At 55.1% G+C, this 64,044-nt stretch overlaps 3 protein-coding genes and 1 pseudogene across 6 annotated transcripts; 2 read left to right on the top strand and 2 right to left on the bottom strand.

Moving 5' to 3' along the window:
* Nucleotides 1–16,417: 16,417 nt before the first annotated feature.
* UQCR10 (ubiquinol-cytochrome c reductase, complex III subunit X) lies at nt 16,418–18,467 on the bottom strand. Of its 2 annotated transcripts, none has more exons than XR_012914277.1 (2): nt 18,074–18,467; nt 16,418–16,691 (listed from the first exon to the last, which is right to left on the bottom strand). XR_012914277.1 is itself a non-coding variant. In XM_012763873.2 (2 exons), the coding sequence occupies exons 1-2, from the start codon at nt 18,420–18,422 to the stop codon at nt 16,647–16,649; spliced, it is 195 nt and encodes a 64-aa protein (XP_012619327.1). In that variant the 5' UTR covers nt 18,423–18,467; the 3' UTR covers nt 16,418–16,646. The 2 variants fall into 2 exon arrangements, 1 of the variants encoding a protein (XP_012619327.1); XM_012763873.2 differs by having other exon boundaries at nt 18,273–18,467.
* A 308-nt stretch (nt 18,468–18,775) lies between these two features.
* On the top strand, nt 18,776–45,419 carry ZMAT5 (zinc finger matrin-type 5). Of its 3 annotated transcripts, none has more exons than XM_012763869.2 (6): nt 18,776–18,875; nt 31,412–31,566; nt 37,438–37,500; nt 38,774–38,854; nt 40,541–40,652; nt 45,095–45,419. In XM_012763869.2, exons 2-6 carry the CDS (start codon nt 31,440–31,442, stop codon nt 45,222–45,224), a joined length of 513 nt encoding a protein of 170 aa, XP_012619323.2. In that variant the 5' UTR covers nt 18,776–18,875; nt 31,412–31,439; the 3' UTR covers nt 45,225–45,419. The 3 variants fall into 3 exon arrangements, with proteins under 3 accessions (XP_012619323.2, XP_012619324.2, XP_075852810.1); XM_012763870.2 differs by having other exon boundaries at nt 18,814–18,900; XM_075996695.1 differs by lacking the exon at nt 18,776–18,875 and adding an exon at nt 25,075–25,096.
* On the top strand, nt 36,558–36,676 carry LOC142863765 (uncharacterized; annotated as a pseudogene).
* A 136-nt stretch (nt 45,420–45,555) lies between the features above and the next one.
* CABP7 (calcium binding protein 7) lies at nt 45,556–49,874 on the bottom strand. Its single transcript, XM_075996818.1, has 6 exons — nt 49,851–49,874; nt 48,869–48,968; nt 48,346–48,489; nt 47,519–47,631; nt 47,065–47,218; nt 45,556–46,858 (listed from the first exon to the last, which is right to left on the bottom strand). The coding sequence occupies exons 1-6, from the start codon at nt 49,872–49,874 to the stop codon at nt 46,731–46,733; spliced, it is 663 nt and encodes a 220-aa protein (XP_075852933.1). The 3' UTR covers nt 45,556–46,730.
* Nucleotides 49,875–64,044: the final 14,170 nt, after the last annotated feature.

Below are 64,044 nucleotides of genomic sequence, written 5' to 3'. Positions count from 1 at the left end.
CCACATGGGAAACTAAGTATTCAAGAATATTTTTTTTCAAAGAGAATACATTTGGTCAGGCGCGGGTGGCTCACGCCTGTAATCCTAGCACTCTGGGAGGCCGAGGCAGGCAGATTGTTCGAGGTCAGGAGTTCGAAACCAGCCTGAGCAAGAGTGAGACCCCCGTCTCTACTATAAATAGAAAGAAATTAATTGGCCAACTAATATATATAGAAAAAATTAGCCAGGCATGGTGGCACATGCCTGTAGTCGGGAGGCTGAGGCAAGAGGATTGCTTGAGACCAGGAGTTTGAGGTTGCTGTGAGCTAGGCTGACACCTTGGCACTCACTCTAGCCTGGGCAACAAAGCGAGACTCTGTCTCAAAAAAAAACAAAGAGAATACATTTAAAAGCAAGAATACGTGATGGTGTAGTGCACCATGATTGTGAAATGTTTAAAATTTTTTTTTGCACACAGACCAGGGTTGGAAGGGAACGTGCATAAATGAAAATGCTGGAGTGTGGGTGATCATGCTCAGGAGACCATGATGGTTTGTAATGAGAATAAAAGCACTTACTGAACATTTACCATGGCCAGAGTTTGTGCTCGGCTCTTTCTTTGCATTCCCTTGTTTAATCCTCACAAGGTAGGTACAGATGAATAAACCACTGTACAGGAAGGTTAGGCGACTTGCCTAAGATTGCACAGTTAGCAAGTGACAGGGGTTGGAGGGTGGCAAGATTCAGTCCTGGGACTGTCTCCTAACGCCCAGCTCTTAACCCGTAAGCCCACTACCTGCCATTCCTTTCTCTCCCCCACCCCCACATCCTTGTCTCTGTTCTTACAACGAAAGAAGAAAATATAAGTGAAATAGTTGCAGTGCAAGAGGATGGGAAACGCCATTTTGTCGTGCCAGGCCAATGAGCCCCCAGTGACATGTGTATGGACAGGTATTGGACCATTTGATATTGTCCCACAGATCTCAGATGATGCTCTGTTCCATTTTTTCCACTTTTTTCTGTTTTCCTATTTCTCCTTCTCTCTATGTGTCCAGTCTGCTTCCCCATTGCACACTTCACTTTTGTGTTCAGCCCCTCTCTCGGGGAAAGGGGAGAAAACTAGGGCATTCTCAGCTCAGATGGTGACCGCAGACCTGAGGAGTGCTACAAAGGCCTGGGAGGGGACAAAGAGGGCAGAAGAGGAGTGAGCCCCAAAGTTAGGGCCACAGGGCAGACCAGGCCGTGACCCAGTCATTGGCCCAGAGCAGCTGCCGTCAGTGTTTGCTGCCTGTTCTCGGGGCTCAAGGCGTGGGCGGTCAGCCCGGCTGGGAGGGCCCAAGAAGGGGAGGACAAGTGCATCTATTCAGCACATAGTGGCCAAAGACCTGCTGGGTGCCAGGCGTGTGTGATAAAGGCCTGGCTTTGCCCTCCTGGAGGGACAGTGCAAGGACCATATGGATATTAAATAAGACATTCTGGGAAGATGATGAATAATAGTTGTGCTACATCCTAATAAATAAGTGAAGAAATGAATAGGAAGGAAAATAGGCAATCAACAGGAAGGGGCCCAGAGCAAAGAGACTTTCCCGAAGCAGAGGGTGGTGGCAGCGTCGGGCAGCAGCCGAGAGAGAGGTCAGGCAGGCCAGGCAATGGGCTCCTTGGGCTGCACCAGGAAGCAGGTGGCAGCCGGCAGGGGAGAAGGCAGGACAGTGGGTCCCTCTTGGAAGGAAATTGGCATTGAAGGAGAGGAAGACGGGGCTCAGAGGTGAGAAGGGTGTTTATGGGATGCCTAGAAGGAGCCCAAGAGGTGCCAGGGTCCCCAGTGGAGGAAGGGAGGGCCACATGGAGGCCCCCAGGTCAGCCTGGCATCTGCTTTTATCTCAATCTCTGGGCAGTGAGGCCAAAAGGCAGGGAGGAGCCTTGCCTGTGGCCCGAGGCTGCTGTTGCAATTCTGTAGTCTTTACCAAGGTAAAAAAAAATTGGTTGTGTCTAAAGGTTACCATCCCTAGCCCTGTGTGTGTATGGGATGGGGGCGGGGCATCCTTACAACGCGCATGAAATTCCCACTTCACATCATACTGGAAATTCTCTTCCAGCGATCAATAATCAACAAGAGAATTTTACACAGGCTGGCAGGATTCAGAGAACCTTAAAGGGCATTTAGTACAGATTTTTCAACTACTCCCAAGCAGCCCCAGTCTTAGGCTTTGGAATTTCAGATGCCCCGTCCTCCCCTGGGGGTGGGGAGCTTCGTCCTGCTTAAGAATTCACTGGGCTTCTGTGGGTCCCTCCCAGCCAGAGAGGTTTCCTCCGGCTTTGCTCACTGTGGTCTAAATGACAAAAATGATGGGTACTTAATTCTAGTTTTCCAAATATGAAATTATGACACTGACTCTGCTTTTCCTAGCTGTAGGGGCGCACCCTCAGCACTCCGGCATATCCCTGAAGTGCTCTGCCATCCCAAGGAGGTAATTATGGTTTTCTCCTCTTTAAAGTGGTTTTTCCTGAAGAGCCAGGCAGAAAAGGGGGCCCCAGGGGGACAGGCACTAATTATTCCTGTAAATTTAGGAATTTTCTTTGCAGATTTCACGCAGCTCCTCCCTCATCTCCCATCTCGTATTCTGATCTGCTTACTTAGTGTTTGGTCACACACAGACTCCAGGCCTCAACATGCCCAGCCTTTCTGTGGTTAATTTGTTGACAAAGGTGGCCTGGGGTAGTAAAAAGAGCACTGGATTAAAAGTCAGGAGGCCTTAGATTTCAACAAGCTGTGTGACCCTGGGCCAGTCACTTGATCTCTCTGGGCCTCAGTTCTTTCTTTTGAGAAATAGGGATGATCATTGTCCCCTGCCCTCTTGCCTCATGGGCGTGGGTAATTGTGAGGGTCACACAAGATCACAGCTGGGGTGGGGTGCGCTCTGAAAGCAGTGAGCCCCGCTCAGATGGGACAGATGGAGACTCCTGTGGTTGGCAGCTCTGCCTCCTCTGCATTTGGGGCAGTTTCCATGTCTTCCCTCTTTAACCACCCTGCCAGAAACCGCTTAGCACCAGTCACCTGCCATTTCCATGGGGAATTCTGGGGTCCCAGGGACAGGAACAGTTTTAGAACTGCCTCCATCGGGTTTTGGCTGGCAGTTCTCATGGACAGGACAGAATCAGGGGATGGCTTGAACTCAGGTTTTTGCCCCCATGGGCAAGTTCTGTCATGAAGCAGCCTCTACCCAGGCCCCTGCCTCTAGGGAAGCCTGGGACTATCTAGCTGAGACCCCTTTGGATAGGAGTTTGTTGAGAAGACAGTGGGGCTGCCCCAACCTTGTGACAGGCTCCCCAGATGCCACATGACACAGCCAATGGGCAGAGCCCACCCTGCAGGGCCAGACAGCCTCCATCACAGGAAAACAGCGTCAGATGAGAACCAACTTGATGACCTGTCAAAGGAGGGGTGGCCTGTCATCCCTGGAAAATCACACTCCCCTGCTCAGGAGGGGCCTGCACAGAAAGGTGTGGATTTGCAGCCCTCGGGCAGGAGGTGGCCCTCTCTCCTCCACAGGGTATTAACTCAGAGTAAGAAGTGGTAGCTGGGCCTTTTCCTTGGGGGACCTGAGTTTTCTGAATTGCTGGTGGCCTGTTTTTCTTTTCGCCATTCAGAGCAAGGGCTAGGCTCTGGTGTCAGAACTGAGCTGGGCTCAGCCACTCCTGAGTGACTTTGAGCAAGGTGGCCTCATCTCTCTGAGCTGCAGTCGTCTTATCTGTGAACTGGAGGTGTTGGCAGGGTGGCTGGGACAAGTGCGTACAGCTCCGGCCTGCCGTGGGACAGGCTAGTGGATTTGCAAGGCCTTGCTCACAGGGACCCGGCTGGAAGAGGGATGGCAGGTGCCTCCTGCCAAAGCTCCAGCTGGCCTTGCATGCCTCCTGCCTCTCGCTCTCTTGGCATAGCTGCCTGGACGCCTCCAGGGCCGCCCTCCCAGAAGCCTTCAGGCTCTAGATGTCCTGGAGCACAGGAGCTGGACAGAGAAGATGACAGGCACGGCCTAGCCTGGTAAGTGTGTAGTGAGTGCCCTGGGAGCCCAGAGGCTGTGTCCCGCCCAGTTTTGTGGGACTGCAAATGTGCACTGAATCCTTAAAGCAAAGCCAAGTGGTAGGTGTGGTTATAAGCCTCATCTAGAAGTTCAGGCACTTGCTCATGGCTGCAAAGTGGCAGAATTCACACTCAGGTCTGCCAGCCTCCCAAGTTGGTACAGTCAGCCTCTGGCTGTCCTTCCCTATGGCGTTGGCACTTGAACCGGGTGCCACAATACTCCACATGTAGTTAGCTCAGCATGGAAAAGAGGGCCTGTCGCCTCCTTTGTTTTCAATACCATACTTGTGCTGATACAACTTATAATTTAAGTCATTGCATTGACAGAGGGGCAGGGGAAAGAGAAGAGAGTAGGAAGCAGGGAGGACATAGTTCCCCAATCTGCTCTGCTGTCGCCTCTCCTGCCTGGAGGGGGGGGTGCGCCTCGGAGGGCCCAGTTGGAAGGGTGGGTGGCATTAGGAAGCCATCACGGGGCACTGCAGCCCCAGGGCAGGAGGTGGCCCTCGCTGCTGGAGGCCTGTACGGGAGGGAGACGGGTCTGCTCAGACATCAGGGACAGAGGGAAGCTGAGCAGGAGGACTCCGCTCTTGGCGAAAGGTGTGCGGAAGAGATAAGGGCTGCAGGAGGGAGACACAGGGTGGCTGGGGTTTAAAATAGTGTTAGAGGGATGGAAAAACAAGATTGCCAAGGGACACAAAGGAGAACACGAGAAAGTGATCAGGCCTCAGAGGAGCGATGTCGGGAACACGGTCTTACAGCCGCTGGGACAGCGAGGGGGAGGCACTTGGCTGGTTCGGCTGCACACTCAGCACCAAAGCTCTCAGCCTGCATTTTGTGGATCAAATATGCTAATTAGACCCTGGTCCCTGAAGACTGTACAGGGAGCCCCATTAATGTACCCGCTGTAACAACATAACAAAATCACCCCTAATAGACTTGTAATAAGCACAACACAAGGGCTCTCTCATGTATCTTCCCAACCACCCTGTGAGGTATTATTATCATTATTCCGTTTTTCATTTGAGGAAACTGAGGTTCAGAGAGGGTAAGCAACCTGCTCAAGGTTCTCCAGCCAGAGAGTAACAGAGCTAGGACTGAAGCTCAGGCTTGCACTGTTTCCGTAATCCATGCCTACACGCAAGATGACCCAGGGCCGGGCGCGGTGGCTCACGCCTGTAATCCTAGCTCTCTGGGAGGCCGAGGCGGGCGGATTGCTCGAGGTCAGGAGTTCGAAACCAGCCTGAGCAAGAGCGAGACCCCGTCTCTACTATAAAATAGAAAGAAATTAATTGGCCAACTAATATATATACAAAAAATTAGCCGGGCATGGTGGCGAATGCCTGTAGTCCCAGCTACTCGGGAGGCTGAGGCAGGAGGATTGCTTGAGCCCAGGAGTTTGAGGTTGCTGTGAGCTAGGCTGATGCCATGGCACTCACTCTAGCCTGGGCAACAAAGTGAGACTCTGTCTCAAAAAAAATAAAAATAATAAAAAAAAAGATGACCCAGCAAAGGAAAGCACGGCAAGGACCCTATTTGGTAGGCTTGCAGAGTAAGGCTTGAAGTAGCCCCGGTCTTACATGTCAGGCTAAGGAATTTGAACTTGATCTTGTAGGCAGTGGGGAGCCATTGAAGGTGTTGGAGCAGGGTAGTTAGTCTGGCAGCCTTACAAGGGTTCAATGGAAAAGAAGGGTCCAGAACAGTTGGGACAGGTTCTGTGCAGGAGTTTCAAGGGGTGGGGATGGGCCAGGCAGGAGCAGCAGGAAGGCGGTCAGCACCTCTGCACACACAGACTGTAGACCGTGTAGCTCCCAGCCGACACTTTCTCTATATTCCATCATTGCCTTGTCCTTGGTGCCAGCTGGAGTCTGCCCTTACCATTTTACTTATATATAAACCTGAGTGTATCCAGGCAAGGCCCCACAGAAAAAAATGATTTTTACATAGTGTGGAGCAATAGACATGATCACAGCCAACTGTCTTGCCTTTGGACCTCTGCTCCACTCTCACTAGCTGTGTTACCCTGGGCAAGACACTCAACATCTCTGAGCCTCATTTTCCACCTGTAAAAAGAAGTGGAGAGCAGTGCCCACCTCCGAATGAGGATCTAGTGACACAGAGGACATTTGCGCACCGGGCCCAGTCTGGGCCCTGGGTGGATGCCCGGAGAAGGCAGCTATTTCTGAGTGTGTGATCTGCGTGTGCCGGTCGCCTGCCCCAGTACACAGTGTTTGTCTTTCGCTATCAGTCAAGCAGCTGCCACAGCCTCCATCTTGCCCAAGAAATTTGTATTCCCTCCAACTTTGCACGTTGCTCAGACATTTTAAATTCATTGATTTCTGTCCTTTCCTCAGAAGACTTCAAACTCATTTATAGGACAGTCCTTGTTCCTTGTTTTTTCGAAGCGCTGACTGAGTTACCAGGATGGAATCTATTTCTTTTTAATAACTTACAAAAGCAGTGACATGCTCTGTATGGTTCACACAAATAAGCAAAGGAAAACCAGCGATAATCCCACTGTGCAGAAATAATCACTGTTAGGATTTCAGTTCTTATCCTTCCAGAATTTTTACTTAGAAAAAGGAATATACACAGTGATTTTATACAAAAAAAAAAAAAAATGGGCTCACACCACACATGCTATTATAACTGTTTATTCAGTTAATAAGACATTGTGAACAATTTTCCATTTCTCATCTACAGCATGGTTAATGGCTTACTTGTATTCTATTGTACCAGGCTTTCGTCAGACAATTCCCTGTTGTTGTACATTTAGGTTGTTTCTAATTATTTGCTATTAAATCACAATGAAGAGCCTCCTGGCTAAATATTAGTCCATATCCACGATTATTTTCTCAGGATAAAATTGTAGAAATAGGATTGCTAGGTTAAATTTTTTCACTGACATTGTTGAATGAGTCTTCCTGCCAGCAGGGTTTCCCATACCTTGCTTGCACTAGGTATTATGATAATAATAATGAAAACTTTGGGAGTTTAAGAAGTAAAAGCATATCTGGGTTATTTTTCTTTTGCAAATCTGTTCTTTTTTTTTTTTTTTTTTTTTTTGAGACAGAGTCTCTCTTTGTTGCCCAGGCTACAGTGAGTTCTGTGGCATCAGCCTAGCTCACAGCAACCTCAAACTCCTGGGCTCAAGCAATCCTGCTGCCTCAGCCTCCCGAGTAGCTGGGACTATAGGCATGTGCCACTGTGGCTGGCTAATTTTTTCTATATATATTAGTTGGCCAATTAATTTCTTTCTATTTATAGTAGAGAGAGGGTCTTGCTCTTGCTCAGGTTGGTTTCGAACTCCTGACCTCGAGCAATCCGCCTGCCTTGGCCTCCCAGAGTGCTAGGATTACAGGCTTGAGCCACCACGCCCAGCCTGCAATCTGTTCTTGCAAAGCCTTGAGCAGCGAATGCAGGTAGAAAATGAATGAGCCTGAGAAAGATATAGAGGTGGTGAGGGGGTGCGGTGGGTGCCCCGATTCCCTTCAGGGTGCTGGAGGGGCTGGTGGCAGATCAGCCACAGTTGTCAGTCCTGTAAGGGATTGGCCCCTCCCCATCTGCCCCTTCCCCACCTTCCTAGGCCTCCAGCCTCCAGTGAGTGATCCACAGGGGATGTAGGCCGGGCGCAGTGGCTCACGCCTGTAATCCTAGCACTCTGGGAAGCCAAGGTGGGCGGATTGCTCGAGGTCAGGAGTTCAAAACCAGCCTGAGCAAGAGTGAGACCCCTGTCTCTACTATAAATGGAAAGAAATTAATTGGCCAACTAAAATTATATACAAAAAATTAGCTGGGCATGGTGGCGCATGCCTGTAGTCCCAGCTACTCGGGAGGCTGAGGCAGGAGGATCGCTTGAGCCCAGGAGTTTGAGGTTGCTGTGAGCTAGGCTGATGCCACGGCACTCTAGCCTGGGCAACAAAGCGAGACTCTGTCTCAAAAAAAAAAAAAAAAGAAAAAAAACAGGGGATGTAAAGGACTGACGGCTCCCCCAGCTCCAAGATGGCTCTGAAAGCATCCAATTTTCAGAACTCCCCAGGGTCAGCAGAGGTCTTTGTTGAGATTGCATATGCATTTAGCCTGACTTCTTCTGCCAATCCTGTCTGGTCCAGTTTCCTTACTTGCTTGGGTTTCAGGTATTCTCCCCAAGGGCATTCCCTCTTTTTTTTTCTTTTAGAGCTAGGGTCTCACCCTGCCCAGGCTGAAGTGCAGTGATGTGATCATAGCTCACTGTAGCCTCAAACTCCTGGGTTCAAGTGATCTTCCTGCTTAGCCTCCTGAGTAGCTGGGACTATAGGCACACGCCACCATGCTTGGCTAATTTTTCTATTTTTTAGTAGAGTCAGGGTCTACCTCTTACTCAGGCTGGTCTTGAACTCCTGACCTCAAGGGGTCCTCTTGCCTTGGCCTCCCAAAGTGCTGGGATTACAGGCATGAACTACCTCACCCAGCCAAGGGCACCCTTGAATAAACCTGCACACTAACCCCCAGCTCAGAGTCCACTTCCTGGGAAACCTGGCCTGTGACTAGGGAGCATCCTGTGTGCTGGCTGTACACGCCTGGAATGTTCTGACAGCTGGGCCTGCCTTCTTTCTTTGTGCTGCCAGGAAAACCGAGAGCTGCAATGGTTTGAGCCTTGGCAGGCAGCCTTGGAGTGCCAGAAGCTTCCAGGGTAGCCTCTGGCTGGGTTATTTAAGCGGTCAGCTGGGTAGAGATTTACCAAAGGGAGTTTGCTTACTCCCCTTGACACCCTTCCCAGATGACAACATCCCCAGAACTAACAAGAATCATAGCTGCCATTGTGCAATATCACAAGGGTTATTTTACAGATAAGGAAACTGGCTCAGAAAGAGTAAATAACCTGCCTGAGTTTACACAGCCAATGAGTGGTGGGGCTTGAAGTCTAATGCTGTTTACACTTCACTAGAGCTATTCAATGGGACTAATAATATGACCTCATGAATTATTGTTCAAGTTAAATGACCCATAAAGTGCAAAGCGCTTAGTACAATGCCTGGTTCATGGTAAGCGGAAATCCAAACTCTTTTAATGTGGTCTATAAGACACACTGTGTCCCATCTTCTCTGACACTCTCTCATTTCCTTTAGTTCTTACCTCCAGGGCCTTTGCACATGCTTTTCTCTTTGCTCAGAACGCTCTCACTTTACCTGGCTGAGATTTCCATTCAGATCTCAGCTCAAACATCATTTCCATGGAGTTGTTAACTAAAAAAAAAAAAAAAAATTAATGAGGTTTCTACTTTGGAAAAAGTAATGCAACCTGTCATGGCTGGGAACTCAGTTTTAAGGTGTTTCTGGGGTCCTCTTGGCCAAGAGGGGTCCATTCAGTTAGCAGAGGGCTTAGGATTTTATTTTTAGTTCACAAAGTCTTTTCTGACTGCCTGCTTGAGCATCTGACATTGCTCTTCAAACAGTCACTCCCTGTAAATTACCTCATTTTATTTTCTTCATAGCCCCTAGCATAAGCTGAAATTCTTATTTATTTTCCTGTTTACTGTCTGTGTCCCCCAGTAGAATGTAAGCTCCAAAAAGGCAGGGATCTTTCCTGCTCGCCACTTTGTGCCCAGGGTCTACTATAGTGCCGGGCAGAGTAGGGACTCCACAAAGATGTATTGGTTTAATGAATGGATGGATGAATAGTTTATACAAATTTTGAGAGGTATTTTTGAACACAAGAGAGAAGCTAGAGGAATAAGACATTAGCTCAAATAATTTTAGCCAAGAGAGTGATCCTGCTTGCTCGGGCTTATACCAGATGCCAGTTTCTCAGGAGAGGATTGCAGAGACCTTCTGGAACTCACTTTATGAGGTGCTCAAGAATTTAGCTTTCCCTGACACCTGTGCTGAGAGAGCAGGTGGAGAGTCTTTAGGGGCTCTCAACTCCAGGAAATGCCTCAGGCTAAGCTTGGGAGGGAGGAGAACTTTTTTCTAGTAATAAACAGCTTCTTGGTGCCAGTCTGAGGAGGGTGCTAATCATCACTCTTCCCACCTGCATGGCAGACCCAGTGCTCATTTGGCAGTGCCACCCAAGGACAAGTCCTTGGGATCTCAGGAAGAGCCCTGGGCCACCAGCTTCTAAGCAGCAGCCAGCTTCCAGGCCTGGAGGCTCTTTGTGTTCACTCTCTCCTTGGGCAGCCCTATTTTTATTCATTCATTCATTCATTCATTTATGAGACTGAGTCTCACTAAGTTGCCCAGATTGGTCTTGAACTCCCAGCCTCAAGCAATCCTCCCACCTCATCCTCCCGAGTGGCTGGGACTATAGGCACACACCACCATGCCAAGCTCCCCATTTTAATTTATTTATTACCCCACCTTATAAAAATAATACATTCTTGGTGCAGAAAACAAAGAAATCAGAGACAAATACAATGGAAAAAAATGAGGGGACCAATGTTAACAATCTGGTGTGAGCATTTCTAATTTTTTTCTCTTATCCATGTTTACCAAAAAAAGTATTATACTATATATGATTTTGTGACCAGCTTTTTTTACTTAGCTTTATATTTTCACTGTGTTCTTCTGTGAGCATTTGCCTTAACCAATTTTTACTTAATTGCTTTTTCTTTATAAAATGTTTTTGGATTAGAAGATCAATATCTGCTCGTTGTAAGAAAAAAAGTAGATCTGCCTACCTTTCAGAAATAACTGCTGTGAACAGTTTAGTGCACATCCCATGGGATTTTGTGTGTGCACATATCAAAGTGTATGTGTTTACATAAATGGGATCGAACTAAACAACTAAACATACTATTTTGTAACTTGATTTTTTTTCTATTTTATCTTTCTTTAGTATTACATACTGAATCACCTTCAGTTTTTTAAAGTCTACATAGATTTCTATGGTATGAATCTACTCTTTTAATTAGCTACTTCCTTATGGAAGGACTTTTTCTCTTCTTTTAATTCCAAACAATGCTCCAATGACTCTGTGTGTGTGTGTGTGTGTGTGTGTGTGTGTGTGTGTGCATGTGATTCTGGGGATAATTTTCTAAAAGTAAAATTTCAGAGACAAAAGAAATGAACATTTAAAGTAGATATTATTTTTTTTTTTTTTTATTTTTTTTTTTTTTTTGGGTAGGTTAGGCTGCAGTAATAAAGTAGATATTAGCCTGAGCAAGAGTGAGACCCTGTCTCTAACCAAAATAGAAAAAATTAGCCAGTTGTGGTCCCAGCTACTCGGGAGGCTGGGGCAGGAGGATCGCTTAAGCCTAGGAGATTGAAGTTGCTGTGAGCTACAGTGATGCCACTGCACTCCCCTTAGGGTGACAGAGTGAGACACTGTCTCAGAAAAAAACAACAAAAAAAGAGATGTTGCCAAAGTGTCAAGTGTCCTCCAAAACTATTGTTCTAACGCCCATGGGCAGTATCTGCTCTATCACACATACAAAACTGCTGTTGCTAATATTTTTCACCTTTGTGGCTCTAATGGGCAAAAAATGGTATTTCATTTTATGTTTCTTTATTAGTGAAACTGGGCATCTTTTCATCGTTTGTTGCGATTTGTGTTTCTTTTTTTTTTTTTTTTTTTTTTATTTTTTTTATTTTTTTTTTTATTTTATTTTTTTTTTTTTGAAAGGTCTGGGCGTTGATTTTTTTTTTTTTTTTTTTTTTGAGACAGTGTCTCACTTTGTTGCCCAGGCTAGAGTGAGTGCCATGGCGTCAGCCTAGCTCACAGCAACCTCAATCTCCTGGGCTTAAGTGATCCTCCTGCCTCAGCCTCCCGAATAGCTAGGACTACAGGCATCAGCCACCATGCCTGGCTAATTTTTTGTATATATATATTTTTAGTTGACCAATTAATTTCTTTCTATTTATAGTAGAGACGGGGGTCTCGCTTTTGCTCAGGCTGGTTTCGAACTCCTGGCCTAGAGCAATCAGCCCACCTCGGCCTCCCAGAGTGCTAGGATTACAGGCATGAGCCACCACGCCCGCCCATTTGTGTTTCTTAAATGCCTATTTGTCATTTACCTTAGCTTCTGCTGAGTTATTCATCTTTTTCTTACTGATTTGGAAGACTGCTTCATGTTAATAAGGTTGGTGCTATGGTCTGAATGTTTGTGTCTCCCCAAAATTCATATGTTGAAACCTAACCTTCAAGGTGGGGCCTTTGAGAGGTGATTAGGTCAGGAAGGCAGAGCCCTCGTGAAGGGGAGCAGGGCCTTTGTAACAGGCCGAAGGGAGCTCGTTCCCCTTCTTCTACCATGTGGGGACATAGCAAGAAGGCGCCATCTATGAACCAGGTAATGAGTCCTCAACAGACACTGAATCTGCTAGTGCCTTGATCTTGGACTTCCCAGCCTCCAAAACTGTCAGCAATAAATTTCTGTTGTTTATAAACCACCCAGTTTATGGTATTTTGTTATAGCAACCCAAAGAGTTGGTACTTTGCTATATTTGTTGGATATTTTCTTCTACTTAAAACATGGTTTAAATGACTGCATATTTGGGATAACGGCATATGTTCTATTTCCCTTCAACATTGTGCAGAACATCTCTTGTGGATATGTACTTTTTTTCTTTTAAGGAAAATTTGCCAGAAGTGGGATTGTTTGGGTTAAACGTATACATACGCATTAAGGTTCTTAATGCGTCTGTACAAAATATCCTCTAAGAAGATGGTACCACCTCGCACACTCCTGCCAGCAGTACATAAATGCCATTTGTTCATGTTGTCAACAAGGTTAGATAATATTTTTTAGCTTGGCAACTTGATAGATGTATTAGTTTCCTAGGGCTACCATAATGGATTACCGCAAACTGGGTAGCTGAAAACAACAGAAATTTATTCTCTCGTGGTTCTGGAGGCTAGATGTCCAAAATCAAGGTTTCAGCAAGACCTCTGAAGTCTCCAGGGAAGAATCCTTCCTTGTCTCTTTCCTTGCTTTTGGTGGTTGCTGACAATCTTTCGTATTTGTTGGCCGGTGACAGCATAACTCCAATCTCTGTCTCTATCTTTACAAGGTCTTCATCCTTGCTGTCCTTACATGGCCTTCTGATTTATTTTTTTTTAGAGACAGGGCCTTGCTCTGTCGCCCACATTGGAGTACAGTGGCATGATCATAGCTCACTGCAACCTCCAACTTCTGGGCTCGAGGGATCCTTCCATCTCAGCCTTCTAAGTAGCTGGGACTACAGGTGTGCACCACCATGCCTAGCTAATTTTTTTATTTTTTGTAAAGACAAGGTCTTCCTATGTTGCCCAAGGCTGCATGGGCGCCCCTTTTTTTTTTTTTTTTTTTTTTTGAGACAGAGTCTCACTTTGTTGCCCACGCTAGAGTGAGTGCCGTGGCATCAGCCTAGCTCACAGCAACCTCAAACTCCTGGGCTCGAGCAATCCTGCTGCCTCAGCCTCCCAAGTAGCTGGGACTATAGGCATGCGCCACCATGCCCAGCTCATTTTTTCTATATGTATTAGTTGGCCAATTAATTTCTTTCTATTTATAGTAGAGACAGGGTCTTGCTCTTGCTCAGGCTGGTTTCAAACTCCTGACCTTGAGCAATCCGCCCGCCTCGGCCTCCCAGAGTACTAGGATTACAGAGTGCTAGGATTACAAGCGTGAGCCACCGCGCCCAGCCTGCATGGCCTTCTTATATGGGCACTAGTCATTGGATTTGGGGCCTACCCCAATAGTATGACCTCATAACTAATTACATCTGCAAAGACCCTATTTCCAAATAAGGTCACATTTTGAGGTTCCAGGTGGACATGAATTTTGGAGGGACACCATTCAATTCAGTACAATAGGTAAAACTAGGTTTAGTATTTTTTTTTTTTTTTTTTTTTGAGACAGAGTCTCACTTTGTTGCCCAGGCTAGAGTGAGTGCCGTGGCGTCAGCCTAGCTCACAGCAACCTCAAACTCCTGGGCTCGAGTGATCCTTCTGCCTCAGCCTCCCGAGTAGCTGGGACTACAGGCATGCGCCACTATGCCCGGCTAATTTTTTTTATATATATATCAGTTGGCCAATTAATTTCTTTCTGTTTATAGTAGAGACAGGGTCTCGCTCTTACTCAGGCTGGTTTTGAACTCCTGACCTTGAGCAATCCGCCCGCCTCGGCCTCCCAAGAGCTAGGATTACAGGCGTGAGCCACAGCGCCCGGCCTAGGTTTAGTATTATTTTAATATTCAGCTCTTATTGAATCACACACACCACACAACTACAACAGCCCGGAAATGCTGATAAACAACGGGGCATCTTTGCCGCAGACTAGCTTATGGATACGCTTGCTGGTTGGGCTGAGTCTGGGAATGTGCCCCACCTGAGGCAGGTGATCAAATGAGCACGTTCTGCCCCTGTGCCCTGAGCTTGTCATCACACACTGTAGAATTACTCTGTGAGAATGTTCTCTGCTTTATTACCAGCACACTGCTCTCAAATAGTTGGGGAAAATGTCATGTAAGTGGCCACCTTCAATCCCCAGAGTCATCCTTTACATGATGCTGAAATCATTAAGAGTCTTAGAATAGCCTCTATTTGGGTTCAGGTCTTGATTTGACCCCCAGGCCTTTACCACCTTTGGCAGGTCATAATTTTTCTAGGCCTCGACTTCATCTTCATGAAGATATGCCTCAGGTAGATCAAATGGGACAATTCCTAGGGTCTCTCCTATCTTTGAATGGGTTTCCTGACCTGAATATTCCCCCATCAGAGAAGATTCTGGATGATCCAGGTCTGGTTAAATTATATCAGGCTACAGGCAAAAGATGGCAGGTAGGTGAGTCACTTACCTACCCAGGCCAAGAAGCTCCCCAAACACAAAACAGGACTGCTCTATGCCTGCTCAGCACTTCCTAGCTCTTCTCTCCTGTTCCTAGCCAGGCTGCAGTTTCCGAGGTTTCTTACAGCCATGAGCACTAATCAAGAGCCTGGCATCAGCATCCTATTCTGCTGTCACTCCCTCCCGCTTTCCAATCTAATTGCCCCACAGCCCACTGGAGTGAGATTTTTATAACAAAAGACAGAGCTTGTTGCTCCCTTGCTAAAGAAATTTTCAGTATCTACTCACTATAATTTTGGTGAAATCTCGATTATTCACTGTGCCTCACTAGGTCCTGAATAATCCGGTCCTCTCTATCACCTTCAGGTCTCAGCTCCTGTGTGGCTTGCCTCCACCACTCCTGGCTATTCCCTTTCCTTGCACTATTCCTGAGTCCCTGGCCCAGCCCCTAATCGCACAGAATGGCACTTATAGTATCTCCCCCGCAGTAGTTCAAGCCCCACGTGCTATTTTACCAGCAAGTGCCCTGTTAGCACAATGCCTCAACCACAGTGGCCACCCAAATGTTTGTTGAATGAATGACCAGACTACATTCCTCAAACTCCTCTTTTTTCACATTCCTATTGCGCCAGCCTTCCGGCAGAATCATCTGGTTTTCTGGGTCCTTAGCATCCATGTCTCTCTGCCAGCACTTTTTTCCACGTGCCAGAATCTGTGACTCTGCTAACTGCATTACGACCCCTTTAATACTCACAAAAACCCCATGCAGTAGGGATACTTCTATTGTCCCCATTTTACAGATAAGCAAACTGAAGTTCTGCAAGGTCAAGTGCCTTGCCCTTGGTCCACATAGCTAGAACTGTAGAGTCAGGATCCAAACCCACCGAGTAAGCACCTTATAAACCAAACTCATCAGAGTGAAACTCTGGCAGGAGATGGCAGCTTACCAAAAAACACTAAGGCAGAATGGAGACTAGACCCTGAGGTGGCCAGTGGCTTAAGACGCCTAAGCCAGGGTTTTTCCCCCAGCTGCTTCCCCATGGCCAAGTCAGTTAGCTCTCCTCTGTGTGATTTAAAAATGGAATTGTTGGCTGGGTGTGGTGGCTCATGCCTGTAATCCTAGCACTCTGGGAGGCAGAGGCAGGAGGATCGCTTGAGGTCAGGAGTTCGAGACTAGACTGAGCAAGAGCGAGACCCCTGTCTCTACTAAAAATAGAAATTAGCTGGACAACTAAAAATATATAGAAACAAAGTTAGCCGGGCACGGTGGTGCATGCCTGTAATCCCAGCTACTCGGGAGGCTGAGGCAGGAGGATTGCTTGAGCCCAGGAGTTTGAGGTTGCTGTGAGCTAGGCTGACACCTCGGCACTCTAGCCCGGGTAACAGTGTGAGACTGTCTCAAAAAAAAAAAAAAAAAAGAATGGAATTGTTGGCTTAGAAGCCAAAGTTGAAGGGAACATCTCCAACTCTGGCTCAAATTTTGAAAACCAGAATTCTTTGGAAGTTAATGGAAAACTCAAAATAGCACAGTCTGCCCTTCAGGTGTTTGCAGAGGGCTTTGAAGTGGTCTCAAATAACTGACAGTGAAGATCAGGTAGTTAACAAAGCATGCAATGCAGAAGCAGGTCTCAAGGACAATTTACATTTATTTGCTGATGATTCTGAATAAACATACTTCAAACAGCAGAAGTTAAAGAGTCTGTTTGTTATGTGAAGCCACTTCTTGCCAACAGCTAAAGGTGGTCTGTGTGAAGTAACTTGAACATCATCTTCAAGCTGAGGCCCCTGCCCTGGGCAAACAGCTGGTGGGTCCTTCTGGTCCTTCTGGCCTGGATGGGGGCCTCCGAGGAACTACTCCTTGTTTTCATACTTGTGCTTGATGTGTTTCCACAGCTTCTGCATTTTAAAGACAAGAACCACAAACGTTGACCTTTGCCTCTCACATTTTACAATGACTCCCAGTGCCCTGGTCTCTGAAATTTAGCGTGAGAGAACACGTGCCAAGTCCTGATTAAAAACATACAGTTGTGGTTGGCAAGCTGGAAGCAATTGCTAGGCTAGACACACAACTCTTTTTTTTTTTTAATTCTAAATTTTATTTTTATTTATTTATTTTTTTCTGCCAAAGGTTAATCTGCTTCACCGGGATAGACACACAACTCTTAACATTTATAAAATACTTTGATACTCTCAATCACTGTGTGAAGTAAGTGGGAAGGGATGATGGTTAATTTTACAGGAAATTGAGGAAACTGCCCCAAAGCACATAATTATTAAGGACCAGAGCCTGGAAGATAGATGTCTCAGTTCTTCAACTCCCAGGTTATTCAAGAGGTACTAAGTGCACAGGCCCCAAATATTTCACATTGAGGCTTTTTTTTTTTTAATTTCCTGGGACCTAAATTGGTTTGGAATTCTCATTCCTAAGAGCACAGGCAAATGAGTGAGTCATGACAACACACTAAGATGCCTTTCCAGGTCATTGGGAATGGCCAGTGGAGATGGGGCAGTGACACCATTTTCATATGGGCAGGAAGTTTCCCTGGCCACAGGCAGTACATAATCAGCAGAGAGAGCCTTCCTTGGGTGTAGAGTCAGACAGCCTCAAGTTAAAAACTCAAGGGAGTGGTGGAACAGGGCTGTCTGTATAAGGCATTTCCCAGTATGGCCACAATTTGATGATATAAAGCATAAATAGAACCTAGCACAGTGCCTGAGACACAGTAAGTGTAAAATCTGTTGCTATTCCTTACCTTAGGCTTCCACTTTCTCCTGAGGAAAGTAACAAATGTTATTTTTCAGTAGTACCACTTACCAGGCACACAGGCACCTTGCATGTATCTCATAATCCTAACAATTACTCCCTCAGGTAACTCCTGTTATCTCCATTTCACAGAACAAACTGAAGCTCAGAAGTTAAGAAACTTGCCCAATTTAATGCCAGTTATTAACTGACAAGGTCCAGTATTCCCAACCAAGGCTCCCTGATTTCACGGTACCCACCCGTAACCATCAATACCTAGCTGCTAGCCTGGGAAGCCCTGGGAACCGGAAGCGCCGTCTGAAAAGGTCAGCTAGGTGCCTAAGGTCTTTTTCAGGTCCGTTGCCTGCTCACATCTGACCCTGAAACCCTCAGACAGGCGTCCGGGTTCCCCCCCTGATTTACCACTGACTTCCTGGAGGTGTGACCCTAGTAAGTCCTTTGCTCTCGTTAGGCTTTAGTTTTCGCTTCGAAAATGGACAAGTGGGTATGTCGGGTGGGACACATCAATACTTACAACCCCGCTAAGTGGGACCTATTGACCCGTTAACGTTTTAGGAGTCACACCGGGCCGAGAGGACAGACAGCAGTCTGGAGACAAAAGACGCCCACGGTTTACCCGCTTCCTGGTAAAGGTAGACTGAGTCCCGTCCCACCTCCACTCCCACTGTCACCCCTCAGGCGGGCCCAAGGTCAGGGGTTGCCCAGGCCCTCACCCCCTCGTTGATGTGCTCGTAGATCGCATCCGCCCCTTGATCGAAGGCACGCTCGAAGAACAGGGCGCCTACGGCGATGGTGAGGGCGAAGGTGGACGTCCTGCGGAACAGCAGGGAGTACAACTTTGCAGTAAACGTCGGGCCTGCCATGTTTCCTCACTGCCGAACCCGCACCACTGCGCCTGCGCCGAAGCCAACCGCGCTCTCCACAGGCCCCCACCGGGCAACGCTTTATGGGATTTGTAGTTCCTCTGAATCTCAGCCCTCATCGTTTTGAAAGGCGGAGGTAACTTCTGGCTTGTGCAGGAGAAAAAAAACTCATAAGATTCATATCAGGACATATAGATAATTTTATAAGTTTTATTACTTAATTTTTCTTCTCAATCTTTTAGGGATGTTCGACTATTGCAAACTACAACTCCCAGAAGCCCTCGCGCCCCTCCACCTCTTCCCGCCCTATCTCGGCTTGGATTCCTAAAGCTTTCTGGGAAGGGGGAGGGGACTGACACCCAAAGAAGAACTACGAATCCCAGCAAGCAGTGCGCGACACGGGGCGGTGGTGGCGGAGGAGGAGCCCGGAGCGACCCAACCTCGCGGAGCCAGGTATCTTCTTTGGCCGGACCTCCAGGTCGAGTGTAGTTTCTTTCTCCCCTACAAGAAGACTTGGGCTCTTCCTTCTAAGTCCATGCGCCCGTGGCGGGACGCACTTTTTCTTGGGGTAGGGATTAGATAGAGGGGATCTGGGCTCCCCGACCCTGGCTGGTCTCTCCGCCTTGTCTCGTCTGCCAGCCTCAGGTCCAGGCCAAGAATTTGGAGCCTGTGGCAAAAGGTGGCCTCAGAGGAAGGGACGGTTCTGCCTGTGCTTCCTGTTGTTCCTTTCACCTTTGGGCTTCGCAGCCGAGAACCCTGGCCTGGAAGGCGGGACACCTATACTACTCATTCCTTTTTAGGAATAGAAATAGCAAGGGCTGTGGAGTACCAAGGGCATTCAACAAATGTTTTCTGAGCGCCTCTCTGGGCACTGCGATGGGAGTCCAGCGGTGAACAAGTCCCTGCTCTCATGGAGCGCTCAGTCTACTGCGGTGCGCTGTGGGGAGGTGCAGTACAACAAGCAGTGCTTTGAAAAACCGAAGACAGGTTAATTGGGGAGGCAGAGAGTGGTGCTATTGTAGCCTGGGTGGCTGCTCTGAGGCTGACTACTAGAGACCAGAATGAACAGTAGCGGATCAAACTGGACAACATTGGTGCAAAGGCCTTGAGGTGGCTGCAGTCCTGGGATATTTGAGGGAAAGAAGTAGAGTGGATTATGAATGGTTGACTCTGCGTCAGCTCAGGTCTGGCCTCGAGACCTATAGCAAAGAATCTTATTTTTTCTAACTGCACTAGGAAGCCACTTAAGAGTTTTAAGCAGAGATGTGGCAAGATCTAATTTACATTTTAATGTCATCGTTCTGGCTGCTCTCTGGATAATGGACTGAAAAGGGGAAGTGACTATGGTGGATCAGTTGAGGGTGGATGGGAATTTAGATTAGGGTGTGGATTAGTGATCAGATCTGAGATGTATTTTGGGAGACAGGGCAGACAGAACCAGCTTGGCAGATGCAGGTAGGGCGTGCGAGAAAGGAATGAAGGACATCTAAATTTTGACTACAACAACTGAAAATCAACAGGAATGATCCTAAATTGTTATTATTATTTTAGTAGAGATGGGTGTCTCACTGTTCCTCAGGCTGGTCTCAATCTCCTGAGCTCAATCGATCCTCCTGCCTCAGCCTCCCAAATTGCTAGGATTACAGGCGTGAGCCACGACCACTGAGCCCTAAATTCTGTTTTGGCCGCGTTCAGTTTGAGCTGCCCCTTAGACATCAAGTGGAGATGCTATCCCAAGGCAAATGAGGATGTGGGTCTGAGATAAGAGTGAACAGGATAGGGGTGGCATTTGAACCCAGGGACTGGATTCCAGGCCTGGCTCTGCCTCTGATGCTATGTGACCTTGATCAGGCTCCCACTCTCTGGGCCATATTAAAATAGTCATCTGTAAAGAGTAACAGTAATGTCTGATTAGGGGACTAGAAGGAAAAATGTGAAATGCTGTATGTCCATTATGAGTTATGCCTTACTGTGGTCATTTACTATTGCAAAGCATCCTTGGTAGCCCCTTAGGGCAGGAAGTTGTGAGGCTTCAGGAAAATACTGCTTAGGTTTTGCTAATTGTCCCCAACAAGTCTGGCTGATGAGAAGTTCAAGCTGAGGGAATCATTTTAGGTGGATGAGTGGGGAAGACCACAGGTGTGGCTTGTTTTATTTTTTTTATTTATTTTTTATCTTTTAATTCTCACTTTGGGCTTGGCAAGGTGGCTCATGCCTGTAATCCTAGCATTGCGGGAGGCCGAGGCTGAAGGATCACTTGAGGCAAGGAGTTTGGAGATCAGCCTGAGCACAAGCGAGAACTGTCTCTACAAAAAAAAATAGAAAAATTAGCCGGGCATGGTGGCATAAGCCAGTAGTCCCAGCTACTCGGGAGGCTGAGGCAGGAGAGTCGCTTGAGCCCAGGAGTTTGAGGTTGCAGTGAGCTGTGATGACGCCATTGCACTCTAGCCCAGGCAACATAGTGAAACCGTATCTCAAAAAAAAAAGTCTCACTTTGGAGTAATAATTTTAAAAACCTAATTTTCTTTAAACCATTGATTTCAACATAGGAATTGCTATTCTATACATAAACCTAGGAAAATAAGAAAAATGACCTTAACTTTTTTTTCCTTGATTAATGTTTGAACTCAAGTTGAACAGACTAAATTCCTTTAAACACTCACCCCTATGTACAGTTTAATTACGTTCTCTTACATATTTTAACTCTATTTATAAATTTAATATATTTGATTTTCTTTTTAAGTACTTCAGATGCGTAACCTAACAAGCATAATTTCCCCAGAATACCTAAACAGTTACTAGAAAATCAATTAAATTTATAAACATAATTTCAAGTTTTTATAAACAATTGCTTTTACAGACTTAGTCAAATTCTCTTATGTCAGTGGCTCTCAGTCTGGGGACCTGAAAACAACAAAACAAAACAGGCTCCATCTCTGACATGAAATCAGAATATGAGGGGCACCTCATAACTTTCACAGCACCACCATACCCAGTTAATTTTTTAATTTTTTTGTAGAAACATAGTCTCACTGTGTTGCCCAGGCTGGTCTTGAACTAGCCTCAAACGATCCTCCCACATAAGCCTCCCAAAGGGCTGGGATTACAGGTGAGCTACTGTGCCTGGCCTAACTATATATTTTAACTTTTATATTTTAAATTGGAATCACAATGCTTATCTGTCAGATACTCGTCGTATCAAATTCTTTGAATGTTACAGATGCTTTTAAATATAATGCCAAGTGTACACCGATTATGACTAAACTTAGGACAGGAGCATTAATACAGTGAGTTTGATGTACTCTTCTACCTCTGTTTTCAATTCTAAACTTTCCTGGAGTGCGGCAGGACACTTATCCAGTAAGAAACAGTTTTGTCTACTCTAATAAATTGCGCTTTGCATCAAGTTGGGGTTCCCATTTCAGCGAGCTGAGGTTATTCATAATTGGACTGATTTAGACTGAAACATTAATCCAGGGAGCTGTGTCTACTTGGAATGACTGTCCCCAGCGGAGGCTGCCCTTGGGATTCAGGGGGAAGTTCATTTCTTCCAGGTTTTTGTTTCTTAGGGCAGCGGTCCCCAACCTTTTTAGTACCAGGGATGGGTTTCATGGAAGGCAGTTTTTCCATGGGTGAGGGGGTGGGGGGAGATGGGGGAGGGGGAGGCGGAGCTCCAGCAATGTTCAGGCAATGGAGAGGGGCTGTAAATACAGATGAAGCTTCCACTCTTGGTCTCACTCACCTCCTGCTGTATGGCCTGCTTCCTAACAGGCCATCTGGGCTTTGGGGACTGTAATCTTAGGGGGTACTTACTGGGGAATGCTAGAATTGCTGGTTAAAATGCAGATTTCTGAGTCCCCCTCCAGATCTGCTAAGTCAGGATTTCTGGGGACCTGACTCAGGAAACTTCACTTTTTTTTTTGAGACGGAGTCTCACTTTGTTGCCCAGGCTAGAGTGAGTGCCGTGGCGTCAGCCTAGCTCACAGCAACCTCAGTCTCCTGGGCTTAAGCGATCCTACTGCCTCAGCCTCCCCAGTAGCTGGGACTACAGGCATGCGCCACCATGCCCAGCTAATTTTTTTTTCTATATATATTAGTTGGCCAATTAATTTCTTTCTATTTATAGTAGAGACGGGGTCTTGCTCTTGCTCAGTCTGGTTTTGAACTCCTGACCTTGAGCAATCTGCCCGCCTCAGCCTCCCAGAATGCTAGGATTACCGGTGTGAGCCACCGCGCCCGGCCTGAAACTTCACTTTTAATAAGGTTCCCACTTGGGAGCCGTGGAAAATTTTGAGCAGGGGTGTCTTAAGAGGGTTAATCCTGATGCTGCCCAGGATGTGGTGAACTGAGGAGGCCATGTCCAGATGTGAGGAGTTGAGATCTGGCTTGGGCAGCAGGGATGGTAGAGAGAGGGTCAGATGGCATTTGGAGTCCACACTGGGGACAGAAGGAAGGGGAAGGCAGAGGCAGTTCTGAGTCTAAGTATCTGGTTCAGGAAACTCATTCAGACTATTTTTACCTTTCTTATTTGGAAACTATGGCCTCCTGGGACCTGTAACTATCTGATGAGAACTGTGTCTCCAGCCTGCAGTCCTCGGAGCCCAGATTTGGGCTCAGCCGACCTCCACTGGGCCTTGAGCTGTGCCTAGCCAGGTCTGATTGGAATCAGGGTTTGCCTCATCAGTCTCAGTCAGGGGCCGAGGGAAATGTCAGCTCTGTCCCTTTGAGCCACCACCTCGAGCTGGTTCATCCGGTGAACCAGGTCCCTGCAACCCTGCATGGCAGCCTGCTGAGGGAAAAGAAATAGAATTCATCCAAATTTCCCACTTTTTTGAAGGGAATTTTTTGGGGGAAATTTTAAAAATAATACACGATAAATGTAGAGACTTACAAAAACAGAAAAACGTAAAATGAAATCTGCGTAGTCCTATTATCCAGACGTGACTATAGTAAATATCCTATGTCTGCTCTGGTTGTTTTTGTGTGTGTGTGTGTGTGTGTGTGTGTGTGTGTTGTGTGTGTGTGTGTGTGTGTAGAGGGGAAAACTCCTTCGCCTTAAAAAAGTGGTATCAGGCCGGGCGTAGTGGCTCACGCCTGTAATTCTAGCACTCTGGGAGGCCAAGGTGGGAGGATTGCTTGAGCTCAGGAGTTCGAGACCAGCCAGAGCAAAAGCAAGACACCGTCTCTACTATAAATAGAAAGAAATTAGCCAAACAACTACAAAAAAAAATAGAAAAAAAATTAGCCGGGCATGGTGGCACATGCCTGTAGTCCCAGCTACTTGGGAGGCTGAGGCAGGAGGATTGCTTGAGCCCAGGAGTTTGAGGTTGCTGTGAGCTAGGCTGACACCATAGCACTCTAGCCTGGGCAACACAGTGAGACTCTGTCTCAAAAGAAAAAGAAAAAAAAAGTGGTATCATATTGTACATACTATTGTGATAATGAGCTGTTTTTTCATTGAGTAATCTAGAGAGATTGTCTAGTCCAAGTGACAGAAGAGTTTCCTGTGATTTTATTTTATTTATTTAATTTTTTTAGAGACGGGGTCTTGCTCTTGCTCAGGCTGGTCTTGAACTCCTGAACTCAAGTGATCCGGCCGCCTCAGTCTCCCAGAGTGCTAAGATTACAGGCATGAGCCACTGCGCCCAGCCTCTGTGATTTGACTTTTGACAGCTGCGTGGTACTCCATTGAGCAGATGTGGCTCACACCGTGCTCTTGCTTCTCGCCAGCTGTGGGCTCTCTCTGTCCACAGATTATTTTAGGGGGGGTGTAAAATGAGGATAACAACAGGACCGACCTCACAGGCTTTGTGCATCATGTCATTGATCCCTGGCACCACAGAGGACTCTGAGCAGCATGCCTGGCGTGTCGTGAGCTGTGGATAACTGTCAGCTTTGCTTGCGGTTGGACATTTAGAGTTCAGTTTTAGGACAAGCTACATTGCAGTGACCATCTGGGCACCTAGATGTTTGTGGTTATCTTGGATCCTCTCCTTGGAGGAATTGCCTGTTGGATGCAGGTGCCCCTCCCTGGTGTCCCCAGGCTCAAAATTTGATACCTAGTAGGGTTAGTGGGGGCATATCTGTTGGCTGCCCCCAGCATACACTCGGGGTATATTCTTGTGAGCACAGGGTCTCTGTGTCAGGAGACGTGAACCCCAGTTTGGCAGAGAGGAAGTGCTCAGCGTATGTTCAGTTGCTGAATGAATGAATGGAAAGGAAACCACTGTGGAGCCTGAGGGTTGTGCCTGTGTCAATGGGACCAGGGGCCTTAACTGACTTGACTCAGGAATGTTTTGGGATATGAGGTACTTGGTATCTGTGACTGTCACAGATTGTAAAGTGATTTTGTTTTTTCATTCGTTTATTCCTCTGTGTTAGGGTTTTTTGGTGTTTTGTTTTGTTTTGTTTGGGTGAGGCAGGCTCTTGCTCTGTTGCCTAAGCTGGAATGCAGTGGCATCATCATAGCTCACTGTAACCTCAAACTCCTGGGCTCAAGGGATCCTCCTGCCTCAGCCTCCTGAGTAACTGGGACTACAGGCATGCACCACCATGTCCAGCTAATTTTTCTATTTTTTGTAGAGATGGGGGTCTTACTCTTGCTGAGGCTGGTCTCGAACTCCTGACCTCGAGCAATGCTTCCACCTTGGCCTCCCAAAGTGCTAAGATTACAGGTATGAGCCACCGTGCCAGCGTGTTTTATTAATTATTGCTGCCTAACAGATTTCCTCCAAACTTTCATTATCTCATTATTTTCTCATACTGTTTCTGAGAGTCAGGAATTCAGGAATGACTTAGCTGGATGGTTCTAGCTTAGATTCTGTCACGAGGTGGCAGTCACGCCATCAGCCAGGGTGCGGTCATCTGAAGGTTTAACTGGGGTTGGAGGGTTTGCTTCCAAGCTTGCTCATGTGGCTGGTAGCAGGCGGGTCTCAGTTGCTTGCCACGTGGGCCTCACCACAGGGTGGTTCACAGCGAGGCAGCTGGCTTCCCGCAGACCAAGTGGTCAGAGAATCAGAGACTCCAAGATGGAAGCTGCAGTGTCTTTTACAACTTGAACTTGGAGATGGCATACTGGTACCTCTGCTGTATTCTCTCGGTCACACAGACTAGCCGTGACACAGCTTGCGAGGGGATTTCCCAAGTGCAGAGGCCAGCAGGTGGGACGGCTGGGGGCCGGGAAGGCTGGCTGCCACGTCCAGTGTGTGGGGCACCACTGGCATGCCAAGCCCCGTGCTGAGCACCCAGTGTGCATGATTTCATCCTCATGGTAATCTGTGGAGTAGTTTATTACCCTCATCATCCCGAGGAAGCTCAGAGGGTGAGGGGTTTGCTGGGAGTGACACAGCCTGAGAGTGGCAGGGGTAGGATTCCAACTGGGGCTAATGATTAGAGTATTGTGTTTAAGGAAAAACGCTGCCCGAGGATTGACCAGAGTGGTCTGTGTAACTTTGGGTGAGCTCTCGCCCTCTCTGTTCTTCTGCCTCTCATCTACTACTTTAGGTGATCCTTTCTCTGTGGACTCTGAATCCAGACTTTAGATCCTGGCCCCATCCCAGACCTGCCGAGCTAGAAGTCGCTCTGGGTGGGGCCCTCCCCTGCCTTGGCCTGCTAGGCAGGGGCATCTGAAGGATATCCCTAACATCTGGGGCTCTTGTCGGGGAAGACATCTGCATTTCCTTGGTGCGTCTGTTGGAGCAGGGTCCTGAGCCGGCAGTCTGCAGGCCACCCTCCCCAGGGTGGTTCTGATGCCATCAACTCCAGACGGCAGGCATATGTGACACTGGGACATTGCCGGGCTCCTAGTGGGCGTGCAAGAACGCCGTTCTCTGGCAATGGTTTACTGTTTGCCTGGGGCTTGGTGGTGCCATAATTAGAAGAAATGACAGGTGAGCTGGGGCACCTGTGGCGAGCACAGGTCCGGGATAATTGCAGTGTGCATCCCTGCCCCTGGCCGAAGGCCGAGCTGTTGGCTTATTTTAGCCTGGTGCCAAGCCAGCTCCGTACCTCTGCACGCAATGGCAGGAACCGAGACTGTCGATATAGTGCAAGCGTCTGCCCGCAGCAGCCACACAGCGGGGCAGCCGCGCCATGGGGACAGAATGGCTCTGGGGTCAGCCTGACCGAGTGTGAGTGAACGCCAGCTCTGGTGTGCCTCTGATGTGCCTCGGACTCCTGGCTTCACAGCGTCATGGTCATGGTGATGACTCCACAAGAAAGCACGTGAGGGTCCCCAGGGCTCAGGATGAGGAGACATTATTGTTATAGTTACTGGTGTAAGTGTCATCATTGTTCCTGACGCTAACAATAATTGTTATGATTATTTCCAAGCCTTGGCTGTGAGCAAATTAGGAGGGAATATTTCTAAGCCTGTTTCCTCATCTGTAAAATGGGCACCTGACATCTACTCAGAGGGTCTCCAGGGGGATTAAATAAGGGAATGACAGCTACATGCTGGGGTGAAGATCTCTCCCCTCACTCCACGCCAAGCCTCTTTTCTTCCCTCTTCCATCCCAGTGTCCTAACTAGTCATGTTTTCTTTGAGCCTGGGGGACTGAAGTCGGGTGCCACAAGGCAGCAGACAGGGTTTAACTCAGTGGAATAGGGTTGAGCCCAGAGCTGAGCATCAGGTCAGGCCAGGGCCCTGCTGGACACGAGTCCTGCGTGGAGGGCTGGTGGTGGCGGTGACAGACCTGCCTTTAGGGCTTGATGTGTCTCTCTTCTATATCCACCCCGTCTCTGTACCCAGGTGGAGGAGAAGAAGGCTGGGGAGGCCTTGGCTTCTGCAGACGAACACTGGCTTGTTCGTCCCCACGCAGCTGTGGCACGGGAGCATGCTTATAAGGACAGGCATAAATGCCCGTGCCATTGACCTTGACTGCAGCTTTAATTGTGCTCACCAAGAGGGTGAGGGAGCAGACCACCTGGGCACTGATAGTAACCACAGTGACAGCGTCCACTCTTTGAGCGCTGACTGTGCACCACGTGCCTTAATGTACTGCAGCCTCGGAAAATCCTCCACAGCCGTGGAATCCTTGTTTCATAGCTAAGCACAGGCTCAGGGAGACGAAATCACCGTCCAGAGGTCACCCAGCTTCTAAGTGGCAGAGCTGGAATTCTAATCCAGACCTATGTGACCCCAGAGTGTTGTCCCACTGGCCTTGCCCACTGCCCCTTGGCCACCAGGAGTCAGCACTCTCACCTGGCAAAGCTGAGGAGCCCGCAGACGCTATTGCAGCCGTGGACCTGGTCCCTGGGAGTGGGCGGGTAGCACCACCTGTGCTTCTTACGGGGGAGTGGGGCCGGATGGTTCTGTGTTCTGGACGGGACCTCGCTCACGCGCTGCTGAGCACGCCACCCTCAGAGGATGAGGATGAATCAGCCGAGAGGGCCAGCTTAGTCAGCACCCATGCTGGTGTCTGGGCGCCGTCTAGAAACTCTCCGTCTGCCCCCTCCCTCCCCTGTCCCTGATCCCCAACTCAAGGCTGCCAAGTGCGGTGGTGCAGGTTGTGCTTTGTGCAAGGACGCCTGGCTGAGGGTGAGTTGGAGCTGAAATCTAGCCAGCGTGCTGCTTGCCTGCCAAGCTGCGTGTCTGGCAGGGCACTGCCTCTGTCCGGAGGAGTCTGCGAGCCGCGCCTTGCCCTCCTGCGTGCAAAGGCACCAGAGCAAGAGGCAGCGGGGTCGGGAGCCCTGGAAGTTCACACTTGGGCAAGGTCACCTTGCTGAAGTCCACCTCCTGCCCAGGAACAGGAGGGGCACATGCCTGTGAAGTAGGCAGGATGTGTGGGCCCCCCACCACCATCCCCAGACAGTGGGGTTCTGCAGAGCTGTCGTTCAGAGCCACGGCCACCTCTGTGCCTCTTGTGTACTCTGGGCAACCACTTCCCCTCTCCTGGCCTCACTCTCCGCATCTGTAATATGGACCCACTGACCCCAGAGGTCACTTGGGCACTGACATTGTGTTCTTATCTGAGCCTCTGTTTTCTGGAGGACAGTAACGAGGGGGATGACAGCCAGTGTTTCAGGCACTGTTGTGATCCCAGTTTTGATAGCAGGAAACTGTGGCTGGAAGTTAAATAATGGCCCCAGATCGCAGAGTTAGAGAGCGGTGGCACCAGGGTTTGAACCCTGGCATCTGACGCCAGAGCCCAGCTCCTAACCCTTTCCCCACGCGGCCTCCCCAGGCCTGTAAACGAGGCGATTGCAGGTCCTGATGCTTAGTGCTGTCCCCAGGCTGAGTGTCCTCCTCTCGGAGGTGAAATGGGGCCGATGTGACCTGCTTCACAGGGCGCGGTGCTCGGTAAGGGACTGTGCTGCCCGCTGTTCTGGCCAGAGCCTGAGCGTGCTTCTGTGACAGGAGGGTGGAAGGCACCATCGCGGGCATCACTCATCTGATCATCAGATACCAGAACTGGAGAGGCCCTTAGCGATCACCGGTCCTGCTGCTTCACACATGGGGAAACTGAGGCCAAGAGAGGGCGAGTGACAGAGCCTCAGGCTCACCTGGCAGAGCTGGGACTGGAAGTCAGGGTCCTGTTGGTCCATCTGGATGGCTGAGAACTTCCCGTGTGTCAGAGGAAAGCATGGGCAGAGGGGGCCGTGGGTGGGCAGCTGTGGCCCTCGGCTGAGGCTGTCAAAGTGCGGACGGGAATGGAACTGTTGGCTCGTTTGCTCCAGGTGTGAGAGAGGAGAAAACCACACACACACACAGGGCACCTCACAGCACCTCTCTGAGCCTCAGTTTCCTTGTTTGTAAGTGGGATTATAATACCTCTTGGGGTTCACAGGGGGTAGCATGGTCCAGGGGTGTAGTGAGTAATGATGAAGCAAAGCTGTCATCAGTATGATCTGTTGGGAGAGACTTTCCTTAAGTGATTAGGAGCGTGGGCTCTGGGGCCTTGCTGCCCGGATTCTACGTCCAGCTACGCTGCTTCTGGGCTCATAACCTTGACTAAAGCACTTGACCTCTTAGAACCTAACAGGCCCTACCTCACGGGTTGTCCTGTGGAGTAAGTGAGATGAGGCACAGAAAGCTTTTAGCTTAGTATTGGCACATAGTAGATTCTCAGTAAACCACTAGCTCTAATAAAGCCTGTGCTATTTACTTACTGAGCATTTGCTCAATGCCAGGCATTATTAGTGTCGTTTTTGCCATTTGCATTAGCAGACTCTCTGCACCACTCCCCAGGCAATCAGCAGCCAGCCAGACCCGCTGCTCCCATTCCCGCAGAGAAAGTAGAGGCCTAAAGAGAAGTGACTTGCCCAAGGTCACACAGCGGCAGCTTGATGCCTGTGTGGCTCCATCCAGCTAAGTCAGCCACTGTTCCATTTCTGTCTCCCAGAGAGACTCCCTCTCTGCCCCTCCCTTCCCCAGAGCCAGCAGCTCCTTGGAGCTTCAGGCTTCATGAATGGCTTGGTTTAGCAGTCGGCTGTTAAACGTTCATCTCTTACAATTTCAATCCAATTCCTATAAGTTTATTGGCAAGACGGGGTGTATTAGAGCTGCCAAATTTAATATATCAAGTCTGCGTGTCTGAGACGCAGTTTCTCAGCAGTAATGGGAGAAGAGAGGTTTTATATGTTTTCATTTTGAATGACTGTTCCCGATCCCATTACAGCCCCTGACTTAATGGCTGCTGTCCCTGTCTGCAGAAGCGGCTTTCTCCATCAACCTGCTTGGCTGCGGGGACTGTTCTGGAGGCTGGCTCATCTTCGCGTCTCTCCCCACTCTCTTCCTCCACCCGTCTGCTCTGCCGATCGGGTCCTGGAGGCTGGGGCTTTTGCTGCAACCTGGGTGGCTGTCTTGTGACCGTAGGGAAGTCATTTCCCTTCCTCCTCTGGGCTTCAGAAACCTGCTCTGTGACGTGAGGGCTCAGACTATAGGGTGAAGGGTTGGTCTGGGCTCAGCCTTGGCAGATCCCACTTGATGACCTTGAGAGGACTCGTTCCTCTTCTGTCCTTGTGGCACCAAACTGGGGGACCCCAGCGTTGGCCATGACAGTCATTGAATTGCTGCCCACCTTGGACTGCAGATCTCCTGGGTCATCATGGCTGAGGGGTTGTAAACTGTGAGCCAGCCGTGGAAGGGAACACACCCAGCAGTGTGAGTTTGGGGGGCCTGGGTTTCCCTTCTGCTCATCAGCTGTGTGGCCTCGGGCGGATCACTTCAGTCTGTGAACCTCTGTTGCCCCAAGGGGCAAATGGGAATTCATTTATTCAACAAGTACTCGATTGTCTATTCTGTACCATGCAGCATCTTAGGTGCTGGGGCGCCAGCAACAAACCGAACAGAAACACACCTGCCCTCATGGATTTATGTTTTTGTTAGGAGAGAAAGACAATAAACATAACAAGTAACTTAGGACTTGAGGTGATGAGTGTCTGAAGGAAAAATAAAGCAGGAAATGGAAGAACTTAATGGGTGCTTCTGCTATTTTAAGTAAATAAGTCACAGTAGATTACTGAGAAGGCAATGTTTGAACAAAGATTGAAGGGGCCAAGTGAGCAGGCATGGCAGGTCCCTGGGGAAGAACACTGAGGCCGAGGGGATAGCAGGTGCACATGCCTCGAGGTGGCCATGTGCCTGGCATGTGTTAAGAGCCAATAGGAGGCTGCTGTGGCTGATGTGGAGAGAGGGAGGTCAGAGGTCAGGGGTCAGAGGTGTGGTGGGAGACAAGAAAGGCTGGCTAGAGCGTATAGGTAGTAGTTCTCCAGGCCAGCTACATGTTAGAATTACCTAGTGAGCTTCAAGAAATACCAGGGCCTGGGCCTCACTCACTGAGGTTTTGCTTTAACTGGCCTGGGTTAGGCATCAGAATTATTAAAAGATCCCTCTGAACGAGGCCTCTTAGGCCATAGCCATCGGACATTCTTCATGGGCCAGGGCACGTGGAAGTGAAGCCCCAGGGAGTGCTCGAGGGTGGGGGTGTCCAGAGCTTTGGCGAGTGGTGTTTTCTCCATGGTCTGACCAGTGCTTTGTGGCTTCCCAGGTGGCGGCAGCACCTCCCGTAGGTGGCCATGGGGAAGCGATACTTCTGTGACTACTGCGACCGCTCCTTCCAGGACAACCTCCACAACCGGAAGAAGCACCTGAACGGGCTGCAGCACCTCAAGGCCAAGAAGGTCTGGTACGACATGTTCCGAGGTGGGTGTCCTCTGGCTCGGTGGCCGGGCTTATGGAGCCCTGGTCTCTGATCTTCTCATTGTCACACAAGGGACACTGGGTCAGCGACAGTCTGGGTCTGTGCTCTTTGAGGATCAAAAGAGAGGGAGGCCTGGGCCGCTGGTCCCCAGGGGCAGATGGACCCTCAGAGGGGCAGAATGTGAGCTGGAACGTGAGCTTCTCTCTTCAGCGACCTTGACCGAGGGCTCTGCGCTGCAGCACCTGCCAGGCTCCAGGCATACTTTGCGCAGGTAGAAGCCTTCTTGGAGGAGGTGATGTCAGAGCCAGTAGCTGAAGCAGAGGCCACAGTAAAGGAGGGGTGCCTTGTCCCAGGGCAGAGGGCAGCCTTTGAAGGGCTTTAGGCAGCGGCAGACCCACGTGGGACAGCGCCGACTCCGCTGCTCGGAGAGTGGTCAGGTGCAGTGAATGGTGGTTGAACGACTGCCTAGAGGGGCAGGCGAATGGCTGAGCTGCGAGGGAGGACGAGCTCTTCCGGGAAACGCTGCTCAGAGCAGGTGAGACCGTGCACCCAGCACAGGCCCAGGCCCTCGGGAGCTGCCCATAGTGGGGAGCTGTGCTGCTGCTCGGCTGTCACTAGACGTGCACACTGAGGAGCAGCCAGGGAGGGTCCAGAGCGTGCTGGGCAGGAGCCGGGTGGAAAGGCGTGAGAGCTTGGCAGTGGGGTCAGGGTGGACCAGGAGCTTCTAGAGCGAGCCGGCCGGGGCTGGTGCTCCACAGGTTGGGGAGCAGGATTCTGGGACAGGGCCCAGAGCCTGGAAGGATGGAACCAAGTCCCAGTAGCCAAGAAGGGAGGAGAAGGGGACAGAGAGTTCCCTGGTTGAGACAGAATTCATGAGAAGGGAGTGAGCATTTATTGAGTGCTTGCTGTATGCCATGTGCTTTCCTTGGTTCCTCATTTGCTTCTCTTGGTAACTCTCTAAGCCAGGCAACCCTGGCTGGGGGTCAGGATCACCTGGAGACCTTTAGTTAGAAAACACTGACCCCTGACCCCATCCCCAGAGGCAGGTTTGGTAGGATGGGGACCAGGGGAGGTATTTTTAAAGCCTTCCCGGAGTCTCCCCACTTTGGATGAGGAGGCTGAGGCTCAGGTGGAGAGACAGTGGCCAGGCCACTCAGCAGGCCGGGCTTGGCTGGGAGTGGGAACAAAGGGGGAATTCGGGGACACTGGGGTCTCCAAGGTGGAGGCCTCTGACCCTAGTGTTAGGCAAAGACTCTCTGTCACCCAAACCCTGCAGGAACTGTGATCTAGCATGGAGGCAGGGTCACCTTGGTACTTGCTCCTAGTCCCAGACTCTCGGCAGCTGAGAACGGCAAGGTCCCGGGGTCCAGGGCTGATTGCAATGGTCCTGGTGTTACTTACAGAAAAGGAGAGACAGCAGGTGCCACTAGCCCCTCCTCGGGACTCCTGAATTCTTAGTGTCTTTGGTGTCCTCCCCCATCCCAACCACGTTCCATCCTTAGAGCAAGGGGGGCTGGGCAGGCCAGGGGTCCCCAGCTGTGGGGGCTGAGCTGGCGCGTGAGCTCTTTCCACTTCCTCAGGAGGCTGCCCAGGGCTCCAGCGCACCCTAAGCGACCACACAAACTTGGGGAGTCACCTTATGCCCCAGCCTGGGCTCCTCTCGACTCCTGCTCTGCTCCCAGCTTTGTGGCCTGGGGCAAGTCCCTTGGCCCTCAGAGGGGCTGGCAGCCCATCAGCCGTGGTCAGGACAAGCACGGGCCCTGGAGCCAGGCTGCCTGGGTGTCAGTCCCAAGTGTCGCTCACTCACAGCATGGTCCTCATTTTGTCTGGGAAGGCTTTACAAATACCTCGCCTGGTCCCCACCCCACCAAACCTGCCTCAGTGATAAGGTAAGGGGTCAGTGTTTTTTACCTAAAGGTCTCCAGGTGATCCTGACCCCCAGCCAGGCTTGCCTGGCTTAGAGAGTTACCAAGAGAAGCAAAAGCCGTGACAACAGTACCCACCTCCCAGGGACAAGACAGGCTCAGCAGGCTCATGGTGACTGCATGGCACATAAGGGTTCACTAAGCAGGAACAGTGCCTGTGGGTCCTCAAAGGATTGCCGCAGGCCTTTATCTCCAGGCTCGATCATTCAGCATGTTATTGGCTCCCAGACTGGCTCTGAAGATTCAAAGGTGGATAAAACAGGGCTCCTCTTCTAAGTGACCTTGTGCCCAATTACAACAATGTGTTCCAGGCAGAGCCCCCTCCTGCCTAGGCCTCCATGCCCTGCCGGCCTCTTCCCCCTGGCTGCAACGTCACTGGCCGCTGCATGTACTGTGGCATGTACTGTCCCCGCTGTGGGCATGCCCTTCCTGCTGTCCTCCCCAGCACAAGCCAGGTCCCTCCATCTTAGAACTCCACTCAGGCAGCGAATCCTCAGGGACGTCCTCCCCGACCCCTGGGCCAGTCAGGTCATTTGGCTGCATGCTAGGTGTTTACCCCATTTCTATTCACATGGATTAGTGACTGCTGGACCAGAAGGAAGGACCAGCTCTGACTTGTTCCACACTTAAATCCTCTTCCTGGCCTGGTGCCTGGCACACAGGACGTGCTCAGTGAATGTTTGTTAGATAAATGTCCAAATGAATGGGCAGACTAACCCAGGGCACCTGGGGCAGCTGTTCACTTTGTGAGATGAAGTGAGAAGGGCCTGTAGGGTCAGATCACAAGGAGCCTTGAACGCCAAGTGGAGGAGAGCATGGGCTTCCTTGTGCAAGGCCCAGGCGGGGGGTTCTCAGCCCTGGTTGTACTTCAGTGTCACTCAGGAGCTTTAAACAATTCTGATGCTCTCCCCCTCTCACGAATTAAAGCAGAACCTGAGGCGGGGGTGGGGGTCCAGGTATCCATGTACTTGAAAAGCTACCTGGCGATGCTGGTGTGTGGCTGAGGTTGAAAACCACCAGCCAGAAGCTGGGCAGCCTGGAATTCCACTCCCACACTGAGCCGCCCAGCCACGGCCCCTTGTCTGGGACTCGGGCTCAGCCCCCCTGCCAGGCCCAGCTGTCCTAGCCTCAGGGAGGGCGTCCTTGGCAACGTCCACATGCTCTCCACCTGCCCACCTTCTCTGGGAGGGGCGGGCAGGGCAGTGGTATCTCTGGCACCAGCTGGGTGGGCCAAGTCTGATAAGCTCCGTACTGTCACATGGACCCTCCCCACCCTGCTGCCCCACCCACAGCTTTGCCAGGCCTCCTGGGCACAAGTCCTCTGATAACCCACTCCCAGCCCTGCCAGGCCAATCCCCAGCCAGCAGCTGCCTTGCCCTGGGGCAGGGAGGGGTCCACATGGACATCAGCTACGCAGCTGCACAACGAGGGGCAGGTGCTTCAGGCTGGCACACACCAGGGCCAGGCCTGTCTCCGCCGCTTCCTGACTGTGTGCCCTTGGGCACATCACTTCGCCTATCTGAACCTCACTTTCCCCCTCTGCAAAACGGGGTTTTAGCGTAATACAGTGGATCTGTGAGGAAGCAACGAAGTAACAGCCACATGTGGCGGCACATACCTGTAGTCCCAGCTACTCGGCAGGCTGGGGCTGGAGAGTCGCTTGGCCCGGGAGTTCTGGTCTGTAGTGTGCTATGCTGATCAGGCGTCCATGCTAAGTTCGGCATCAGTATGGTGGCCTCCCGGGAGCTGGGGCCACCGGGTTGTCTAAGGAGAGGGGAAACGGCCCAGGTCGGAAATGGAGCAGGTCAAAATTCTCGAGGTGATCAGCATGGGATCGCATCTGGGAATAGCCACTGCACCCCAGCCTGGGCAACACAGTGAGACCTCGTCTCCTTAAAATAAAAAAGTAAATGAAATTTAAAAACTTAAAAATAATTTTATTTATTTTTCTTTTATTTTATTTGAGACAGAGTTTTGTTGCCCAGGCTAGAGTGAGTGCCATGGCGTCAGCCTAGCTCACAGCAACCTCAAACTCGTGGGCTCAAGCAATCCTCCTGCCTCAGCCTCCCGAGTAGCTGGGACTACAGGCCTTCATGCCTGGCTAATTATTTCTATATATATTAGTTGGCCAATTAATTTCTTTCTATTTATAGTAGAGATGGGGTCTCGCTCTTGCTCAGGCTGGTTTCGAACTCCTGACCTTGAACAATTTGCCTGCCTCGGCCTCCCAGAGTGCTAGGATTACAAACGTGAGCCACTGCGCCTGGCCAAAATAATTTTAAAATAAAAAATAAATTAAGAAATGGCAAAAGAGCTGCTACCATCTGCTGAGCGCCCGCTCAGTCCTGGCTGCACGGTAGCACCACGCAGGGAATGCAATGCAGGGGCAGCCCCCAGCCTCAGAGGCTGGTTTCTGTCCCTTTCCCAGTGATTCTAATGTGCTTCCAAGGTTGGGAAATCAGGGGCCTCCTCTGCCGAGTGCTCTCCACAACAGCCTTGCCAGGTGGGAGTTCTCTCCCATTTTAGATACGGGGAAACTGAGACTCGGAGAGAGGAAGCAGCTTGAACGTGGTCTGGTCACGTGTAGCTGGGATTTGAACTCAGGTTTCCCAGGTTTCTGGAACCCGTGGTCCTTCCTCGGCCTCTAAAAAATGTGATAGGCGAATGTCCAGCTCAGGCCTGGCCTCTTCTCTCCCCGACAGGGTGTCAGAGCCTCTGAGTCAGGTCACCGTCCTCAGATTTGACTCACTTACAGATTTTAACTGATTGGTACTTTGCCTACCAAGAAGCACACAAAACTTAAAACCATAACTGTAGGATGAAAATAAAGATAGGAAAAATCAGAGGAAACCAGGGTCAGGGGTGGTGTCCAGAATGATTGCTGGGAAGTCCTGTCCTTGGCTGGCCCGGAGCACCCTACACGCAGCTGGTGGGAGGAGGGGAAACAGAAAGCAGAGATTGAGTCTGGCTTACGGAGCATTGCCTGGACTCTAGCATTGGTTGGTGGGCTTCCTGGGCACCAGGAATTATTTAGTTTTAGCATTTTATTTTGAAATAACTATAGCATCACAGATAGCCACACCACCCTAAACATGCCTGATATTGTCTGACCCCAGAAGCTAAGCAGGGTTGGGCCTGGTTAGTACTTGGATGGGAGACCACCTGGGAATACTGGGTACTATAGGCTTGTGTTAAAAATAAAAATAAAAATAAAACAATCAATATATAATGTTGTAACTATAGCATCACAGGAAGTTGTGAAGAGAGGTCCCATGGTGCCAGGATTAAAAAATAAAACAAAATAGCCGGGCGCGGTGGCTCACGCCTGTAATCCTAGCACTCTGGGAGGCCAAGGCGGGTGGATTGCTCAAGGTCAGGAGTTCGAAACCAGCCTGAGCAAGAGCGAGACCTCATCTCTACTATAAACAGAAAGAAATTAATTGGCCAACTAATACATATAGAAAAAATTAGCCGGGCATGGTGGCACATGCCTGTAGTCCCAGCTACTCGGGAGGCTGAGGCAGCAGGATTGCTTGAGCTCAGGAGTTTGAGGTTGCTGTGAGCTAGGCTGATGCCATGGCACTCATTCTAGCCTGGGTAACAAAGTGAGACTCTGCCTCAAAAAAATAAAAAATAAAAAAATAAAAATAAAAACAAAACTTCCTGGTGATTCCGTCATGTGGTCAAAGTTAAGAACCTCTGACCTGAAACCTGGTTCCTTTTTTGGCTGGTCCTGGGTGGGGTGGGAGGGGCTGAGGTCACCCAGGTCGCTCATATTCTCTGCCCAGGAGCCCCTCCTGTGCTTGTCCCTGTCCCCCTGTCCCCCATGGATGGGGAGCTCCTTTCCTTCCATACCACCATGTCCTGCCGAAGTCCACGCCCCTGTGGCTTTCACCTCCCCATCTCTTGGTGGTGCTGGCTGAACGCGGCCCCTCTCTTGTCCCGCAGACGCAGCCGCCATCTTGCTGGACGAGCAGAATAAGCGGCCCTGCAGGAAGTTTCTACTGACAGGTAAAGTGCTCTGCTCAGCTCAGGTCCCCGCGGGGACCTCTGCAGAGCGTCTCCCCTGACCCTGGCCAGCAGCCCGAGCCCACCTTGCAGCCTTGGCTGTCACTGACTGGTCATGCAGGGCTTTCCCGGGGGTTGTGCCTTAGGACTCCCAGGCCCTCGGCTCGTCAGACCCAGGATGTGATTTCATCGGCTCCTCGGAACAGCAAGCACTGGGAGATTGCCGCTAAGTCCAGCAGACACTGATAAGTGTAATAGACTGGCTGATTAGATTAGCCTGGGAGCCCGACCGCCTCCGTGGCCTCCTTCCCGCAGGCAGGGCTGGGGATGGTAATAGGTCCAACAGTCTGAGGAAGTTCAGGGTCAGAGCCAAGGATGCCAGGTGCTAATTAGACTGCTCAATACTCAGCGAAAGCTGCATGTAGTTCAAAGCAATACAAACCTCAGTAAGTGAAGGAACCAAAGACAGATAAAAGTAATTGGAGAAAAAATAAGACAAAACTAGGAGAATAGTTTCCCCCATGCTTGCTCATGAGGTCCTGTGTACCTTCTAAGGGTTTGGCCCTGAGCTCCCTGGCAGCCAAGGCAAAGAGGAAAACGGTGATGTTTCCCATGGTTTGTAAGGGAGCTAAGCAATGGGGAGAGCTGCCGCTGTTGAGCTGGGGCAGCTGGGTGCGTGGCCACGCCGCCTCTAGCATGGGCCCCAGGCCTGCAGACGGGGCTTCCCCACAGACGTCACCTCTAGTCTCCCCGTATTTTGAGACACATTTGGGCCCCTTGGTTGAGATTGGGAAGGCATCCCGGACTTGGGTACCTTCTTGGCGAAGCTACCATTGAAGCCTTTCTGAGGCACAGTCCAGCTGCCGCGGTGAGGCAAGTGGGCGGCCGCGGCACAGCTCGCGCCGTGGCCTGGCGTGCAGTCGGGAAGCGTCACCCTTTGAGGAACCCACGTGTAGTTCATCGAGGCGTGGGGGTGGTGTGACGAGAGACAGCCCACAGAGGCTCGTGCGGCACAGTCATGACAGGCTTTGGCTGGGTGTGACCCCAGCACGGGGGAGGGGGGGAAGGGTCACGAGCAGGGCGTGACGGGTCAGATGGGTCACTCCGACTGCTGAGTATGGCGGACCAGATAGAGTCCAGTTTTTTGTTCCAGACTGGGATTGCTTCAGGCCCTGAAGTTGCACCCCTCAAACCCCTGGAACCCCTCATCAGGGTGCCCCTCAGCCCACAGTGCCAGCCTTCCTGAGCGGCGAGTGACTCTGTCTTTCTGTCACAGGCCAGTGCGACTTTGGCTCCAACTGCAGATTTTCCCACATGTCCGAGCGTGACCTGCAGGAGCTGAGCATCCAGGTGGAAGGTGCGTCTTGGCGGTCCCCTGGGGTGCGGGATCTGAGACCAGGGGAGCTGCCCTGTGGGGCAGGCCACAGGCTGCTTAGGTGACCGGGAGCCCTGGGCCTCTCAACTGCCCAGGCATGAGCAGAGAAGGCCCAGGGCTGTGTCCTGAAAGAGGACCACACGTGGCTTCCTGCCAGGAGCCCTGAGAACGTGCCCCGGCCTCTCCTGGGCCTGTGGCCGGCCTGGTGGGTCCTTCACGGACGCACTCCCTCCCTCCCTCCCTCCCTCAGTCAGGCAACAGACGGAGTCCCAGCGACACCAGGCAGGTCCCCATGATGCTCTGGGGACAAGGAGATGAAGAAAGCACCCTCTTGCCCTCAGGAGTCTCACAGCCTGGTGGTTCTAGGGAAGGGCGAGCTCAGCCGCCATGGAAACTGGCGTGTCTGCCATTGGGAGACTCACGTCTCTCTGCTGTCCGAGAACACAACAAGGAAGTTCCCACGTGGACGGTCGCTATCGACCTTCCCCCGGCGCCCTCATCGAGGCCAGCTCCAGGTCACTGAGAGCTGCCACTCGCGCTTCCCCGGCCAGGTGGCCTCAGGCAGCCAGCAACTGTCTAGGGCCTTTGCCCTGGTCCCTCGCGGGGCCTCCCTCCCCCGGACCAGGCAGGGCTGGCAGGCTCCGTGCCCTGCCCTGCCCTGGGAAGCCGGTGGCGATGGCAGTGCGGCTGCAGCCCTGGCACCAACGCAGGGTTTCCAGGAGCTTTCCTGGGTGGAGGCAAGGCCTCGTGGGGCCAGCCAGCAAGTCCTGGCGGCCGTGGCCTTTCCAGATCTTTGCTGGCCATGGACTATCAGGGAACGGCTGGTCCCTGGTGGGGACAGCACGGGCGGGCCGGGGAGTCCAAGAGCTAGAGATGACGCCTAGTGCAGACAGGCTTAGGGAGAGGCCTGAGGGGGCTGAGAGCCACAGTCCTGGCTCTGCCTGTAACCTGGGCATGTGGCTTAACTCCTTGGAGGCAGGGTCCTGGCCGTCCAAAGTGACTGCTTGTGAAGATGAAGCAAGATGTCACCTGTGTGGTGTTGGCCCAGGGCCCAGCTCCACGTGAGCCTTGGCCGTGCGTGTGATTGCTCCCTCCGGCCTGAGGCCCTTCCCAGACCACGCGGGGACTCTGACCCCCATCGCATGCTCACAACCAGCTCGTATGAACTCCGTTCATTGCTTGGTTTTAATTCACTGACCAATGGTCTTTGTAGGACATCTTATTAGAAGGAAAAACCACAGAAACTGAGGCTCGTTACTTTGCCCACGGTCGGAGACCTGGCAGGTAGTGGAGCCATGATTCGACCCTGTTCCACAGCCCGCACTGCCTCCTCGCACCCCAGATGTTGAGCCCTCCTGGGCGCCAGGCTCCTTACATGCACTGTCCTGTGTCCAAGTCCCCGACAGCTTGGGCCGCAGCTGGTCCAGTGCTGTCTCCACTGATGTGGAAACAGAGTGAAGCCCAGAGCGCTGGGCTTCGGGGTACCAAGATGGCTTCAGGAGGTGGCAGCAGGCATGGTGGGTACAAGCCGGCAGCTCTGCTCCTGCATCCCCCTGGAAGGTTGCTGTGGCACCCCAGGGCCTGCCAGTTCCTGCTGCGCTCTGGGAGGGTGGGGGCCGGGTGGGCACGAGTGTCCCCCTCACTTGCCTTTGTCCCTCTTGCCCACAGAGGAGAGGCGGGCCAGGGAGTGGCCGCTGGACACTGCTGAGCTCCCCGAGGGCCATCTGGAGGACTGGCTGGAGAAGAGAGCCAAGCGGCTGAGCTCAGCCCCGAGCAGCAGGTACAGGCCCTGCGGGTCCCCTCCTGCCGTGTCCTCCAAGGACAGCACCCCCACCGGCCTACCCTTCCTGAAGCTGAGGGGTCTCCGTGAACTGCCCAGGCCCAGGGGCCGGACACGGGTCCTCCCACAGAGCTCTCTGAGGGGCCACGCTGGGGGCTCCCGGGTCTCCAGCCCTAGCCGGAGGCTGCGGCGTGTGCACCAAAGCGCCCATTCCCCTTGGCCGAAGAGGAGGCAGGTGACCGAGCAGATCTGACTCTTCCCCAAGCCCATTGCTAGAGGGAGGGGCCTGACCTGTGGTTACTGAGCCCCCAGTGTGCCAGTCGCTGTGCACCTGCTCCCCACTGTCCCCTGCAAGGCCCTGCAGGAGGGGAAACTGAGGCTGATGACTGGCTCGAGTCACAGGGAAAGGTGGTGACCACATGATGGCTGGCTTTGTTTGGTGCTCACAGTGTGCCCAGCACTCAGCCCTAGGCATTTGGGGAGACTGGCACCCCCACTGTGCAGCCAGGGAATCACAACTGCTCCAGGAGGTTGTGGCCGTCCTGCCCACACACCTGCTGCCTGCAGCCCTCACTTGAGAGCAAGCCGGGTCCCTGCTCTGTGTCTAGACCCCAGGCTGCCTCTGTCACCATGTTCAGGCCTGGCCAGCAGCTGGGATGGTAGGGGCTGTTTCTGGAATGGAGTCTGCAACTGGGGCCACTCTCAGCTCTAGGGGGTCTGAGCACTGCCCCCCAGGCCACTGTCCTGGCCACCCAGCCTGGCCACTTCCAGGGCAGTGCTTTCTCAACAGCCACTTGTTCTCTGTGCCCACCCACCTGTGCGCCTGCCTCCTGGGGGCCCAGAGCCAAGACGAGCCACTTTCTCTCCAGCCTGGGGATAAAGGGTTTCAGGAAGTAGGTGACTATTTATTCTGACTTTTGTCATTGCTGCCTCAGGCTTGCACAGCCCTCTTCCTGCAGGCTGGTCTCGGGAAATGTCACCCCTGTTCCTTGGGCCCCAGGCTTTTGCCCCTGCCCAGTGGGATTAGCGGGAGGGGACAGATTCAAGTCCCCGGGTCAACTCGGTGTGTTCCTGTCCCTTCCTCCAGCCTGAAATCAGTCCTGTGGGAACAGTGCCCTCTGTGCGCTCCCTCCCCCTGGCTCTCCTGGGCGGCCTCATCGCCCCTCCCTGGTCTCACCTCCCCTCTCCCCTGCAGGTCATCCCCCACCCACAGCCCTGACGCACCCTCCCCTGCTCCCTCCACCTCCCGGCCTGTGGGGTCACCTTCTCCCCTCTTGCATCTGGCCCCTGTCAGTTGCAATGGACACTTGGCAGTGTCTTAGACGTGGCATTGTTTGTACTTTGGGGGCACCTTGTACGTGCCGTTTCCTCTGCCAGAAACGGTCTCTTGCCTCTGCGCAAAGTCAGCCGCATCCTGGGAGCTTTAGCTACGACGTCGCCCTTCCAGCCCCCGGCTGCCCCCCACAGCCTGAGCACGCGTGCAGGGCCCAGGACATGTTGACCGCATGGTTGAGTATTTAGAGGAGCAGGGTCCCCAGCCTGGGTGACTGATCCCTGGGTGTTAGTGCCAGGGGCCTCTTGTGGCCACTCGGCTGGCGACCTGCAGCAGCTCCTCTTCCTCTCTGGGTGTCTGTTTCCTCCCCCAGGGCACAGATGGTGGCCTGGCCACCTGGGGCCACCCCAACTTGAGGGCTCCAACTCCCGCAGGCTGAGCAGAGCCCTCCTTGTAAACGTGGGGACACGGCGGCTCCATGAGCCCCAGCCTGGCAGCACTGTGCTGTCCCCTCAGCAGAATGACCCTGAGGGATGTGCCCAGAGCAGCCAGGGGAGGGAGGCGGCCTCAGACACAGACTAATCCCCCGGCGCAGCCAGTGCCTGTCCTGCTTCCCATTGTTGGCTCTTCAGATTGTGACTTTATCCCTCTTAATCTGCCCCTTTGGACCCCTGTGTGGCCAGTGCAGCCGTCCCGGCCCATCCTCCTCCCAGACTCTGTGTCCTCTTGATTAGGACCGTGGCTGGGTCAATGCAAGGGAGCTGCTCCTGTCCTTGGGCACAGGGCAGACAGGTCACAAGAGAAGCCACAAGCAGAGTGGCGCCACATGTGTACCTCGGTGTCCCTGCACTGTCCTCTTTGCGGGGGCCAGAGGGATCCCTCCAAGCCTTGGGTGTCGTGTCGGGGCCCTGCCAACGTGCCAGTGTGTGAGCAGACGCAGGGTTTGCCCTCAGGGTGGGCAGGGGCTCTGGGCTGAGCCCTGGACCCAGGAGTTAGGTCCCAGCTGCCTGAGAATCTGCCCCATTTTCTGGGGGAAGGGGCTCCCCAGGATCACAGCCTCCTGGGGGAGCCCAGGCTTGGCTGGCGTCTGGGGCTCCCTGCTACTGCGGAGCCTACCTTCCCCCTTCTCTGCGGCTGGCGGAGTTTATGAAATCTCCCCAGTGCCATAAATCATGTCAAGAGCTGCTTTCTGCGCTTTCCAGCAGGCAGCAAGCCATGGAGCAGGGGATGTCCCTGTCCTCTCACACCTGGAGGCCCTAGAAGCTGCACCGAGGCTCCCTGAAGTCCTCGACAATGTGTGGCTGTACGGGCCCAGAGAGGGGCAGGCTGGGTGGTGCAGTGGGGCCAGCTCCCCACCTGCTCCTCCACATACCTGTCCCGGGGGCCCGGGCCCTTCTCTGTCTGCAGGCCCACGAGCCTGCCAGGAGCTACTGGGGCCTCACCCTCCCCGAAGGCTGGTGTGGGGTCTGGTGGGGTGCTGCTGGGGGAGGGGGACTGAGGGGGAGGGGTAGTGTCTGTAGCCAGGTGTGGATTGCATTCCAGTCCCCTCTGCTCCTTCCTGACAGTGTCACTTAGTCACATACAGACTTTTTACACCTCAAGTTGCCTCATCTATAAAATGGTGTTCAAGTGAGGATTCTTTTATTTATTTATTTATTTTGAGACAGAGTCTCACTCTGTTGCCCGGGCTAAAGTGCCATGGCGTCAGCCTACCTCACAGCAACCTCAAAGTCCTGGGCTCAAGTGATCCTCCTGCCTCAGCCTCCCGAGTAGCTGGGACTACAGGCATGCGCCAATGTGCACAGCCAAATTTTTCTATATACTTTTTTTTTTTTTTTTGAGACAGAGTCTCGCTTTGTTGCCCAGGCTAGAGTGAGTGCCATGGCGTCAGCCTAGCTCACAGCAACCTCAAACTCCTGAGCTCAAGCAATCCTCCTGCCTCAGCCTCCCGAGTAGCTGGGACTACAGGCACGTGCCACCATGCCCGGCTAATTTTATATATATATATTAGTTGGCCAATTAATTTCTTTCTATTTTTATAGTAGAGACAGGGTCTCGCTCAGGCTGGTTTTGAACTCCTGACCTTGAGCAATCCGCCCGCCTCGGCCTCCCAGAGTGCTAGGATTACAAGCGTGAGCCACCACGCCCGGCCTCTATATACTTTTAGTTGGCCAATTAATTTCTTTCTATTTTTAGTAGAGATGGGATCTCATACTTGCTCAGGCTGGTTTAGAACTCCTGACCTTAAGCAATCCTCCCACCTCAGCCTCCCAGAGTGCTAGGATTAGAGGCATGAGCCACCACGTCTGGCCCGAGTGAGGATTCTTGAAGTTTCTCTCTAGCCCAGGATGTCTGGCCCAGAACAGTGCCCGGTCAGTTAGAGCCCTCAGCATCACCACTTGTCAGTCAGCAGTCACTGGGCTCTGGCCAGCTCCCTTTGGACAGGGTGCCCCAGGTCGGGCGCAGGGGATGCCTTTCCTGGGGCAGGCACTTCACATGGGCGCTGAGTTCCAGGGGAGGTGAGCATTGAGGAGAGTGAGTAGCACGAGAAATGAGGCTTTAAAAAAAAAACTTTAGACAATATTTTTTTTCCGATTTCAAAGGCTTGCGTGCTTGTCAACTTTCGAAAAGTATAAAGAAGTAAAAAAAATCACCCATAACTACACCACTCAGAACCACGGTTAACATTTTGCGGTGTCTTCCAGGGAATTTTTATGCATTTATATATTTTATATATCTTTAAACAAAAATAGTATCATGCTATATACATTATTTTATAAGCTGCTTTTCTCTCCCTGCTCACACAGTATGTCTTTCCCCGTCAGTGCGAATAAATCTGCCTTAATTTTTACGCAGGCGGCGTAGCATTCTCTGCTGCGGACGTGCATATGTATTTAGTCAGTCCCCACGGGTGGACACTAAGGTCATGTCCATGTCTCACGGCCATTCTCGTGGCTCGGTCTCTACCTACAGCCCCACTAGTTCCTCAGGCTCAGTTCCTAGAGGTGAGGTTGCTGGCTCAAAGGGTCTGCATGTTTTCCAGAAAGGTGTAGGCAGCTGACCCTCTGCACAGCCAGGGTGCTAGGGCGGGTGAGCTGGGGTGCGTGGGTCCCCAGCCTGGGCCTGGAACGTGTCCCACTCTAATTCTCTGCCCCTCTCCTTTCTCTAGGGCCGAACCCACCAGAGCCACCGTCTTCCAGTACCCGGTGGGCTGGCCACCAGTCCAGGAGCTGCCCCCATCCCTGCGGGCACCCCCTCCCGGGGGGTGGCCCCTGCAGCCCAGAGTCCAGTGGGGCTGAGCCCCGCAACCCATCCTGACCCCGCCTGGTCACGTCTCTCATCAGTCACAGGACAGCTAAAGGGGAGCCGAGCCCCTTCCTGCTGTGTGCAGGGAGCCCCTGAGACTGTCAGCCTGGCCTCCTGCCCCCATGTGACGTCTTGAGAGGATGGATGAGAAACCTCCCAGATACTGATAAAGAAAGTCCTGTCTGTCACCACGGTGGTCTGGCGGTGCTGCCCGCGCCCTGGGCTCTGAACTCCACTGCCCAGCGCCTCTCAGAGCTTGCGCAGGGCTGGAGCGAGGTGTGATCCTTCCAGGGCGGTCCATGCTCACTGCCCTCCTCCCTCAGGACCAGCGGAGGCTCTGCACGGCCAGGCAGAGGGTGCAGCAGTGTGGCTGCACCTGTCACCTGCTGAGAAGTGGCTCCAGGTCTGAGGAGAGGAGCCCAGGGGCTGTGCTGCCATCCCAGCCCGGGTAGAAGTCACAGCCCCCACGTCTGCCCCGGTGAACTGTGCCCAAGTGTTTGGGATGGCACAGCTGGGCAGGGACAGCAGCTGGTCTCTAGCCTTGAGCAGGGAGAGAAGTGGGGAACACCCAAGAGGGCAGCCGTGGGCTTGGGAGCGCGGCCCGGCCGAGCCTCATGGCAGCCCCAGGGTGGCGCGAGGGCCCTCTCAAGGTTCCGCCCGGGAGGAGCCCCTGGCTGGCGGGAACCACACAGGCTGCTGGGCTATTCGGCCCCAGCTCTGCTTCCTTTCTCAGTTGGACTGCAGTTCTAGATTATGCCCTGGGGTGGTGGGCAACGTGGCCCTTAATGGCTGGGCCTCTGGTGGGGGGCGTGGCAGAACGCGGGGAGATTGCAGGGCCACCTCAGATGCCATGAACTTCTGCCCTTCCTGAAAATCCCTGTTGAAGGGGGAACTGAAGCCAAATCTCAGGCCCTCTGAGCCTCAGGCTCTTCACCTGTGAAATGGGCTGGCTCCGGCCCCAGGCAGTGCGTGGAGCAGGAGGGCTGGGTCTAGGAGGGTCAGAGGAAGGGACCCAGGAGAGGGTCGGAGGCCTCCTCAGGCCCAGCTAGGGAGCAGGGCCCAGGAGACCCAGGAGGAGGCCTGCCCCTGCCCTGCCCAGAGTCCCGGGCAAACCTCAGGAACCAGGGCTGGGGTTGGCTGTGTGGTCAGGGGCAGGCAGCTGCCCTCTCTGGGCACAGGGGCCCCTCCTGCCTAAGGAACCACTGCAGTGACTGGGTCCTGGGACTTCCTGTACAAATCCCTCCTTAATTCCCCCGGAGCCCCTGGACAGCGGGAAGAGTTAGCGCTACATACAGGCCAGGGCGAGGGCACGGCAGGGTGTAGGGGGTGGGGGCCATCCTCAGAACTGCCACCAGGCCCTCCACAGCCAGGCCGTGGCTCCATGCAAGGCCCACGGGGTGGGTGCGGTCGCCGGCTGTCCAGGCCCTGAAGTGGCCCAGGGAGCTGGCTGAGGGAGAGGGCTGCAGGCGGCGGAGATGTGGGGCAGGCCCAGGTGACGCCTATTTCATGCCACTGCGCAGCACCTGATTGGCCGCGATGAGCATGACGCTGATGATGAAGGCGATGGCGAAGGCGCAGATCAGACTCTTGCGCACGCATGTCTGCCGGATCTGCTGGTTGGAACAGGCTGTGGCCGCCGCCGGAAGCACCAGGGAACGGAGGAAGACAGAAGGGGACATCGAAGCGATGGAGTCAGGGCTTACCCCATGGGGCGCACTGGGACAGAGACTTGAGACAGGCAAGGAGGCCCCCCCAGCCTCCCTCTGCAAGCCCCTAGCGTGTCCCCCTGCAAGCAGCTGGGCCCTCGCCTGGGGCTCCCGGCCGGTCACTCACTCTCCACGTCCACGGGGCACTCCTCGGCCGTGCCCAGGTGGCTCTCCTCCTCCGTCATGATGATGTTCTCTATGTCCTTCATGGACAGGTGCTCGCAGAAGGTGTCGTAGAGCAGCCGCTTCAGCTCGTCCACTGTCAGCTTCTGCATGTCGCACTTAGGGGGGACACAGTGCTCTGGCTGCCACCACAGTCCCCACCCTGCAGCCACACAGGTCCGGTGACAGACCTCCAGACTCCGAGGGCTGGAAGCCACTCGCTGCATCCCCCTGAATCCCTGACCAACACCAGCCTCCCCCCAGGGAGCCCGTGGCCCTCTGGGAGGCACGATGTCCAGTGGACAGAAGAATGGCCTGGTCACCCCCCTTTACAGTGTGGGCCCAGCCATTCGCTGGCCTCGAATGGAAAGGCTCTCCACAGTGTGCACAGCTCTGGGTCCCAACCAGCCAGGGCATACCTTCCAGAAGACCGTGTCAAAGTCAGTGCCGTGGAACTTCTCTGGGATCCCCGAGGTGGAGAGCTTGGGTCCCAGGAGGGTCACAAACTCCTCAAAGTCCACTTGGCCATCACCTAGCGCAGGCACAGGACCAATCAGCAGGTCGGGCCAAGGCCTGGCCCAGGTGGGCAGCCCCGGACCCACCTTGAGCCCATCAGTGACCTCAGGCAGGTGCCCGTCTTCTCTGAGCCTTGAGTCAATTTCAGGGGCATCTAACATGTGCCAGCCTCTGGGCTTTGCTGAAGCCACCAAGTGTGATGAGGCCCCAGGAAAGGCGGAACCCTCCCCATCTCCTGGGCGAGTGGGGGGCCTGACACTCTCCACCGTGTGACAGCGAATGAAGCTCAGGACAGGGGCGACCGGGCCAGGCTGTCAACTGCTCTCTGCCTGGAGAGGAGGAGGCCACCCGTGGGATGAAGTGGGGACTGGCGTGACTGGTCCTTCCTAGGAATTCGTCCTTAATAAAATGCCAGGTGGCCAGTACAGCTAGAGTAATGATTTCATTCTGGGCTGTGGGACCTGGGCTATTTATTATACCCCTTCTACTTTCCTGTGCTTTAAAATTGCTCAGAATACAGACGGGGACAGTCTCAGACCCCTGTGTGTGGCTGGGACTGTCACAACCTCTCTGGCCTCCGTTCTCCAGACTGAGAAATGGGACCAGACCTGGCTGTGACGCGCCATGGGCTTTGGGGTGGCTCCAAGTCGGGGGACCGAGAGGCCTAGGGCGGGCGCAGTCTCAGTGGCGCGGGTGACAGCTGAGGAAGCTGAGGCAGGACGCTGCTCACCATCCATGTCCAGCCGTTGGATGATGACCTCCAGCTCCACCTCGTTGGGCATGTAGCCCAGGGAGCGCATGGCCGTGCCCAGCTCCTGCTTGGAGATGAAGCCATTGCCGTCACGGTCGAACACCTTGAAGGCCTCACGGATCTCTGTGGGGGGAGCAGAGCAGGCTGGGACCTCAGTCTTGTCCCCAGCACCCCCTTCCCAGATCCCAGGATTGCCGAACCACAGGCTGAGCACAGAGCTGAGGACCCGGCCCACAGCCTGCAGATCTGGGGGTGGCCCCAGAGCTCGCTAATGGGGCTGCACTTGGGGACCTCTGGGTGGACTGCACAGGGCAGCCAAGGTGGGCGGGGCCACAACAGTGACCCCTCGGGGTCTGGTCTGAGTGTGCCGGGCTGGGGCAGCCTCTCCTCGCGTGCGCATGGCGACCCCGTGTGGTGGGGATCACGAGAGGCGGAGGACACTGGGGCTGGCCAGGGGAAGGCTTCCCGCCTGTCCCCACTCCTGCCAGCCCCCAGTCCCCACCCCAGCGGTACTTCCTTGGGCTCAGCTCCTTGACACGGGCCAATGCTCGCTCAGGCAGCCACAGGAGGCGGCAGCAGCTGCCGACTAAAGGGCACCTCGGCTGGGGGGAAGCAGGGGGGATGGCGGGGGCTCCCCCAGGGCCAGGCCAAGACAGGTGTGGGGCCACCCCCCACTGTACAGAGGGGTTAGACTGGGCCTGGGGACCTGGGTGACTTGGGAGTGGGGAGCAATGCACTGGGCTGGAAGCCTGAGAACGAGCAACCCAATGCATGATCTTGGGCCAGCCTCAGTTTACCCACAGCAAAATAGGCAGAATGATACAAGAAGACAGGGTTGTACCGAAGACTGCCATGACTGTCAAGGGGTCCTAACCTCCACCTTTGCTCTGCTCTGTCTCTCTGGTGCAGTCCCTTAATCAGCAGAGCCTCAAAGAGCATCGGCCCTTGGGAATAGGGAGAATCTCAATCCACATGCTTTAGTCCTCGGGGGTCTCCTCCCCCCCCCCTCGAGCCATCCTCCTGGCCTTTGTTTGGCTGCTCCCCAGTGTGGGACTGCGGCAGGCGTGGGGCTCCCTGTGTGCACGTGTGTGTGTGTGTGTGTGTGTGTGTGTGTGTGTGTGTGTAGAAGCAGCAACAGATGAGGTGTCCCATGTTGCAGACCCAGAAACTGCAAGGCCAGGCAGCCACCCAGAGTCCATGTGGGGTCAGGGCTATTTCTGCTGCCAAGGTTAGTCCAGGCCTCGCCTTAGGGGATCTGTGAACCCTGATCTTGCACCTTGGGGTTATTCCCTGGTCTGGGGGTGGAAGGGCAGAAGAGCCCAGCCTAACCTGTTAGCCCTTCCAGAGATTAGAGGCTGTGGCCCAGAGAGGGTGGCCATGTGTTCTAGGTCACACAGCAAGGTGGCTTGGGCTAAGCCCCTGCCCTCATGAGGCTCTTCCCACCTGGTGTCTGTACCAAAGGCCTGGAGGTCAGATTGGCTCACCTGTGGCCAAGACAGACCAACCATGGCTGCACCTAAGTCACCCGGACCCCCAGAGCCTCTGACTCTGGACTTTCCCCATCCATCCCGGGTGGGACCTGAGAACCTGGTCCTAAACAGCGGCCCCAGGGCCAGGGAGACAGCTGGGCTGGGAGGTCTGGGCCAGGGCCAAGGGCTTCCGCAAAGCCTGGACTCTGAGAACTCCTGGCTAACTCCCACCTAGAGCTTCCATGGGGACGAGGTGGTGAGCTCCCCATCATCGAAGGTGTGTAAGCAGAGGCCAGCAGCCATGAAGGCTGTTGAGGGGACTCCAGACACCTGGGAGTCTCTGGGTGGAGATAAAGGCATCACTTAGGTTTCTGGCCAGCGCTGCTGCTCTCCTGGCCCAGCCGCAGGCTCTGCCCACTCCAGGTGTCCTCAGCTCCAAGTCTCTGGGTCCTGGTGGCACCAGGCCTGCTCCCAGTCCTTGCACTGAGCACTCTGAACTGTGAGCCACGAGGGCCAAGGCAGCAGGGAGGGGTCGGTCTTGTTCTCAGTTGTGTCCCTGCTGGCTAGAACAGGGCCTGTCATTTAAGCGTGAACACTTGCTGAATGAATGATGAGATGAATGAACGATTGATCTGGGGAACCGGCCATCTGGAGCACACAGAGTGCACGCACCGCTCGACGTGAGGCTGTCACTCGGACTCCACTAACCGTCCCGTCTGCTTTCTCCTTCCCTGGCAGCCAAGACGCATGAGGGGAGGCTCGGGAGGCTGCTTGTCCCCTTGTCCAGACCCTGAGTACCTACCCCCACCTACTCTAAGGGCCACCCCCCAGAAGAGGGGAATCAAGATGAATTTTGTGGGGACGTCCTTGGACCTCTGGGCCAGGGGCTGTTTGGGGCCAGGGGACCCGGGCCAGGCTGCACCTCTCTGAGCCCTTGGCTTCCCCGGTCGAGGCCCACTGGGAGACCACAGGGCGGACGGCAGAGCCCTGGACGCACAGCGGGGATGCAGTGAAGCCGCCCCTCCCCTGCCATGAGCCGAGATCCAGGCTACCCCCCTCCCTGCAGTGGCCACATGTGGCTCCCAGAGCCCAGGGCTCTTTGCTGGGGGCCCCGAGGAAACGCACGGGGCTGGAGGGGAGGGCAGGTGAATCTCAAGCTATGTGGGCTGACGACAGGCCCTGAGTCAGCCCCATGGGCCCCACAGCCATTTCTCGGGCAAGGCTAACCTCCCAGGCCACTAGGTAAATCCACAGACTGCCACCAACCTGTCCAGCCGTCCCTTCAACCACCCCTGCTTGGCACACGCAGCTCACACCACAAAGTCCTGCTTTCTGTCCTTGCCCGTGCTCGGAGCCCTGCCCCAGCCCCAGCTGGTGCCCACCGGCCCCTGGAGGCCAAGTTCAGGCTCTACCCTCTCAGCCGTGGAGGCAGCTGAAGTTGCAGAGACCCAGGGTCAAATCCCAGCTCTCCTACGTCCCGGCAGGGTGACCTTGGGCAGGTATGTGCTCACCTGTACAAAGGGGCTACCGGATGATTAAGCAGGAAAATGAAGCATGTGTTCGGCTGGGCCTGACTCACAGGCGGACACTATCAATCAGTGTCCCGGATGGCAGAGCTGGAGGGAGAGGCAGGACTGCGTGAACTCGGGACACCAGGCCAGCCTTCCTGTTCGCTAGTGTTGGGACCGGAGGCCAGTTCTTGGATTCTGGCTCTGCCACTTAGCAGCCGAGGGACTTGGGCACGGCACGGCCCTCTCCCAGCCTCAGGGGCCTCATCTGTGAAGTGGGGACGAGGGGCCCTGCACCGCGGCTGAGGCCCGGCCTCTGCAGGGGCCTCCCTGAGTGGGTGGGTGTCACAGCTCCCTGTCCCTGCTGTGCCATCAGCGCATCACAGCTGGGTGCATTTCCCCGAAAGCCTTGCTTCTTTCCTGCCCCCAGGAGGCCTGGGAATGGGCTGGCAGGGCCACTGGGTTTCCAGACTGATGCTGTCCCCACCTGCTGCCTCCAGCCTAACAACCCCCAATCCTCTCCCCCAACCTGCGGAGCTTCGTCAGGGCCTGAGTCCCCAGCAAGCCCCAAGGGACACCCGCACTCCGTCAGAGAGCTGGAGTCCGGGGGGAGGGAGGCACCGGCTGGAGGCCACAGGAGGGGGCAGTGTCCGTCCTCCGCAGTGGCTGCCACTCTCCGCGGCGTTGGCCCCATGCCCCACTACTCCAGCCTCCCTGAGTGCTTGGCCTGTGCAGAGGCGGCTGCTCGGCTTGCAGGGACGAGAGGCAGCAAAAGGGGCTCTCAGGCGTCCCCTGCCTCCAAAGCCCCCGTTCGGCCAGTCTGAACTCGGGCCCCACCGTGTGCCTGCCCAGGCCAAGTGTCAAGCCCAGAGCCCTGCCCTGGTGGCTGTCTGCCTGTCCGACCCCTGCCTCCTCTCTGGCCAGAAGGGCTAAGGCTTACAGCCACCCCCGTTCCACCCTCAGGTGCTCAAGTCCCACTGAGGCTGCTGGGACCAGCCTTGGTGCCCTGCAGGACTCTGCTGCGCGTGCGTGTGGGGAGGGGCTTTGTCCCAGCCGTAATCCAGGACAGCCCATGCCTCTCCCTCCCGGGGCCTGGGTGGGCCTCAGGCCAGCTCTGGCCAGCCACCTCCCTACCCTACCAACTGCCATCCGCCGCTCCCCAGGGCCACAGGTGCCTCCGCCAGACCTTTTCCACCCGGCCCCAGGGCCCCGCCCCGCTGCCGGGCCCTATGCTGAGTACTTCCACTGCGTCTTCTGTCCCCAACCCCCTTTACATGTGGGAAAACTGAGGCTCAGAGAGGCACGTGATTGCCCAAGGTCACTCCATGAGCCAAGAGTGCAGGGACTTGAACCCCATGCTGCCTAGACCGGAAGCCCTCAACTTGACTGCACTCCCCACCTCCCTGGATGGTCCTCCCCCCACCAGACTGACCGCCCCTGGGTTCCTGCGGCAGCCACTACTGTCTGCAGCATTTTGTCCCCGGCTGCCCGGCTCCCTCTGCCCAGCACATTTGGCTCCCTGGCTGATGGCGTCCTCCCTGCAGAGGGCCTGGGTCTCACCCAGACTGTCGGGGGCAGGGGCACTCCTCGGACACTAGAGAGGGGAGGTGGGCATGGGATCTGTGCTAGGGACAGCCACTCTCTCCACCTGGCCCTGGCATTCAGGAACCACTGCAAGGGGCCTGGGGCCTGCAGAGGGCTTTGGGGTGTGCGCAGCCAAGAAGAGGGGCCGTCATGGAGGACTTCTTGCCTTCCTCTGGAGCTGTCCACTGGCCACAGCCCCCATCGACCCGCCCCAGGCAGGGCCCTGCCCTTCACATGCCCCTGCGTCAGGGCCCCTCTGCTCCCCAGGGCCCAGGAGAAGGGGACAGGAGAGAGGCGGGGAGCGCATGTGGTGTGGCTGGTGACTAACGCCGCTGGGCTCCTGCCAGCACGTCGGCTGGGCTGCCCAAGAGGAGCCTGCGGCCTCTGCCCTGCACTGCCCACCCTGTGCCCCTCACCCCTGCAGCCAGCCTTCCCAGCTTCTCCCCTTCCTTGGGGGGTGCATGCCAGGACCGGGGGAGCTGGAGAGACAGGAGCCAGCGAGGCTGGGGGGGCACAGTCATGGTGGGGATGCAGGGAGCAAGGGGAGGGAATGAACTGGGGTCTGGGAGACATGCTGACCCGTGTCCAAGTGGCCAGGAGGAAGCGATGGACGAAGGGAACCTGGCGGGAGGTTTGGAGTGTCCCGGGCACAGGGGAGGAAAGTGGGGGAGAGATGGCCTGGGCCCCATCCCTGCCTTCTGGGCCCCCATCAGACCCCTCCTTCTCCCAGGCCCTGGATGAGGCTCTGGACCCTGGGCTTTGGGGGTGAACAGTGCGGTCAGGTGAGGGGCACGGCACCCCTGTCTCCATCCTGCCGGCAGCACACCCCAGACCCCGTTTCTGCGGCTCTCCCCGCATCTGAGGGTTTGCGGGGGCAGCGGGTGAGGAGTAGGTGGCTCGTGGCCTGTGGTGCAGTGAGCGTGGTGGTGGCCTCCTCTCTCCGGATCTACCCCTGGCCCAGCCTGACTCCCCCACGATCTGCCCCACCTGGGCCTGGGGATGGAGGAAGGAGGACCTCCCTCCATGGCTTCCCTGGGGCTCCCACCATCATCCCTGACTGCGCTGCTCGCGCCTGCACCCCCATAGCCCCAGTGAGCCCCCAGATCTCAGAGATCCCAGGACCCAAGGGACCCAGACAGAGGCCCAACCTCTAGTGGCAGCCCCTCCCCCACAGCAGACAAGCAGATCCCAGGAGGCCAGAGCCCCCCACTCCACTCCATATGGGGCCCCAGGAGGTGGGGGAGCCTCAGCACCTCCCTACAGCCGGGCAGGGAAAGAGCTGGGCAGGCCCCAGGGGGCTCACTGCTCCCCAGGACACTCTGCCTGGGGACCCGAGCCCTGCCCTCTGCTCGGATCTCGCCTAGCCAACTGCCTGCGTCCTGTTCGCGTCTGAGAGGCGGAGGTCCTGGGGCAGGTTGGGGTCCGGGTCTCTCTGCTTTTCCCTTTCCAGCTGGGCTATCGCGACCAAGCCGCCCAATCCGGCCACTTGTTGTCGCCACCGCCTCCCGGGCCGCCTTCCCGGTGGCCCAGGCTGGGGGTCCCGCAGCCCTGCGGGGAAGGGGCTACAGCCGCAGGTGGGGATGAGGCGGCCCCGCAGCAGGCAAGAGCAGGGCAGTCGCCCTCTCCCCTTCTCCGGCTGCCCGAGCAGATTGGATTTTTAAAGCGACACGAGCGGAATGTCAATTCGAGCACAGAACCGCTGGCGGACGCCGCGGAGGGGATCAGGATGGGGGTGCTCTGGCCGGGCGGGCCGCGTGGGGGCGCAGCTCGGACCCCACCAGAGTCCGCTGCGTTGCGGCACCGTCACGGCGGGCTGCGCGGCCCCGTGACCCCGCTGCGGGGCCGGCAAGTTTCCGCAGCGCGGGGGGCACGCGGCCAGGGGCTGGGCCGCCCCTCCGCCTCGGGAACCCCCAGTGCGGAGCCCAGTGGTGCAGGCGGTCCTGCCTCCCCCCGCAGCTGCTCGCTGGGGCGCCCACCTGGCAGCCGGCACCTGCGACAGCCCCCCGCCCGCTGCGCCCCAGCCGCGCTTCACCTGGGCGCACAGGTAGGAGGGCCGGCGGGCGGGGGTCCCAGCGGGGCACTCACCCTCCAGTTCGTCCTCGGGGATGTCCACGGGACGCTGCTCCGACAGCAGGTTGGGCACGGTGTAGATGCCCCGGTACATCAACGCCGCCGTCACCGGGTGGAACGGCATCTTGGAGGCTCCGCGCCCGCCCGCCGCAAACTTTGAGGCCGGGGCTCATGGGCCGCCGGCGGCCCCGGGGGCGGCTGGAGCGGGCAGGGCGCGCGGCTGCGGAGGGCGGCGGCGGCCGGGCGGGGGGCGCCCCGCCGGGAGCCTAGCGCCCCCGCGCCCCAGGCCGCCGGGCCATGCCGCCCCCTCCCTCGTCGGGCTCCCGGCCGGGGCCCCGCAGGGACGCCGGGGGCGGCGCCGCTCGGGCCTCTCCGCTCCGGCCGCCGCGCTAGGTGCCCGCCGCGCCCGCTCCTCGGTGCCCCGCGCGCTCCGCGCCGCTCGCCGCCCGCTCGTCCGCTCGCCGGCGCGGCCGCCCGGGCCGCCGCTCCGACTCTCGCCGCGTCGCCTGCTCGCGCTCGCTCGCTCTGTGCCGCGCCGGCTGCGCTCCCCGCCTCCCGCCCGCCGCCCGCCCCCTCCGCGCTGCCCCCGCCCGCCCCTTCGCGCCGCCGGCCCCAGCGGCCGCCCCAAACCCGCCGGGGCTCCTTCTTCCCTGCGCCCGGTTCCCCTTTTCCCTGCGTTTCCTTCGGATCACTGTCTCCCCCTATCCCAAGTCTGCGGCCACCAGGACCAGGGCGGGGGTGGGTGGGGGTGGGGCCCTTCTCTCCTGCCCTTTGGCTCACCTCCCCCACCGCCCCCACCGGGAGTGGAGAGCTGGCAACCGACCACCCCAGACCCAGACAGGTGAGGTCCGCCCCAGGCGACTGGGTCTTCCAGAAGAATCACCGTTTTGGTGCCAGGAGCTGCTCCAAGGTGGGGAAACTGAGGCTGAGAGAAGGACGTTGACCAAGGTCATGGGCAGGGACAGCAGGCAGGAGCTGGGTTCAGGTTTGGAGCAGGCTTTCCTGCCCCATGGCTGACTCCCGCAGCTGACCTTGCCGACCACAGCAGGGCCCCAGCTTTGGATCCTGCCTACCACTCAGCCTGCATAGACAGAGCCAGGCCTGTCCCATGGCCCCCGGGACAGTGAGGGGCAGACACAAGGCCAGCTGCCTGTGGCATGAAGGCCTGTGGTTCATGTGGCTGCAGGTCTTAGTGCGTGTGCGGGGCTTTGTGTGCGTGGTGTGCAGGGCAGTGTTTGAAGGAGCAGCACGTGCATGTGGTGTCTGTCATCCAGGAGGGCGTGTATGTGCCACCGGGTGTGTGCACATGTGTTTGTGAGTCCACATGTAGAGGAATGAGTGTCCAGAGTGTTCGTGGCCACCTGTGTGTGCCAGGGCATGAGGAGGTGTGCAAGGCCTGGGGCTGGGAGTGGCGTGGGTGCGTGTGCACAGATGTGTGTGGATGTTCATGGGGGAGGGTGACCTTCTGCCCTGGACACAGCCCCAGCTCTGGTTGCCACCCCTGAAGCCCCCATCAGAACTGCCTCCCTGCGCCTTCGGTCCAATCAGCCAAAGGCCCCAGCAGGAAAGCTGATTGTCACAGCCCTGCCCGGCCCTGCCCTTTCCAAGCTGATTACATTTTTCTGCTTATTTCTGCTTTTGTCACTGATTAATCACAGCCCTGTCTTGGGGTCTGGAGAGACGGGGCTCGGTGAAAGATGCCCGGCCCCACTGGGCTGGGCCAGGCCTGCGCCCAGCACGTCGGGCACTGCTCCGGGGGAGCTCCCAGCAGCCACAACCCCAGCCGTCTGTCTGTCCATCTGTGTCCCCAGGCCTCTGTGGGCCAGCTGGCTGCCCGTTAGGGCCTGGATCTGGGGTGTGTGGGGCCCCAGAAAAGCCCCGCCCCAAAGCTCCCCTCGGCCCCTGTCCGGTTGTCTGCGATGCCACCATCGCATCAGGGGCTGAAGGCTCTGAGCCCCCTCAGGGTTTTGATGGAGCAGAGGCATGAGGAAGAAGAGGCCAGCACGCGTCAGGCTCCTGCATCCACTACCTCCTCGCTGTGGGACTGTCGTTGTGTCCCTTAACCTTCCAAGGCCTCGGTTTCCCCATCGGGGAAGCGAGGGTGGCAGTGCCGGGTCCCAGGCAGCAGTAAGCAAGATGTGATGTAGCAAATGAAAGGTGCCTGGCAGCACCTCCTGCATCCGGCGTTTCCTATTAGCGTGAAAATCCCCCCAGAGGAATAGGGATTAATAATAATTATAGCTTTGAGTATTGATTGAGCATGGGAGCCACAGTGGTATTTACCGTGTGTTTGGGCTGCGCAGGCCCCGGGCCAGCCGGCTCTGGATCAGGCCCCCGGCTGGAGCCTGCTGCGGGGCTGGCCGGGACTGCGGCTGCTGGCGAACGTGTTGGCGCTCACCCGTGCAGGGGCGGCTCCGGGTCTTGCTGCCCAGGAAGGGGTAGAAACAGTCCCTGAGTAAACCAAGCAAAAGCCAGTGAGCCTGCCTCGTGTGGCCAGGCCCCGTGCGTCCGCTGAAGGAGCCTGTGGGTGTCCACAGAGACACGGCCTCCTCCGGAACCAGAACCCGGGCCTGGGTCTGTGGCCTGTGACTAGCAAACTCCCTGAGGTAGGCTCCCTCCAGGCCAAAGGGACAGGGCCCACTGGGGACTATAGCCCCAAGTTCATGTGCACCCTACTGCTTGGCCCACTGCTGTCACCCCAGTATCCCGGTGACTCAGAGCAATCCCTGTCCTCTCCCCTGGTGCAAAGCCACAGCCCATGGCACCTCAACCAGGTGCATGGCACCATGTGCCATGTGCCACAAGCTGCACCTGCTCCCCTTCTAAGTCTGTTGGGTGAGTACACGGGCCACGCACGGGCTGTGCTTGTGACCTGCTGAGTCCCCCGCCACACCTCGGAGCGGAGTACAGTCTGGTTCCAATTTATAGATGAGGACAGCCCTGCTCAGAGAGCTGAAGGGACCAGGTTGGCCATCTGAGGCACAGCTGGGGGCAAGACCTGGGCCATGCTGACCTTCCAGGCTCAGCAGGAATCCTGTGGCCTCTGGGAACCACCATCGATCTCCTGGGGCCACCATTCCTAAGTACTGAGGTTCACGGGGCGACCCATGGGTGCCAGGCTTTGCACCCTAGCCCAGGAGTCAGAGGACGAGGGCCAAGGCTGCAGCTCATGATATCCACCAAAAGGCTGGGGCAGCAGGGGTGGGGGGTGAGGGGTGGCACAGTGTTTACAGAGGGACATCGAGGCAGGACTTGAAAAGTCTCTGGACATGGGGTGGAGGAGGATGCGGCACCACGAGCAGTAGGAGTTCTGCATGGAGAAGCCAGAACTCCGTGTGACCTCGCTGAGCCTTAGCTTACCCACCTGTTAAATATTATAGGAACATAGCCCTTGGCATGAAGGATTCGATTCTGCATGCGAACGAAGTGCCTAGTGCAAGAGACATGGTAGCTCTTACTGCAAGTCAGGGGAAGTTAGTGACAGGAGCCAGGGTGAGCAAAAGCTCCGAAGCATGAAAGGACCACGCTTAGCTCTGCAGCGTGGGGTCTGGGTCTGTGCCCCCAGGTCTCCTGTGCCCGACCCAGGGCTGGGCTGGGATTGGGAAGGTGGCAGGGGCTGGGTGAACATCTGTCAGATGAATGAATGAGAAAATGAATGAATGAATGATCACCCCCTTGCCCACCCGCCCTTCAGCATTGCAGCCCCGTCCTCTCCTCCGTACGTCACAGGAGCAGATGGCATGATTGAAGGGTGTGAATTATGTCTGTCGCTCCCCCATCTGGGGAAGGTGCTGCTGCCATCACACTGCGCTCCCTGGGGTGCCCACCGGGAGATGCATGGGCCTCGGGCCCTCCCAACAGGGATCTCCACGAACCTCCCCAGCTAATCCTTGGCTCAGGGGGCTGGGAACACCGGGAGAGGCGACCCACTGAAACCTGTGACTCTGGGAGGTTCCCCAAGTGGCAGGGACACAAGGGGAGAGAAGTGGGGACCGCTGCATCCAGAGGCCAGATCTCTCCCTCCCTGAGACTGAGCCGAAGACCGGAGCCCTCTCCTCTCAAGACCAGCCTGGTCCCCAGGCCCGTGGCTGGAGACCTCTCTCCTCCAGGCCAGCACCCTGTCCCTACCCAGTTCAGCACCAGGGAGAGCTCCCAGCAGAGCTCAGGGCCCAGCTGTGGAGGGTGACACTGTGGAGGGACCAAGGAGAGGCAGCCACAGCAATCAGTGAACCCACTGTCCAGAGGCGGACACCAAAGAGGAGGGGATAAGCACCAAGTTCAAGGTCGTGCCGGGACCACTGACCACAGCCCTGTCTGAGCCTGGGTCCTTCTGGAAGAGAAAGTGAGGGAGGTGGGAGAGGGTGTCGAGGGAAGGCAGAGGCTATGGCCTCTGCTCCTTGGCTGAGGAACAATATTGTTCCAAGGACCCGCTGGGGACAGTGTCTGGAGGTGAATAAAATATTCATCGTCCGGGCAAACTCATGAAGTCACTTGATGAATAATGGAATTTATAGACTCGAGATGCAGACCGGGCGGGGAGGGGTGCAGAGGCCTGCGTCTGCTCTGATCCCGGCCCTGCTCTGGCCACCCACCTCCGAACCCTCAGAAGCCCAGCTCCTGAAGGTGATGGGAGTGGACAGGACAACAAGGGACAGAGTCCATGTGAGGGACTCGGGCAAAGGGGACAGAACCTTGAATTTGTTGCTCTGTGAGAAGGAAATTGGTGATTGCAAAAGAGCAGTAGGAGTCCCAGGTGGCCGAGATAAAGCCTGACCGCTGTCACCAGCTCTGTGCTCTCAATGTGGCACCTGTCCTGGCCTCAGTTTCCTCTGCTGTGAAATGGGCTTGATGCTGGACCCCCCCCCGCCCAACAGCCTGCTGCAAGGACCTGCTGAGATGATGAAGGCGGGGGTGGTGGGGGGGCTATTGCTGCTGTCCCTAAGGCCGGACCTTCTGAGCCTCCCTCTCCAGCCCTCCATCCCCCGAGCCCAGGCGTGGTCTGCCCCGGCTGCTCCAGGTCCAGCTGGCAGGCGAGGCAGATGTGGCCTCCGAGGACAGAAGCTTCCAGCCCTCAGGGCAAGGGTGATGGCCAGGGCTAGAACCAGCCTTTCAAAGAGAAGGGCCTGGTGGGGGAAACTGAGTCTGGGCAGAGGTGAGAGGAGCTTGAGGATGTCCAACCTAGGAAATCACGGACATCCTGTCCCTGGTGTCCTCTGTGGTCCCCCCAAGGAAGTGGGAGCCTGCGCCGAGGCCTGGGTGGGCTGCTGGCCGGGAGGCTGCGCCAGGGGTCAGGACCCTGGACAGACGGGAAGAGTCCGCGGCTACTGCAGGGCTGGCCCTTGCTCCAGGCCCACTTCCTGAGTGACAGCTGTGGCGGCTGGCGGGGGACGGAGCACGAGGCAGCTCCTAATTGCTCTGGGGCCCCAGAGCCCTGCCTCAGTCTGCTGCCTCTGACGAGCGGCTCAGCGGCTGCCCGGGCGGCTGCCCCCTACACTAGGCCCCGTCTCGGCGGCCCGGCATCGGCCTAGGGGGATGGGCAGGGTTTGAAAGTCACCTCTCCTCGCCAGGGTCTTGCCACCCTTGGAGCAGGCGAATCTGGGACCCTGCAGTCGCCCAGGGCCTGGCGCCACTCTTCCCGGCATCTCTGCGTGTGACATAAAGGGCTTGTGACTGCACTTCCACTCCAGCCGGGAGCCGCGCGGGGGCTGGAACGCGCAGACCCGGCAGGTGCGCTCTGCGGCCTCACCTGACACCCGCCCTGCCCTGCTGGTGGCACGAGCGTGGCTCTGGGGTCAGAGGCCCGGGCAAGTCGCTGGACCTCTGATTACTGGGAATAAGGGCGTCCGCTTCTCAGGGTGAGCGCAGAAAGGCCAAGTCCAGGGAGGTGCTGAGCCCAGGGTCCGGGACAACACAGGCGACAGCCTTTAGCACACCCTCGGGCCAGGTTCTCAGGTCCTGGCTGCTTCCCTGTCCCCAGCTGACCAGAAACCCTCCCGCTGCCCCGCCCCACCTCTGCCCCTTTTGTTTTGTGGAAGCCACCAGTCCGACACTGCCCCGCACGTGGATTGCTGCCTCCACCTGCAGCCTGGGTGCAGCATGTTTGCATACCTCCAGGGACGGGGAGCTCACCCTCCAGGTGCAGTGGCCAGCACGTGCCTTAGTCCCTGGGCTCTGCCTTTGTACTCAAAGATCTCCCCTGCTTAGAGACAAAGCACTGAGGGCCCCTAAAGGAGCCCCTGCGTGTCACCTGGGAGATGGACAATGCTGACCTGTGATTCCCCATGAGAGTGGCACCTCCCTCCTCAGTGGGGGACACCCTATGAGGTTGACACCCTGAGCCTGTGGGCAGGGGACATGGGGGCCAGGATTTCAGAGGAGCACTGGAGCACCCTGTCACTTGTCCTAGGGCTTAGCTGCTGAGATTAGCCTGGCACAGAGACGGGCCAGGGAACATGGGACAGGCCCATACTGGAGGCACCGCCCAGGGAGGGCTGGGCTTGGGGGCCCCTTCACACCACGCCCACCAGCTCTGCAGGGAACTGGGCTAAATCCTTTGGAGTCCCTGATGTTCATGCCCTAGGACGCCAGGCGTGGTGGGTGGAGGGATTCCCTCCAGGGCCGGGCCAGTCCCACATCCCCGGCCGACCCCCGACAAGGGTCTGTCAATGGGCCTCGAGGCCTGCAACGCCCCGGTTGTGTCGAGTCTAAGTGATGATAAAATCGACAGCGGTTTAATTGGTAATTTTAATCCTGGACAGAGCAGTAACGGCGTCACTAATTGGATCGTTAGAGATCTGTGCTTTATGGCTGTGTAATTGGAGGAGCTGCAGGGGTCCGGGGTGAGCCGGGGGCTGTGTGGGGCCAGGGGCAGGGAGCTGGCGCAGGCCCCTTCCTGGGCCGTGGCCGGGTCACCGCGGCGACCGCCTGCTCTCTGGTTGAGCCTGGGGAGGCTGAGTGGGGGCCGGTCAGCGGTCCACACATCATCCTCCCAGACCTGGGTCCCATCAGGGTGGGAGGAGCAGGCCTTGGGGAGCACTTCACAAAGGGACCCCAAACCTCATCCACCAGCCCCCTGCAGATCCGGGTGGAGGGACCCCCACCTAGCCTGGCCGCTGCCTGTGCCATCATCTGTGTGTCCCTGGGCTCACTTGGGCTTACGAGCAGAACTGCAGCCCGTGCCCTGGCACTGGTGGCCCCGGGACTCTGGGTAACCACAGGGTATCCTCATTTTAGAATAGGAAATGTTCTTAAGTCCTGTCCCCCGACCACTTCTCAGATGGGGAAACTGAGGCCCAGGAGGGGAGGGGACATCCCATGGGTGCTCCACAGCTGCCCTCAGATGTGCGGGTGAGGCACAAGTTCACCAGCCCCACACACGTATGCATGCCTCAGCAGCACGTGAGCGCCCAGCCCCAGCCCAGGCACACGGGGAGGACATCGAGAGGTGCCTTGTGCTGGGCTCGGCTGGGTGGAGCATCCTTTGGATTGTGTTCAAAGAGCTAGAATGATGCCAGGCACAGGGGCGCTCATCTGTAACCCCGGCGCTTTGGGAGGCCAAGGCAGGAGGATTGCTTGCGGCCCGGAGTTGGAGGCTGCAGTGAGCTGTGATGCCACTGCATTCTAGCCTGGGCAACAGAGAAACTCTTTCTCTTTAAAAGAAAAATCAAAAACCCAAAAAGCTAGAACTGTGCCTGTCACTCAGCAAACATTTGCTAGATTAATGAATGAAAGAAAGAAGGGAAGGAAGGCAGACAGACCTGGGACAGAGGGTCTCTGTCACATGCCCCACCCAGTGGTCCTCCAGGCCTCTCCCACTGACCCTCCAGCATCTCTCATTGGGCCCCTGACCCACCACCGGTCACTCCTCCAAACTTTGCATGGTCCCCTCCCAGCCCACCGATGGCTCCCACCTTAGGGCCAAAGTCACCACAGGGGTTCGCAACACCTCCCTCCTCACCTCTCTGCTCTCATCTCCTCGCACTCACCTGCTCAGCTGCCTCCCCTGCCCTGCCCGTCCATGGCCGAGCCAGGCACACTCGGCCCCAGGGCCTTTGCACTTGCTGCGTCCTCTAGCAGGATGCTTTCCTCCCGCCACCTTCCTCACAGCCCACTCTTGCAGGTCTTTACTCGGAAGTCCCCTTCCTAGTGGGCCTTCTGCGGCCACCTAAGCTTAAAATATTTTTAAAATGACGATGCCTCTTCTCCCTTGCCCTGCTTTCTTGTCTTGATTTGCATGTGCCTCAAGGGACACGCTGCAGACTTGCCTTTCCTGCCTGCCGCTGGGTTTTGTTCAGGGCTGCGTCCCTGGTGCTGTGGCACACAGCAGGTGCTCGTACATAGTTGTTGGATGAACGAAGACCTGGAGTGGCCCTGGGAGGTAGGGGTAGGTTAGGCGCGCGGGTCGGGGGAAGGAGTGGTGGCCGAGACACCCCTGGCCGTCCCGTCCCGGTGGCTGCCCCGTCTCCCCCACCCCAGCAGCAGCTCAGGGAAGCAGCGCCCGGGCGACCGACACCAGCAGGTTACTCGGCAAGGTGGGGCTGGGAGATAAAAATCTTTGTCCTCCTGCCAAATGCCACGGCACCCCACGTCCTCGGACCTGTCACCTGCACTTGCTCTCCCTCGGCCAGGTGCCCTGTGGCCTCTCGCTGCCCCTGCATGCTCTGCTGACAAGGAGTGCCACCTCTGACAGAGAGGGGCCCAAGAAGACCTTGGTCACAGGCAGGGGACAGTGCCGGAGATGCCACCATCAGCACGGGGCGGGTCACACCCCAGCCCAGCAACACCCTGCCCACCTGCCTGGCCCGGCAGCCTCGGCGTGGCCAGGTGATGTATGGCCCGCGGGGCCTGCCAGGAAGCGACAGCAGACGGATGGCAGTGCCGGGCAGGCGCAGGGCCAGGAGCCTCGGGCAGGGGGTGGGGAGGCGCCTGGCTCTGGAGAGAGCCCTTCCCGGAACGTCACCTCGCTGACCGAGGGCAGGACGGCGAGTGCGGAGCCGTCCCGGGCACGGCTCCCAAGCGCAGGCCCTTCGTGGGGGGCAGTGTGGGGA

Source organism: Microcebus murinus, chromosome 22 (genome assembly GCF_040939455.1).
Source record: "Microcebus murinus isolate Inina chromosome 22, M.murinus_Inina_mat1.0, whole genome shotgun sequence".
In the NCBI taxonomy this organism is placed as follows: domain Eukaryota; kingdom Metazoa; phylum Chordata; class Mammalia; order Primates; family Cheirogaleidae; genus Microcebus; species Microcebus murinus.
The sequence above is the reverse complement of the archived record's forward strand: the minus strand, read 5'-3'. Positions and strand labels throughout refer to the sequence as shown.

Coding starts and splice junctions, on each gene's coding strand:
- UQCR10 (XM_012763873.2), bottom strand. CDS start 18,422: ATGGCAGGCCCGACGTTTACTGCAAAGTTGTACTCCCTGCTGTTCCGC. Junction 16,692..18,272: donor ACGAGCACATCAACGAGGGG/GTGAGGGCCTGG, acceptor TTTAAAATGCAG/AAGCTGTGGAAACACATCAA.
- ZMAT5 (XM_012763869.2), top strand. CDS start 31,440: ATGGGGAAGCGATACTTCTGTGACTACTGCGACCGCTCCTTCCAGGAC. Junction 31,567..37,437: donor CTGGTACGACATGTTCCGAG/GTGGGTGTCCTC, acceptor CTTGTCCCGCAG/ACGCAGCCGCCATCTTGCTG. Junction 38,855..40,540: donor GCTGAGCATCCAGGTGGAAG/GTGCGTCTTGGC, acceptor TCTTGCCCACAG/AGGAGAGGCGGGCCAGGGAG.
- CABP7 (XM_075996818.1), bottom strand. CDS start 49,874: ATGGTTGGTCTGTCTTGGCCACAG. Junction 48,969..49,850: donor TTGGTCTGTCTTGGCCACAG/GTGAGCCAATCT, acceptor GCTTCCCCCCAG/CCGAGGTGCCCTTTAGTCGG. Junction 48,490..48,868: donor CCCAAGGAAGTACCGCTGGG/GTGGGGACTGGG, acceptor CTCCCCCCACAG/AGATCCGTGAGGCCTTCAAG.